The following is a 72089-nucleotide window of genomic DNA, read 5'->3' on the forward strand; positions in this document are numbered from 1 at the left end:
ATTATTTTTTAAAAGAGTATCCAACACTTTTGCGTTTGTTAATTCATATTTTTCCGTAAATATAAACTTTCTAAACTTTGATTTTGTAATTACTACTCCAAATATAATTTAGAATGAAAGCAAGTTAGACACAAGGTCGTTTTTGTGGGGGTGGGGTGGGGTGGGCAGCTCCCCTAAAATAAGGGCATTTTAATATATATATATATATATATATATATATATATATATATATATATAGGATAAAAATTACTACCAGAAGAGTAGCAGAAACTCGCCATGAAGCAAGCGGACAACAGATGTTGTGTTTTGAAAGAAACAGCTTACCTTATTGGCTTGTACCTATTTACAATGCCTCCCCACGGGACAGAGTTAGACACCAGGGTCGTTTTTTAACGTGGAGAAATGGTACAAAAATAAAAATTGTCTCAGTCGTGAAGGATTTCTCCTCCACCAAAAGAGAACAAGAAATGGAAGTGCAGCATCTGAAGAACAGATACTACACTTTGATCTTGACCAAAAGGCTATACTGATGTAAATATCCAAGGGGAACAACTAAGGAAAAAATCTTAAAAGTTATTTCCCTTGGATGTTTGGTAAAATGATCGAAACTGTATTTTGAGTCAAAATACAGTTTCGATCATTTTACCACACTGCTTTCAAAGACATTCACTTCGAATTTTACCGTGCAATTTGGATGTTAACTTTTATATTCTTTTCTTTAACTTCCCTTACTTTATAATTTTTAATTACTCAATCAATTTTTAATTGTGATTTTCCATGTCTCACTGACTTTAGCAAATAAGGTATAAACCATTACAACAACTTGCTAATGTTTTCTCCTCTGAAGAGATGGTAGAAATCGAAATCCTGTAGGATAAGCAGTATGTATTCTTTGTCTTACATAGAATAATAAAAATCTATTGATCTGAAACTTAAACATTTCACGTCATAAATTTTTAAATTCATTGAATCACTAAAAATTTGATTTATTTGCTCTATCTTGTATATCGAGCAATTCTTATTTAGGTGGGATAATACTTATAGAATATTACTATTACTGCCAGTGATATCTTGTAAATCTTATAATCACAGGTTTCCATACCAACTGATTGTTGGATAATTTTATTCTGAAGTATATATATATATATATATATATATATATATATATATATATATATATATATATATATATATATATATATATATATATATATATATATATATATATATATGAATGGAAATGTATAAAAAAGAATACGAAAAGTATAAAAGCTTATAACTTTTCTTTATTTGTTTTCAATTGGTGACGTGCAGGAATACAAAATAATATTATGAAAAAAAATTAAAAACTTTTTTTAGTGTTTTGTAACATGTTTTATTAACTGCTTCTTATATATATATATATATATATATATATATATATACATATATATATATATATATATATATATAACGACAGTAAAGAGGAACGTGCATTACAGAGAATTTACAGTCGTTCCAAATATAAATTTCTAATTGTAAAAAACAAGGAGAATTTTGTCATTGTTGCATAATCTCAATTTCATGATGAATACGAAATCCACAAAATATTAATGACCATTTTTAACATAGAGTGTTTTTATTAGCCCTAAAAGAGCCCCTGGGGCACACCCAAGAGTTATCGCAAAGTACAGACAAACAAAATTACATAGAAATCAGTTAGTTACAACTTTTCAGAAAGTTTTTCAGAAAATTTTATAAAAATCCAAGGCATGTGGGGGTCGCCTGGCCTTTTTTTGGGAACTGACTTCCTCCACAAATAATAAAAATAATAAGAAGAAATCTTATGTGCAACACAAACGGAGGTTTATTTCCGGAATAGAAATAACAAACAATAATAAGCAAAACATAGTTCTCAATATTTCAGAGTTCCTTTTTTTTGAGTTCATATGAAAGATGGAGAGTCTCTTTTTTTGTGTTCTTTGAATGTTCAAATATGTAACAGACAATATTAATGTTCGTCTGTTAAAAGAGAGTATTAATGCGCGGAGCAGTGGAAATGAAATAATTGATGTTTGCACGCGTGGCAAGTCCTAATGAGAAAGCGTTGAATGAGTCGGAAGAGTTTAAAGAGACGAAAGAATGCTCGAAAGGCTAAGAGACTAAAGAGAGAGATTTTGTGTTTGTGCATGTTTATATATGATTTGATCGGCTCCAAACGAGCTCTAGAAAATCAGTTTTAAAATATGTCCTAGGAGGAATTCCATTGGACGGAAGACATCACATAGGGTGCTTTCAACTACGTCCGCACCTTTGGTATATAAAGGTCACGCCGGAATTTGCGTGGGTGTCATTTTTCATTTTTTTAAAGCGCCGAAACAATTAATTGCACTGCGCGCCTAAATTGTATTTAACGATTTTAAATTTGAATATTAAACTGTGCCAACTAGCACAGGCATCAATTTTTTTTAATAAGCACAAAAGTGTAAATTAAAGCCATTTTAACCCGAAAGGCATGCCCAAGGGGGCACCGGAGTTTTCCCAGAAAATCCGTTCTGTTACTTTTTTTACTCATATCATGTTTAATGTTTGTGCAAAATTTTTAAAAATTCCAAGTGAAAAAAGTGCGGACAGAGGAATGGACGAACGGACAAGAGTGATTTTACAGATTCACCATCCTTTTTTCGTGGGGAGGGGGGAACAAAAATTGTTTTAAAATTTAAAAAAAAAAAAAACACTATTTTCAATTTCCGGTTATATTAAATGATTTATTAATCTAAATTTAAAATACTACATAATTAAGTTTTTATTACTATCATAATTCAATTTATTATGACATAAATTATAATTCTTTATATTCCTTAATTCTAAAACTTTAATTTTATTTAATTGAAATTTATAAATTCGCTATATAATCCGTCAACATAATTGTTTACCTTTAAGTGAAAATATTAATAATCACATTTTTAATTTTAAGCTTAACAGAGTTATTGCCCTTTGATCAATACCTCAACTATATCTTCCCCGATATTTTATCCTATCTTTATTATTCTTTCTTTTATCTTCTCTTATTCATCCACTTTATTTTTTCCTAATAAATAATATTCATACAGTTCCATGTCATTCATTTTATATTATTCATTAATTAATTCAATGTGTACTATAAATTAATTAACTTACACATTGAATATAAAATGTTAGTATTAAAACAATTTCAATTTATACAATATTATATATTTATGAGTTTATTTATTGATAGGGAACTGATTCACACACACACACACACACACACACACACACACACACAGACAAATTGCCTTATATATATATATATATATATATATATATATATATATATATATATATATATATATATATATATATATATATATATAAGTCAATTTGCCAGACTCTACATGCGTGCATTGGTGGATAACCGATGCCTTGAGTGGGAAAGCTCGGTTGACAACGAAGGCATCAGCCGAAATGCTAATACAGAGACGACTTGCTACCCTGACCGAGATCATCAAGGAATTCAACCTGGCCGTAGAAGTGACACTGGTGCAGTCCTGTCAGAATCGCGCTGATCGCCTGATAAGAGTGGAACACCGTTGGCTGGACCTGCCAAAAGAAGTGGACGAACCGACACCTGTAAATTGCGCTGCGGTGGGGCGTCGGCTTAGCCTAGTCTGTGTTGCTGATGCCCATTGCCAGAGCGGTGCACTCACGTACAGTCTATGACGATGTGTAGCACTCTGGCCTGCCACTGAAGCGCCAGAATTTACCCATTTGAGTGTAGCATCAAGCTCAGCCAGCGTCATTTTTTGGGCAAAGCCAGCAGGCATCTTCTACAATAATCCATCGCCCACCAGAGCAACGCCAAGGGTGAGTGAGCTGGCGTCCACCCAAACTGTAACTCGCTCCTGTCAATGCACCAGCTCCCTCACACAGAGTCGTCCTCGGTCACTCTGGCCACAGCTTCCACCAGCATGTTTCGCAGGGCATGATCGCGCACCTCATCATCCCATCCCATTGACATGGAAGTCGCACGTTGCTTTATGGCCACCACCCGGAGCCACCCACACACAGGGAAGTGGCCCACCAGTTTTCCACAGACGGAAAAAACGCTCCGACGTGTGATGTTGGATGAAACTTCCGGGATATCACCACCTCTTCCCCAGCAGAGTCCGTCTGTGCTGCCGCTCACATGCAAGCCAAGAACTTTCACTCCATCTTGCAGGCACTCTGGCTCCTTGCATGACAGCCCGAAGCTCTCAAAGTATTCTTTCACCGCCTGGGCAGACATGAGGCTCTCGTTCACAAAAATATCATCAATGTATGACGACGTCGTCTGTCGTACGGCTTCATCCTGCATAATCGCTGTCATAATGTTCGGGGCCATGTTCAGGCCGAACCCTAGCCTGGTGAAACAATAGCGAGTCCCTTTGATCTCGGCTGTCTGGAGTGGCCACAGCGATTTCTCAATGCGTATCTGCAGGTAGGCTCTTCGCAGGTCCAGGATTGCTGTGTATGCCCCCTGCTGCCGTCACTCCCTCAGTTTACGTGTGCAGACGTCAGCCCTCACCGTTGTGGGTCGACGTGTTCATTGAATTCCCAGTAATCCATGGTGGGTCAGACCTTCTGTTTAATCTCTTGCCTGACGGCCATCAGGGGTTTATCCATCCAAACCTGGAGTTTTACCTTGTACTGCCCCATGAGCCACATGGTAAGGGGATACTCTGTCAGCCGATTCCCCAAGGACACTGGTGGCTGGTCGCCTGACCATTTCCAGAATGTGGTCCATGTGTTTGTGCCCTTGTCGTATTCCGCATGGAAGTCGGGTTCATCAAGAATGATTGCCACGCAGACCTGTTCCTCACGTTGGGAAAACCTCACATCACCGGCGCCGTCCATGGTGATTCCACCCAGCTGTGTAATAGTGTCCATTCCAAGGAGAAGGTTGTATCCAAGAAGCTCCCTGTTGACCACCAACGCCTTTACAGCTACCAAGGGGTCATCGCCAACGCTTATATGACAATGCTCATCCCACAACACACCAGTGAGCCTCTGCCAATGGTTAATACTAGGACCTTCTGTTTCGTCCATGCAGTGCAACATTTCTTGTGTATGAGGGTTTGGGTCAACCAGCGCTGCCTACACCCATCAACTCGCACTGTCATTATAGAAAGCACCGTGTTGCTTTGGGGAGGGTGCTGGCACCATGGCTTCTTTCCCTTCCCCATTTCCAGGACAATTCTGTGCTACGTGGCCTGACTTGTCGCATCGGTGACAGCGTCCTCGTTTCCATGCTTCATAATCTGGGGTGTGCTTCACACCACTTCTGCAGTCTCTGGTGAAGTGGTTGGGGCCGCCACATTTGTAGCACCGTGGGCTCTCTGTAGGCGATTCCAGTGCGTCAACCGCTACCGAGACCAGCTCCACATCGTCCTTTAGGATGTTTCGGGCTCAAGCTACAACTCCTCCAACCCATGCTGAGCTTTGACGATGTCCGCAACAGCCGACTGGCATCATCCGGGAGCCCAGACAAAAAGGCGCATGCCAATATTCGGTCGCTTGCACCACCAAAGAGAACAGCAAGCTTCCCTGACCCAAGCCGAGGTTCAGAGAATTGCCTCCAGGCAACAAAGGGTCCACACCGAATGCTCCGTACAACATTTGTTTTATCTGCTCCATTGTCATCTTATCCCCGAGCTGCTGGTACACGGCATAAGGCCCCTTAGTAAGCTTTTAATGGGATGACCATAGCTGGATCCTTAATTTTGCACAATCAGCAAATGCGCTTGGCCTTCTTCAGCCATTCAACCACCGAAGGACCAGCCGGGGACCTGTCAAACTATGGTATCAGCTTCAGGTCAAATCTGCCCATGGTAAAAAATGTACGCTGAAATAGTTTGTTGTTTCAAAGAAAAAAGAGTACACAAAACCTCAGCTCACTGCAGCAGCATCGTCTGTCTGTACTTTCTGTAGAGTCGTTTTCATATCTGTCCCCATCTGCTCCAGTGGCCTGTTTTTATAAAAGACAGAGTCCTCCAAATTTGCATATGTGCGCGATAGCACACAAGATTCTGCGAGACTGCATTGTTATATAAGGCTGCAGGCACCATCTTTAACCTTTTTCAGCATCATGACGCTGCATCAACAAAGCGCACACCGAGGCCGTTTAAGAGGTAAGTCTGCGTTCCCACAATTTTCGACACAGATTCTTCTTTATCTTGTTTTTTTTAATATCTTTGCTAAACTACATAAGCACGTTTTTATTTTATTTTTAAAATTCTTCTTCTTATTATTATTATTATTATTATTATTATTATTATTATTAATACTACAACAACTACTCCTGCCGCGTGCTTTGAAAAGTTAGACACGAAATCAGCTTATAGGGAAGAATAACAGCATTTAATGATCATCTCATTTCGTATTTTTTGTTTCTCACATAAAGTGGCTTCGTGCCTTGTGTGGATAGATTTCAATAAATAAACGATACTTTCACAAAACAGACCGATCAGAACAGATACTGTATTTTTATCCGGCTGAAAGCCTGAAGTCTAAGAGAAATGAACGACTTAAATAGGGAATCCAGTTCTGGACGGGTGCAAAATTTGCCATAATCGGGCTCTGCCGGCATTCCCCAGTGAGGACACCGCAGGCGATCAACAATAAATTATCCCATTCTAAAGTAGGGGGTAATTCCTAGAACAACGTCTTTCTTGAGACCGCCCAGAAAAGATACTACACGTCGATTTGGCCGAAAGATTCAAAGTCTAAGGGAGATAACAACTAGTGGAACGTCGCCATGGCAGCGGATAAACATTCGTCGGTTATTGCGCATGCGTATCGTCTCTTCTGCACATGTCATGGACGAAGCTTTGGAGTTGTTTTGTTGCTAGCAAAAGATAATTGTTTCAGCGTGAGTTATAAAATATTATTTACTTTGATTCACGTTAAGAATATAATTATCAATGTGAAAATTACCTACTGACAGCATATTCCTCATTTTTACTTACCCATGGGCGTAACTTTGCATCTTTGTAAATTGTTGTTTTTGTTTGAAAACTTTTCTGCGTTTGAAAACTAAATATTAAAACCACAATTCGTAAATCTTAAATATAAATAACATTTTAGTTTTATATTTAAACTTTCTCATGTTTGTTTTGAACTCGTGCAATTTACAAACCGTGCTGAAATAATAGCATTATTTCTTAGAAAGCCATTCTTAACATGAGGGTGGACTTATTAAGTATTCTCTATTTTTACCTAACTTGAAAATTCGGAACTTGTGCAGTTTAATCAAGACATTAAAAAAATGAAAATGTCGGGGGAAAAAAAAAAAAGGTTATATTGTACGTATCCGTTTTGGACTGAGATCGCGGAAAAAATATTTCACTTAATTTGATCGGGTAGTTTTGTTTGTTTTTTATTTACAGCGGAAAAGCACGTTTTTATGACAGCGCGTTGAAGTCGGCCATCTTTGAATTTTTTTAACACGCCACGGGGAGATAACTCAGTTTAAAGCGCCGACACTGCCTTCCCATCTTTAATACTTGCGGTGCTAGCTAGTGCACTTACTGATCCGCGCTATTTTTTAAATAGTATTTTCAAGTTTCATTAAAGTTTTATGATATGTCTTTATTAAATTGTAAGGTTTAAGTACAGAACAGAATAGGTACAAAACACCCTTCTTTCTCCATGTTAAGAATGGCTTTCTAAATAATAGCGTTATTATTTCAGCACGGATCAATAAGTGCACTAGTACCAGCTTTTCTTCCTAAAAATCTAACCTTTTGCTCGGTATCATAATAAATTGTTTTTTTTTTGGGGGGGGGGAGGGGTGCTATAATAAAAAAAAAACTACTTGATGAAATTAAATGATTTTTTTTTTTTTTCGGAGAACTTCATTCCATAAAGGTTACGTACAGTATAACCTTTTTTTTTTTTTCAATATTTTCATTTTTTTAATGTTTTGATTAAAAATTGTACAAGTACCGAAAATTCTATCTAAAAAATAACAGTCTGTAAACTGCACAAGCACATATTTACTAACCCTAAACTAAATTTTAGTTTTTATTCAGCAAAAGTTTATTTGGTTTGGTTCAAAAACTGTAGAAATGCTGACGTTAAAAGTAGTTGTAAATAATGGGCACCGAACGGATTTAAGTTTTAAAACGTTGTATGGAGTCAAGTTACAAAAATTTCTGATGCAGTTTACAATTTGAAAGCCACTTTGTTTTGTTTTAAGGACATTTGTTCAAGTTTGTTTTTTCTTTTCTTTTGTTGGGGGGGGGCTATTTTTTCAACCCTAACCCCTGTGTATGCTTAGTGTCGTTTGCCTTATATATATATATATATATTTTTTTTTTTTTTCGCAACTTTTAAATTGTAAACTGCTTCAGTCATTTCCAGAACTGACTCCATATGAACTGAAATCCTCTGGGTGCCCATTCCATACAAGTACTGGATTGAATACTTATTTATTGCATCTCACATATATGACTCATCATACATGTGAAACATCGAAATGAAAACTTATCTGAAAAAGTATAGTCGCCATCTTCATAAATAAGTCAAGAAAAAAAGCTAGGTAAAGAGGGGGCGATAACTCTTCATAACTGTTACCTTATTTACTTGGTTCCACACAAGGACATGATGTCGACTGTTAATATAGGGAAAACCGAGTTCCAAAGGAAATTGTGAATTGGTATAAAAATTAAAATTGCCTCAGGCTAGAAGGATTTTTTTCATTGACCGAGGGCAGAGTAGATGAAGTGTAGGATTAGAAGATGCTACATTTTGCTCTTAGCCAAAATTCATTACAAACTTGGAATGGTCCAATATGCACTTACTAATGTGCATAAGTTCAATATTGTTATCAATCTTTTTGAGGTATCCCTCCTCCCAAAAAGCACAAATAAAATTTATCTCTCTTTAAACAAAAAGTTAGAGTATTTATGCTCTTTTATTACTGTGCTAAAACAGTTATTTAGAAAGCCATTCTTAAAATGAGAAGGGGGGGATGTTTTGTATTCTGTCCTTTATGTTCACCTAACAATTTAATAAAAAGAAATCGTGAAACTTCAATTTAACTTGAAAATACTATTTAAAAAATAGCACGGTATCATAAGTGCATAAGTACCAAATTTGGCTAGATATCTTTAAAACGGTACCCAATTAGAAAGTAAGTTATCATTACTGCCTGATGGTCAGGAAATGAGTGATCATTTTATGTTAAATTTATATTTGAAACTGATCCTGCCATTCTAAATTTTAAAATTGTTTGTTTTTACCACTAAGTTTTTTTGGGTTTTTTTTTTAGGTTGTTTACATGTAATCACCTAAGAAAAGTAGAATCACATATCTTTCTTTGAGGAGAGGGAGATTAGTATAAATAAGGTTTGTTTTACTATACACATAGATTCGAAAACGTTGTCAAGAAACAAATATACAACAAATAAGTGTTAACAAAGGCAAGATAAGTTACTTTTCTACCTAACTGGATCAGTTTTAGTGTTTTTATTTAATGTAAAATGTTTATTCGGTTCGAAAAAACATGCTGTATTTATTGGTATATTTGAAAAAAGACAAATGGTGGCTAGCTCGCTGTTGAATGCATTAAGTTTGGGAAAATGAGTCCAAACTAAAAAATTATACAAAATGCTGTTGTATACCCACCAAATATGTCAGCCCATGTCACTGTAACATATATTTAGTTTCTAACAGTATTTTTTTATAGATCATGGGTCATTTTTTGAGATGGTGACTTTGCTTCTAATCAGGTTGTTGTTAGACTTATAACGATTTTAAGAGGTCTACTCTCCTAACTTTAAGAAAAGGTTAGTTTATTATGTTAGCAGTTATTTGTTGTATATTTGTTTCTTGACAACGTTTTTTTAAGAGGTCTACTCTCCTAACTTTAAGAAAAGGTTAGTTTATTATGTTAGCAGTTATTTGTTGTATATTTGTTTCTTGACAACGTTTTTTTAAGAGGTCTACTCTCCTAACTTTAAGAAAAGGTTAGTTTATTATGTTAGCAGTTATTTGTTGTATATTTGTTTCTTGACAACGTTTTTTTAAGAGGTCTACTCTCCTAACTTTAAGAAAAGGTTAGTTTATTATGTTAGCAGTTATTTGTTGTATATTTGTTTCTTGACAACGTTTTTTTAAGAGGTCTACTCTCCTAACTTTAAGAAAAGGTTAGTTTATTATGTTAGCAGTTATTTGTTGTATATTTGTTTCTTGACAACGTTTTTTTAAGAGGTCTACTCTCCTAACTTTAAGAAAAGGTTAGTTTATTATGTTAGCAGTTATTTGTTGTATATTTGTTTCTTGACAACGTTTTTTTAAGAGGTCTACTCTCCTAACTTTAAGAAAAGGTTAGTTTATTATGTTAGCAGTTATTTGTTGTATATTTGTTTCTTGACAACGTTTTTTTAAGCGGTCTACTCTCCTAACTTTAAGAAAAGGTTAGTTTATTATGTTAGCAGTTATTTGTTGTATATTTGTTTCTTGACAACGTTTTTTTACTCTCCTAACTTTAAGAAAAGGTTAGTTTATTGCTAATCGCACGAGGTGCTCCTACCAATTGGAATTTTTTATGGGTCAAAATTTTTTATTGATCACTTAAATCAATAACTTTTCAACATTTATCAAAATGAACGAATGCAAAAGTCATCATCGTTTTATGGATTCTTGCCTTCGTTTCATTGATTGAAGGAAAATAGCTTTGACAACTCACAAGGACATAAGTATAAATTGAGTTATCGCCCTTGAATGAAATTTGTGCTCTGAGATAAGGGAATTATGTAACAATATGTGTAAAGTGTAGTATCTGTTTTGATGCTGCACTTAGTCTTTTCGGTTTTCAGTCACTGAAGAAGTCCTTCTAGATTGAGTGAATGTTTGTTTTTGTTTCAATACAGGGTGTCTCTTTTTGGTGGAGCTGGATTTTCTACACATTAAAAGCTGACTTGTATCTAAATCTTCCCTTGTGGGGAGGCAAGTAAATAAGAACAACACGTGTGAAACCGATGAAAATAATTTATTTGGATTTGAGTATAAGTGTTTTCATGAATTCTAATCTTTGATTATTTTTTTTTTTTTTAGTTGTATGGTTCAATTGGTCCTTTATTATTTGAACACACCCAGAAAGATTAAAGATCTTTCAATTTGTAAATGGCTGAAGATCGGAGACGAACAGAAGAAGGGGAAGATGAAGGTCCTGGTATGGCATATTTGCCATTCATCATTATGGAAGAACTTCTGGAAAAGCTGAAATTGTTGAAATACGAAAAAAAATTTATGATGCAAATGAACATGAAACCTTTTTCAAGGTCAGATTTTTTATTCTATTTTCAAGTTACTTAACCTTTTTTTTTTTTTTTTAATATATTGATTTTCATTTTAATTTTCATTTCAATAGTGAGAGTACCAGTAATTATTATTGGCACTCTGCACCTGGTTCTAATTCACCTAAAAAATAGAATAAGATGATACTTTTTTTTTTTTAGTCAATCATAAACAGACTGGAAAGGTAGATAGTAAAAAATAAAAAAACAATATTTTAAACTTGACAGTGGGGATCACTTTTGCATGTAACTTGAACATAAGTTGATCACCTACTTCTGGGCCAGATAGCTTTTAAAGAACTGTCTTAAAAAAAGTGCTACCTAATCTCAAAATGGGTGATCATTACTGCTTGGTGGCCCGGATGTGGGTGCTCATTTTATGTTAAATTTATATGGGGAAGTGATTTCCATACTAGAGTCTAAAATGTTTTGTTTATTTTCCATATTGCCTACGTTTTTAGGTTGTTTACATGTAAGAACATAGAAAAGTACTTCTTTTTCTTTTTTTATTTGGAGGGGGAGTAGGAAAGGATGTACGACTACAGCATTACGAATAATTTTTTATTATTTGAAAAATATTTCGCTAATGATAGAATAATTTTATCGCTGGAAATGTATGAGAGGCATTCCAAAAGTAAAACCTCCTATTTTTATATTTTCAACTCAAAAAGTTGAAGAGTTACAGAAGTGGGAGTGGTACCATTAAAATGAACATCCTATTGTGCTCCAGAATTAACTTTTCTACATAGTCACCACCATTCTCAACTTTAATGAACATTTCTGCTTCAGATACATGTCCATGACAAAGGTTACTTTCTTAAAGTCTCACACATCAATACTTGCAACAGAGAGATGAAACTTTCAGGTTATGAATGCATAAGTTCAATCATCATCACAATGCAATAAAAATAGGAGTCATTATTTTTGGAACGCCCCTTATACGATGATAGCAAAAGGTATTAAACCCGTACTACCATAATCAGCACCTGTGTGATGCACAGCAAAACCCACTCCATTTTGCAAGATTCATCCGAAGGAACACAACTGAATGAAGGCCAGAAGTCTTCACTACTGCTAGAGTAAGACTGTCTTGAAATTGATTGGAATTGTTTAGAAAAAAAGGAAGGTGCGTTTTGTGCTACCATCTCCACATATGGGGAGGGACCAGGTTGGGAAATCTTATCTCAGATTATTTTCATGTTTTTTCCAGCTGTTTCGGTAAACAGCTAGAAGATGCAAACAAAAAGTCGATTCTAGCGTGGGTCACAAACTGTACCAGTACCAAATAATTGAACATGTATTAAAATCAAATAACTACATGAATCTTTTATTATACTAAAATTAATCAACGTTTTTTTTTTTTTCTGTTAGGCTTCTTCCTAAAAATTTTAATTACAAAAAGTATGTATTAAAATCTTCCTTGGTATTGGGATTGAGATGTTTGAAAAAAAGTACATTTAATTTCCATAATTTGAAATTTATTCACAAAGTTACTTATCTCTAAGTTTCTGTCTATTACTCTCAGTTTCTTTTTTGTTTTTTACTCTCAGTTTCTTTTTTGTTTTTTACTCTCAGTTTCTTTTTTGTTTTTTACTCTCAGTTTCTTTTTTGTTTTTTACTCTCAGTTTCTTTTTTGTTTTTTACTCTCAGTTTCTTTTTTTTTTTACTCTCAGTTTCTTTTTTGTTTTTTACTCTCAGTTTCTTTTTTGTTTTTTACTCTCAGTTTCTTTTTTTTTTTACTCTCAGTTTCTTTTTTGTTTTTTACTCTCAGTTTCTTTTTTGTTTTTTACTCTGTTTCTTTTTTTTTTTTTACTCTCACTTTTTTTACTCTCACTTTTTTTCTCACTTTTTTTTTTTTTACTCTCACTTTCTTTTTTTTACTCTCACTTTCTTTTTTTTACTCTCACTTTTTTTTTTTTTACTCTCACTTTTTTTTTTTTACTCTCACTTTCTTTTTTTTACTCTCACTTTCTTTTTTTTTACTCTCACTTTCTTTTTTTTTACTCTCACTTTTTTTTTTTTACTCTCACTTTCTTTTTTTTTCTCTCACTTTCTTTTTTTTTACTCTCACTTTCTTTTTTTTACTCTCACTTTCTTTTTTTTTACTCTCACTTTCTTTTTTTTTACTCTCACTTTCTTTTTTTTTACTCTCACTTTCTTTTTTTTACTCTCACTTTTTTTTACTCTCACTTTCTTTTTTTTACTCTCACTTTTTTTTTTTTTACTCTCACTTTTTTTTTTTTCTCTCACTTTCTTTTTTTTTACTCTCACTTTCTTTTTTTTTACTCTCACTTTCTTTTTTTTTACTATCACTTTTTTTTACTCTCACTTTTTTTTTCTCTCGCTTTCTTTTTTTTTACTCCCACTTTTTTTTTTTTTCTCTCACTTTCTTTTTTTTTTACTCTCACTTTTTTTTTTTTTACTCTCACTTTTTTTTTTTTTTCTCTCACTTTCTTTTTTTTTACTCTCACTTTCTTTTTTTTTACTCTCACTTTCTTTTTTTTTACTCTCACTTTCTTTTTTTTTACTCTCACTTTCTTTTTTTTTACTCTCACTTTCTTTTTTTTTACTCTCACTTTTTTTTACTCTCACTTTCTTTTTTTTACTCTCACTTTTTTTTTCTCTCACTTTCTTTTTTTTACTCTCACTTTCTTTTTTTTACTCTCACTTTCTTTTTTTTTACTATCACTTTTTTTACTCTCACTTTTTTTTTCTCTCGCTTTCTTTTTTTACTCTCACTTTCTTTTTTTTTTCTCTCACTTTCTTTTTTTCTCTCACTTTCTTTTTTTTCTCTCACTTTCTTTTTTTACTCTCACTTTCTTTTTTTACTCTCACTTTCATTTTTTTTTACTCTCACTTTCATTTTTTTACTCTCACTTTCATTTTTTTTTACTCTCACTTTCTTTTTTTTACTCTCACTTTCTTTTTTTACTCTCACTTTTTTTTTTACTCTCACTTTTTTTTTTTACTCTCACTTTCTTTTTTTTCTCTCACTTTCTTTTTTTTACTCTCACTTTCTTTTTTTTACTCTCACTTTCTTTTTTTTACTCTCACTTTCTTTTTTTACTCTCACTTTCTTTTTTTTTTACTCTCACTTTCTTTCATTGTATGTTGTGTGATCTCTATCCCCATTCTAGGCAGTTCCTCTATCTATTTATTAACAGTTAAACATAAAATAATCAAACTATAAAACAGAATATTAAAGTATTCCATTAGAAACAGTAGAGAATATCACCACAATTACTAATACTGTTTAATTCATACCTTAATAGAGAATACAGGTGACCGAGGTCACATGAATTTGATGTTCCCTAAAAACGTCCTCCTTGAAAGAAAGCTGATTCAGCCCATCAAGGATGAATGTCACTGGCATAAAAATTAATAAGAGAGAAAGAATGAAACTACTTTAGTCTTTTTAATCTTTAAAAATTTAACTGGCTTTGCAAACTCATTTCTCCTGATTCAAACAATCTAACTCTAGCTCGATATATGACTTGGCAGGTCACTTTTTTCTTTTTTTTTTTAGTATGTAAAAATTTATTTATAAAACGGATTTTGATACTTCAAATGTATAAAGGTGAAAATTGATTGCAGTGCTTTTGCAACTCTTTGGAGAGAAAAAAACTTATAAAAATGAGAGGGAATGTGTATTTGTAAGAATTCACAACTAACATGAGTTCAAATAGTTTGTTTTTCTAACATCATGCTCATATTTTTTCTTTTGTAAAAATAAATATTATGTGTGCAAAGCTTTTCAAGTCTCACACAAAAACACACATTCACATTTCAAGCTATATTGCTTGTCACATACATACGCGCACACGTCCACACACATACATATATTCACGTTCGCGTACATACACTCACATTAACGTACACACATGTACTCACATACACGCACGCATGGACGACGTCACTTCCGCTTTCAAAGGAAATCCACATGTGCACAAAGACCACCGGAAACAAGTATAAAACAAAGAGCAATAACCGGTTTCTTTCTTTTAGGCCCAGCTTTTGAGCTGGTCGGTCTACGGACCGACCAGGTGCGCCACGCCCTTTACTACTATGTGGGACAAAAGGCCAACAGACAGTACCTACACGCTTTCTCTCTCTATCTACTACTGGTCCCTGAGAACACCTTCGCGTAGCTGACTGCTAACTGATATCAACTCTCTATCCTCTTCTTTGACTACACGCTGGACTATCATTCTCATTTTCACTACGTTACTCCTTTCTCTTCCCACGCGCGAACAAACGATAGTGACCCGAACTTGAGATGAACACACATTTCCTTTTCTTTCTACAACACCAGTCCCGCAACGAGCATTGGTTACACACGCGCGGACATGAACACATGTTATAACTAAAACGTTCATTCTTTCAACAGTAAATAAACGACACGTTTATCTTATCCATCAATTTTTCTTTGTTTCCTTCAATTCCATTCGTTTCATTATTTTCTTGTGGCAAGCCAGTATATTTATACCCTGGTCTGTTACATATGCAAGCCTTTTTAATCTAATGTTGATTTTTTTTTTTCTTTGTTTGTTTAAAACTAGTGTTTGTTTGGGTTTTTTTTTTTTTTTTTTAACAATTTGACTTTTTAAAATGGAAGTCAAGTGTACTTTACACTTTTAATTAACACTTTATTTTCCTTTTTGTAAATTTTAGACATTACTTTGCACTACCTACCAATCCAGGGGAGCAGTTTTATATGTTTACATCTTTAGCCGCTTGGCTAATCCAGATGTCTGGTAAACAGTTTAATATTCCACAGGAAGTAAGTATGAAATTATAGTGGACAAGTATGAAAATATAACAGACAAGTATGAAATTGTAACGGGCAGTCATGCCGTTGTAGCAGGCAGTCAAGAAATTGTAACAGGCAATCAAGAAATTGTAACAGACTACTGTTTGTTTTAATCAACTTAATAGACCATACGAGATGTCATATTTGTTGGGGTTTTTTTGGTTACATAAACAGTTGTAGTCCTGAATGCTTGCTGTCATTGCTCATTTCAATAGAAAGATGAAACAGACACTGTATTCATATTAAACAATTGTAATATTAAAAAACAATGTTTTAATTACACACCTTACACAAGTGTATGTTGCATCTTCTGGACACGTTAGAGTTTAACACAAAGTTTCTCTCCTCACAACTCTTAAACTAATTGATCACTTGTATTTATTTAAATGAATAAATGCAAAAGTTGCTCTTTTTAATTTATGATTTATCACTCCTATATTACCATTTAAAATGAGTTAAGATTATTTAAACCAATATTTAAACCAGCATAATATTTTGAAATAATCTATGTATAGTGTTAACAAATGATTCAAGGACAATTATTTGAGTGCCTAATTTGCATAATATTTTTTAAACAGCTCATAATAAGTTAATGTTTGGTGTTATACATTTGTAATTTTAAAGTCCCATTTTCTATGCATGCATATATATATATATATATATATATATATATATATATACACAATAATTTTATGAATATTAACAGTAATCAATTAAAATGAATTAAAAAAAAATGGATAACTTTCTTCAAACATCATTTGCAAGAATTCTTACCAAAAGAGAAGAGAGCAAATGGCTGGTTTACTCACTTTCTTTCTCAAATGTTAAATTACTTTCACGATTCCCTTCATTTAAAAGAAAAAAAATGTTATTATAACTATTGCTAAAACTTGGTGTTCAAAAAATTATCTTTACAAAAACATAACATCCTGAAAATTAGAATTTAAGGATGCCGCCTGTCAAAAAAGATAATCAAAAATTGGAAGTTTAAATGTAAAAAAAAATTGTGAGAGCTTTAAACTCTAGCTGCTTTGAAAATGTCTTTTCTTTTTTTTTTCTATTCGTGCCTTCAATTACATCATCGTAAAGGTGATCGCAATCCTCAGCCATATTGCCAAATTTGGAGCACAATCACTTTTTTGAAATTCTTCTTTTCAGAACCAAAACCCAATTCTTTTTAAATAGTATTTTATGAGAAAGACTGGTTGTTTGTCACAATCACTTGACCAATGTAATTTAGTTCGATGTGTGCCTACAAATATGAACCAAGATTTGATATGACTTGTCATAACTCAACTGTCCAATCTCGAACCCATTTATTTATCAATCTCCTTGACCAACCTTCTAATTGTGTAAGATCTGAACCTACATCTTGTACTGAATAGGTCCTGGATATGACCTTAAACTATATCCGATGGTGAGGCCCTAGCTTGCAAGCTTTGGGGAGTATGGAGCCACCCCTTAATTGCCATTGATCCCAGGTCCATTCTGACCCATAGTGGTAGTACCTGTTAGGGTCCCAACTATCGGTTAAATAGAAATCGATTTGAAAAAAAAAATATATATATTCTATTAAAAATTTTTTTTCAAAATCATTGGATTCGGCATTAAATAACCTGAAAACGGTTGATATGCTGTAAAAAACAACCAACCAATGTATTGAATCCCCAATTTGGGAGTGTAGAGTACTCCTTAGTTGCCATTACACCCAGATCTACTTTGACCTGAGTCAAAGAACCTATGAGTGATATGAAATCTTTTCTGGGTATTATATTAATTTGTATCCAGTGATACATAAATGTACATTGTTAACAACTAAATATATTTAGGTCATGAAGTCAGAGATTTTGTATCTTAAATAAGTGAATTCGATAAAGGATTGATATGCCATAAAAGCCAAACGAACCAACAATATAAAGAATTTGTTTAAAAAGTTGATGCCATAATATCCTTCCTGAAATGAATATGGAAAAATTGAAAGACTATAATTATTTTCATCTTGTTTGTTATTTTATTTACTCCTTCTCCAAGAGATTAGACACAAGGTCAAGTGTTGATTTGATGAAAGTGTTTCTGTGAAAGAAACTGGATTTGAACATATCACCCCCAAGCTTTCAGTCTGTTTTTAACCACTTGGCCACTGTCACTCCCCTTGTTATTTTTACAACTTTTCAGCTGATGCAGCCTCCAACCTTCTTCAGGGTCATCTTTTTCAAAGTTGGGAATATTAAACTCTGAAACCTATATAGAATTTTAAACTGAAGCTTTTATTTAATCTATAGCTGTAGATTGTTATTTTTCTATCATCCTTAACCCTGTACAAGTGTTCATATTAAGTTATTCTACCTAGTGATAAGGAGTGTATCTTCAACCTCCAGAAGATTGTCACTTTTAACTGATTGCTGACCAATGCCATTAACTATTACACCACATGTACATGTGGCTGACGGAATCATAACAGTCTCTACTAATTTGTATTTTTCTTTATATTATAAATAATAAAATAAAACTATCTTTCATAATTAGAATGTTTTTTAACAAATAATCAAGTAAAACTTTTTATCATTGTTTTCTTTTTGTTTGAAAATATTTTTTAATAGTTTATTTACTATTTTTTATAATTTAAAGTTTTTTGTTTGAGAATACTTTTTAAATAGTTTATATTGAAAATATTTTTAATACTTTATTCTTAAATAGTCTAATAGTTTTTTTATCAATAGAAATGTAACAAAAGTTTAAATATATTAAACATCATGGTAATAACTTATTCAAATTAGTGAAGTTAAAAATTTTGATAAACTCTAAGTGTATGAAAATAATAAGGAATTGTTTTCTGATAAACATCGCTTGTCAATTTCTGAATTCAAAACCAGAAACTACCATCAAATAGAATGTTTCTTTTTTACCAAAAATACCCCTGAACTCTCTTGATGGAAAATACCCAAATCAGTGATTTACAAATTGATCATTTTGCATTTTTTTTTTAAATTTTTTAATTACATTTTCACCCCAAACAAGGCACACTGCCACTTTTATGTAGAGGGCTACTATTAGGGACATAAGTTGCAGGGATACTATGTAGGAAGTTTAGCAGCAAGATGTCTGTTAACATTACACCTGAACTTCTGCATGTCAGTACAGTTGGGGAAGCAGGAACTCTGAAGGGAATTCCAGAGTCTAGCAGTTCTGGGGAAGAAACTATTAGAGTAGAAAGCTTTCTTACATCTAGGGATCTCTACTGTGTAGGGGTGGGACTTTGCTGCTTGTCGGGTTTGACAGGGGTATTTACGTCGAGGAGGTACAAGTGCTTGTAGTTCGTTGGAACATTCACTATTAAAATACTTGTAAAACAGGCGGAGGGATGCAACATTTCATCAGTGGGCTAAAGGTTGAAGCCTAGATGACAGTTCAGAACCTATCAGGTTGGCGACTCTCTATTGAACCCTGTCCAGGAGTGAGAGACTAGTAGCAGATGCACAAGCCAAAATGTGGCAACAACACTCCATACATGGGCAAATGGTGGCCTTATAGAGGTACAGGATACTTTCAGGCATAGGTAACTTTCTAGCACGATAGAGAGAGCCCACAATTTGATGAAAATGTCTGCATCTTATTACAAAGTGTTTTTGTCGTTTGTAGAAATTGTTTAAGTTTCATAAGTTGATATGATTTTCAAAAAAAAAAAACAAATATGTTGAGAGTTCTTTGCATTTCATTATATGACCAGTCTGTAAATTATTGAAGTAAACTCTTTTATTTGTTTATCTTTGAAATAGAAAGATGACCCAAATGCTACAATATCCAGTATTTTGGAAGTTATTCGAGAAATGGTAAGTCTTTTTTTTTTATGATTAATAAATCAATGAGATTGTCTATTTAACTCAAATCACTACAAAGATTATTTGTGATTAATTTTCATGAAGGTCAATGTATGAAGTTTATATCTTTTGTAGCAGTGATTCTGATTGAAACCGTAAAATGTCATCATCATCATCACAATAATAATATTATTATTATTTGGATTAACATCCATTTTACATGCTGACATGCATTGGACGGCTTTAAAAAACTGACTTGCAAATGAACCTATCTCTGTCCAGGGCTTTACTTATCGTTCTTTTTCTCAATTCCATTTTGTCACTTTCTCTCATATTTTCCTTTGCCTGTGAACTGAACCCACAATCTCAACTGTTCTACATCTACTAACCCAAGAACTCTTATCTATTCTTCCAAAGTGGCTATACCATCAAAGTCTCCTGTTCTGCACACATCTTCCTACACTGTTCAGATTTAATTTTCCTCTAAGATCATCAGATCTAAATCTTTTTAAGACTCGTATTACACATTTATCATATCATATCTTTCCATGCAACACATGTTTTCAACCCTCACTTTGTGACATTCTTTGTATATATCCAACATAGTAGATTAAATTATCACTTGTTTAGTAATATTACCTGCCTAAACAATAGCATCAACAAAAAAAAATCAGCTTAATTGTTTTAAATCTATTAATTAAAGGACTATCATCCATTCTTTCAATGTGGCCAAACCATCAAAGTCTCCTGTTCTGTACACCTCTCTCTATACTGTCCAGATTTAATCTTCCTCTAAGATCACCAGAAGCAAGCCTGTATTTAAGCCTCATATTACACATCTTTTATATGGTTCCTACATCATTTCTCCTCATGCAACACATATCCTCAACCCTCACTAGTCAGGTTTCACTTCCATACATCATCACACAGCATCACACATCCCTGATAGATTCTTTCCTTGATTGATAGAGGTTACATTCTGCTGATTAGTAATGGCAGAAGTTACCTGAACGTACTACATCCACTCTTTACTCCTGCAATTGTGACACTATGTTTGACTGAGGTTGTTGGGTGCTGGAGAGGTAGGAAAAGAACAAAGGATGACAAAAGAAAAGGAAGTAGATTTAGTGAGTAATAAAATAACTTATCAATGGACATTGGATAGGAATTTGTTCTTAACAGCAGACAAAGAGAAATAAGGAGAGACCTTAATTTAGGGTGTGGCAAGTGACCAAGTGACTGATAAAGAACAATGAGCCAGTAGGCATTTGTGGGGAGGGTTACTGTGAGTCAGGGGAACAATAGAATTTGATTGGTCAGTCGGACAGTTAAGGCTAGAACTCTGAGGTGAGCAGCTGGATTTTGGATATGAGCAAAGGCAGTTGGTTGCTCGGAGGTTCTCGAAGAAGATGGCAAGATGAACTGACGAGAATAGACACACCCAGTCTCGACAGGACGTAGATGTTGGCCTGAGCGCGTAGAGAGTTGATGAGGACACGCACACCCATAGTTCAACTGACATATCTGAAGCGTCACTGTCTGTGTTTTTCCTGTGTTTGTTTTAATACTCGTGGATCAGTGTGCTCCTTATTGACAGTCACCAGTGTGAACAAGACTACAACACGGCCAGAACTTGAAGATGAAAGAGAAAGCCATGGCACACACTGTTTGGGGTCAGCGACTTGTCAGTGGGGCCACGTGGTGTCACATAATCACACTAGCGCCTACTTCATTCTGTGCTCATCTTAAAATCTAATGTCAACTTTATTACTAAGTGATGATGTTGAATTTATGTATATTATTTATATATATTAGGTTGGTGCAAAAATAATGTTGTTTTTTCATGTTCAACTTCATGTAAAAAAACGACATTATTTTTGCACCAACCTAGTATATAAATGTAGGATTATGTCCAAGTTTCTGAGAATAGTTTGCATTACTTCAACATTATTAGATTTTATATCCCCAGTTTCTTCTTTAGTAATAAATAATGATTAAACAATGTGGTGATCAAGATAAAATGTTTAGACAATAAGGCAATGACCTGCCATCCTGATGCTTTTAAGTAATATCAAATGAATCAAAGTAGGTTGAGAGCAACTCCAAAACTATAAAAGAACTTTAGTATAAAATGTATAACATATCTAAATAATACATGTGTGTCATAGATATTATAAAAAAATGCAAATATATATATATATTTTTAAATGAACCTATAATAAATATAAAGATATTAAATAAATAAATAATAATATAAATATATAAAAAATATTAATAACTGAAAAGCGGGGGGGGGGGGATAAATAATATAATGGAGTCATCCAAACTTCATAAAAATACAGCAGTTTTGTAAATAGCAAACGCCTTCTTTTTTTTCTTGGTCAAAGATGAATACCACAGAATATTTTTGATAACATAAATAGTTTAGTAAAAAATTAATCTGGGCCAAAAACTAGATCCATTATCTAAATCGATTTGGTTGTTTTTTAAAGGAAGTTGTGTTTGATCAACACTTCTGGGGAGCCGTGAGATAAAATACTGTTTTCATGGTAAATAACTGATGATCGCCACAATAACATTAAGACTAACATAAACATAGAACTTTAGACTAAAAGTTTTTTGGTCTCCCCGTTGTCTGTTCATCCGTTTGTCTATCCGCACTTTTTTCAATAACTACACCTTGGAATTTTTTTTAATTTTGTACAAACATTAAACATGATATGAGTAAAAAAGTAACAGAACAGATTTTTCGGGAAAACTCTGGTTGCTTCATCCTCCATCCCACCTAGAGATGCCTTTCAGGTTACAATGGCTAAAATTGGCACTTTTGTGCTTATTAAAATAATTGATGCCTTGGATTTTTATAAAACTTTCTGAAAAGTTGTAACTAACTGATTTCTATATAATTTTGTTTGTCTATACTTCGTGATAATTTTTGGGTGTGCCCCAGGGGCTCTTTTAGGGCTAATAAAAACACTCCATTTTTGGGACTATTTTACCATATTTGTCCAAAATTTTCTGTGTATATCTATTTAGCAGTTTTGCATGGTGCTAAACTCAAATTTAAATAAGTTAAGGCCTAAAACTGCACCGTTTGTTCATTTTCACCAGGATTTGACATCCCTTGGGGACTTTTGGGGCTAAATGGGGGAGTGAGGGCAAATGCTGAACTTAGTTATTTTTTATGCCTTGTTCACTGTGCACTCATGAGGGGCTATGCATGCTTCACTTGTTTTCTCTCAAATAATTTTAAAGGTTGAAAAATTCCATATATCTGCACTATTGTACGAAAGTCATTTTATGTGTGTGAATTCATTCCTCATAGGCTTAGCCGTTTTAAAACCTATCTTTTGCAAATTTCACACAAAGTTAATTTATACGTCAGGCAGTGTTCTTAGTTGAGTTATTTTATCACTTTGACATTAATATTAAAAGTCTATTTTTTTCTATTTAAAAATTATTAAAACAAACTTTTTAATAAACTCAATCATAATGGTTAACTAATTTGCATATTCCTTTTCATTAATTATTTTTTATGGTTTCTTATTGAATGATTGGTTTCATTTAACTATTACGGTCAGTTTTATTTATGCATATTTTTTCACATCATGCAGAATTGTGTAGCATTTAAAATATAAATGTTCTAGAAAATACACATGAATGAATATATATATATATATATATATATATATATATATATATATATATATATATATATATATATATATAAATAAATTAAATGTGGCCTTGTGTGTGAAAAGTTTCTACCAAACTCCTTTCCGAATTTTTATTTTCCAGACTTAAACCTTTATATATAGGGGATTTAGACTTGTGGAACAATTTTTATTTTAGCTTGTAAAAATAACTGCTAAGAGGTCAAAATTGCAAAAAACAGTTAACTTTCATATGAGTAAGTCAAATAAAGCTGTTACTTGGGCTGTTATTTTTGCGCATGCCAAAATTTAACATTCATGGTTAATTTAAGTTTAAAGTTGCTTAATTTTTAACCTTTCATCTCTATCTGTCAGTAGCTCAGATGGTAGCGATGCTGGAGCGATAAATAATGTGGAATAAAAGTGATAGCAATTTGTTTGTTTTACTTAACTAAAAAGTATATACCCTTAATTGAAAAAAAATATACCAGAAATCTTTTTTCACGTAAATTACTTTGTCTCCGATCAAATGAATTTTATCATCTGAAAATTTTGTATTGACCAGAATAGTAATGACCAGAATATTTCTTTTCAACTAAACAACTAAACTTTTAAGTGAGGTATGAACAGAGGGTATTATGAATTGGCCCTCATGATTATAAGGGATTGATGAATTAAATTGATCTGTTTTATTAGATAACTAATTGACTTAAGTGTAGTAGCTGTTTTGATATTACAATTCTTTTCACTAGTCACTTAGTAAGAGATACTTCTAGACTGAGGCAATTTTAATTTTTGGATCTAATCCAGAATACCCCTTTTTGGGGAACCGAATTTCCTCCACATTAAATGCATCTATTTTATTAGATTGTTAATTGACTTTATTTTTTTTCTTATTAGATGACTAAATGAATTTGTCTATTTGTTTTACTAAGGAGTCACCATTTATCAGGGCGTGTAGGCCACTCGAGGATAAGGGTGAATGAGTATTAATGCTGGAGTCCCCCAGGGATCCATCCTGGGCCCAACTCTCTTCCTTATCTACATCAATGATCTCCCAAAACACATACTTAATTCATTCGTTGACATCTATGCTGATGACACGACCATCTACTGCAACACATCAAAGGCCGTAAATGACAAAGCTCTCTCTGATTCCCTCTCCTATGATCTTGAGCGCGTGGATCAGTGGGGGAAGAGATGGCTGGTTACTTTTAATGCATCTAAAACCAAGCTCCTAACTTTACATCATCAATGCTCTGTTCCTCATCTAACATCAATTGAAATGGATAGCTCTCGTCTTGGGGAGGCTTCATGTTTTGACAAGCTCCTGAGTTTGACCTTTACTCCTGATCTGAAATGGACCATATATATAAAGTCTGTTGCCCGGGCCACTGGGAAAATGGTAGGATTCTTCTACCGCTCCAGAAGATATCTCACTACTGATGCAATTCTCTATCTCTATAAAAGCCAAGTACGTCCAAAGATGGAGTACTGCTGCCACATCTGGGCTGGAGCTTCAAAAAACAGCCTATCCTGCCTTGACAAAGTACAAAATAGACTTCGTAGTTTAGTGGGGGATGCTCTCTTCTCTTCCCTGCAACCTCTCTCCCACAGAAGAGACGTTGCGAGCCTGTCTTTGTTTTATCGTTACTTCCATGGCAAGTGCTCATCCGAGCTCCAATCTTTGGTCCCCCCTCGCCAGTCCAAATGATAAACACCCATCTAGCTAAAACCCCACTCTTTATCTGTGCCTAAATCAAAACGTAGATTCCATGAACATAGCTTATTTCTGAGAAGTGCACGCCTGTGGAATTCTCTTCCGTTTGCCTGTTTCCCACCTGACTACAACTTGGACGTCTTCAAGTCCAACATAAACAAATTCCTGATTAATCGGCCCCTTAAGTAAGACACTTTATCAAATCTCCAATACTAACTATTACTACGATATTATCCCATTGATTATTGTACACAAAATAACCCTTATCCCCGAGTGGCTTACGGGCCTTGATAAGTGGTGATCCTCATGTAAAAAAAAAAGATGTGTATGGTAGTCAGTGGGACAATATTGTAGCAATTGTTAGTAGTGGAAATTTGATAAATTGGATTACTTAAGGGGACAGCTCCTGAAGAATTTGTTTACATTGGACTTGTCTATTTTTATTAGATGACATCTTTAATTTGTTTATTTATTTTTAAATCCTATTCAACTAAATTTAACCTGTTTCTTTTTTTCTATTTTACTTTTTTATTAAAGGGTCATAGTTTAAATTTTTCTCCAGCCAAATTAAAACAAGGCTGTGGGGAATATTGCATTTATGTGTTGGATCGCCTTGCAGACGAAGCTTTGAAAAAACAACAATTCAAATGGGCACGGTAAGTTCTGCTATTAAGTTCTTTTACTGAAAAACCGTTTTGCTCTCTCAATATTTATTTTCTTCATCAATAGCTTTTTTTCCAACAAAATTAATATTTGACTCTGGTTCTCCAGTTTGTTGAGTGAATCGTGGTGGCATGTTGTTAACAATAAAATGTAATTCAATTTACAGTAGAACCCTGGGATACGGCATAAAAATTAGTAACAAAATACAGTACAGTATATAATACACATGCGTATAATCAAATAACATTATAAATAACACCATAAAGCGGGGCAGATACTGTAACCAGGGTCCGGAAAAACATTGTATTCCACATCGTAACCTGAAAAAAAACCGTATCCTAGGACCACTGTATCCCAGGGTTCTACTGTAATTCCATGCAGAAAATACTTTGATTTGGTCAGAATTATTTTGAATTGACAGTGTGTGACATTCTGGTCTCCTACACAAACTTCCAGGTTCTGGTATTATTGGTAAGGTTCTTGATATTAAGTCTTTTTCTGATTCAAACTCATGAGTAACTCATTCTTGGTCTTCTGGCCAAGATCAAAGTACTTTTTATAAAATTTTATGTTTGCAAATTCATTTTATTGCTTATAAAACACACACACACACACATGATATGATTTAGGAATCTTAAATAGGACGACCCCCGGTGTGCTCGAGGTATTGTGGTAAATGAGAACTTTAGCTATGATCAGCATATACTAGCAAAGGTACGGGGACGAGGATGACAATAGACACCCCCTCCCCAATTTTTGAGTAGCCTTGTGCCTAATTTTTATGTTTATTTCAGTTTTGTTTGTAAACCTTCAGAGTGAATAAAAAAATATATTACTCAAAGTGTAGTATCTGTTCTCCAGATGCTACACTTCAATTTTTTGTTCTATGTCAGTGGAGGAGAAATCCTTCATGACTGGGACGATTTTAAATTTTTGTTTCTTTTCTCCATGTTAAAAAACGAGCCTGGTGTCTAACTCTGTCCTGTGGGGAGGCATTGTAAATAGGAACTCGTAATGTAATTCTCTTTTCCTATCAATGCTGGTGTTCCTTAAGGTTCTCTTCTAGGCCCAACTCTGTTTCTTTATATCAATGATCTTCTAGCGAATATTGTTCAGAAAATTGATATTTATGCTGATACCATCATTCTCTGTCCTGGTGTTGCATCTCGTCTACCTACCTCAGATCAGTTGAAATATGCAGTATATATATACTATATAGTAGCAGTTGAGCTGGGTTCAGTTGTAGATTGGCATACAACATGGCTTGTTTTGTTTAATCTTGTTAAGATTCAGTTGGTGTCTTTCAATCGTATGCATATCCTTTTTCTTTCTGAGATTTTCATGAATTGCTTTGCTCTAATAAAATCGACTCTGAAATTTTTCTTTCTCATCTAATCTTTCTTTGAGTTTATACATTAGATCCATTGCTCTTTCTGTAAAGCTCTAATTACTTTCTCATATCTGAAACTATTCTCAAATCTCTACAAATTTACTATCAGACCTTGTATGGAGTACTGTTTTCATATTTGGATGAGTGATCTCTGTCCGATTTAAGGATTGTTAATGAAGTGCAGAAACATATATCTAATTTAGTTGGTGCCACCCTTTCTTCTCTGCAACCACTCACCCACAGACATGATGTTGCTAGTCGCAGTCTTTTCTATAGATATTATTATGACATGATAGCATATGTTCTACAAATTTTTCTGATTCTGTATCTTTTGTTCCAGCCCGTTTGACTTGTTGGTCTAGTGGTATTCATCAATTTGCTGTTTTTATATCGCATTTTAACACAGCTTTCTATTCCAGTAGTTTCTTTCCAAGAACTGCAAACTTGTGGAACTCTCTTCCTGCTGACTGTTTTCCTTCCACTTATAGCTTTGTTTTCCTCTCAATACTAAGGTCAATAGGCATCTCTTGTCTTTGCGATAATCATCTTTCGTTCTTGTTAGCTTCTTACATCAAGTGGCTTCATACCATGTCTGGAACAATTTCCATAAAGAAAAATCAGATAATCAAATCTGAGGAAATCCACCATCTCTCACCACCGCAAACACAACAGCCAATTTATTTTCTTGTTATTTTATGTTCAACGCTTCCATGTTAACAATCTTAGCATTTGTATTTTTTTCTTCCAGTCCTATTTACCCTCACGAAGAAGATGAAGAAACAACAAACGTGGATGAAGACAATGCTGAGCTAACCCTGGATAAATTGGAAGATGAAGATGGTGTTATTGTAAGTTGGTTCATTTCATCAGTTTCGAATGGGTAGACATCTAATTAATTCATAATTGTATCCATAATATCATCTGCATTGAAGATTAAATTATCAGCATCCAGAAGAGTGTCACTTGGAACTGGACTTTTACTTAGTACTTTATCCCTTATGCCATAGGCCCTTGTGGATAAGAACTCCTGGCTTAAGGGATAAATGGCTTGTCCCACAAATAATAATATCTCATGTTTTTTTTTTTTTTTTTTTTTTTTTTAGCTTTCTGCATCATGCCTTAAGTTTATTGTTCTGGTCGTCGTTTTTTAATCATTTCCAGAAATGAATTATTTCTGGAAAGAAGAGTTTAATAATTATTGGCTTTAGACACAGGCACAAATTCTCCATTGTAGTATGCTATACAAGATGATATACAAGGAAAATTGATTACATAACTTCAGGATTATGTTATTTACAGTTCAATTACACAGTCCATAATGGAACGCTGGAGAGTGTCGTCAGTGATATTTTGGCGCAGATCATGGGAATTTTTCGGGTCTTTCCACATCAGACATTCCTCCCCGCGCATGACCCAACCAGAGGTGATTGGTCTCTAATCCTCTCTCCATAAGTGTGCTTTCAGACACTGTTTAAATTGTGGCTGTACTCCACACAAAATCTTCCTGGCTTCTCGGATTGGCTGAATTCTAATGGCGCGTGTTTTAGTATACAAATAATATAATAGGAATGAAAAAAAAAACGAAATAAAAACCTTAAGACAACTGAAGAAGAATTAATTACAAATAAATCTAATCCTTCCCAATAATAATAGAGGTGGATATATACATGCATACAACAAACCACACATGCACAGACAACCATATGCAAATCATTCTTTGTTAAAGAAAAAAAAAAAATCTTCAAGCTAAACTTTGAAAATTTACCGCATGAATTATAATTTATAAATAAAGTCAATTGAAAAATAAAATAACTATTTACAACTGAGAAATATACTGTGCAAATAAGGGTAAAAAGCAAAGTGTAAATATGCGACGAAATACAGGTAGAATAAAAAATAAATAAAATTAACTATCAAAATATTCTAGGGTAAACTACAAAAACATCTAAAAGTTGTGGGAGCCTTTTCTAGTCTCGCACAAAAAACATGCGTTCACATCTCAAGCTATATTACTTGTCATATACAAACATACGCGCGCACGTCCACACACATACATATATTCACGTTCGCATATATACTCATACTTTTTTCACTTGTTTATTCACGAAATTAATCCTAGTTCGTTTAATTGTTCGTTCCTTCCTCAAAGCAATTCATTTTTCCTTTCCCAATTCAAATCATTTCTCCTATTCTGTACGATTGGGGGATATGTATAATATATCCACCAGTCGACTACAAAATGGTGATACCCGAACGTGAAATGAACACGCATTTCCTTCTATACCCTAGACCGCTACAAAGTATTTAGACAAAATCGCTGCAAAAAGTAAAGTGACGAAGAGGTAGAAATGATAAAAACTCTGGGACTAAAGTGAACAAATGAGAAAAAAATAAAATTATCAGATGAACAAATCAATGAAAAGGTTTATATTTAATAAATAAGTAAAGCTGAATGACAAAGTTAATTGAAGAATAAAATAACTAAATACAAGTGAGAATTATATGTGCTGTGCGAATAAGCATTAAAAACGACATGTAAACATACGAGTAAATACAAGTAGAATAAAAAATTAAATTAACTATGAAAATGTTCTAAGGTGAACTAAAAAAATGACTAAAGTATTTAAACAAAATTGCTGTGAAAAGCAAAGGGACGAAAGATGTAGAAATGGTAAGAAACTCTGAGGCCAAGACGAAGGAATGAAAAACAAAAAAAAAATTCCGGATGATCAAATGAGTGAGTAGGTTTATGAAAATAATAGGTTGGGACGAACATAAAAGTTTTATTTTTATTTATTTTTTAATTTTATTTTTTTTAAATTTATTTTTTTGACAACACAATGTAATAGCCAATAAATCTAATAAACAAGTAGAGAGAAAAAAAAAAGGTCTTTCAACCAAAACGTTTGGGCCAAACAAAAAAAAAAGAAAAGGATGAATAGCTAATTAAAATAAAAAAAAATTATGTGTGCTTGTTATTCCTATTCTTGTGGACCTCTGCGCGATATCCAAGAACTAGCATGTTTTAGCCATAACCAATTAGCAGTTTTTTCTGCTGTATCGGTTATGGTTTTAAGAGCTTTCCTTTTCTTAGTACCCCTCCCCTGAGCCTAAATCCATGAGAGCTTTACTCAAAGATTTCGCTGCGAACCCTCTTGCCCCTACTTCAATGGGTAGACAGCTTGCCTTCCAACCATTATTCCTGCAGCTGTATACAAGCTCATCATACTTAATTTCTTCCGTTCATGAGCCTCCTCCGCATTCTCTTCTCAAGGAATGGTTAATTCCCAAAGAATTATCTTCTTTAATTTATTTGAGAAGAATAATATGTCGGAACGAAGATTTATTGCAAAAATGTGATCTGGGAATTTTAGTCTGTGGTCTATGTCAGCTCTTAATTCCAAGTCTGTTGTGTGGGATAACCCTATTGGGTTTGTGCTTATTTTTCCAATAGGCTTCATGCCTGCTCTCACAAATTTTATAAATCCCTAATCAGGATTGAAAATGTTATCCTGTAATGTAGATCTAGCTATTGCTACAATTTCTTTTAGGATTTTGTCATGCCGCCATCTATAACAACCCTCAGCAAGCGCTGTTTTGCAGCCGCTGAGTATATGTTTTGAGAGTGCCTTTCTCTCCGCAAAGGTGACAAAATGGTGATTCGGAATTTGTTCAGAGATTAAAGTTAACGAGACTTGGTAAAGTATCATACACTGCCCGTATCAAGAATCTTAATCTGGAGTCACCATTCCAGATTTCCGACCAATTAATTTGTCGGTTCATCATCGAATCACACTTTGTCCATGTCCCTTACTGCTTCAGCCCCACCGTGACTGGCACATGTCTTTCTTCTTCACTATTCCTAACCTCTTGCAGCAGGTACGGTTTCCTATTTCCTTGGAGCGTGTGATGGTAAGAACCGAAGGCCCGCACATCTTATAGCCACAGTTTCTATTAAGGCCTTTTCTTGAAGCCTTTCTTTTGCATCCTTAAATTCCTTAGCAGCATTCCATTTTTTTCCTTGTGAAAACCACTTTACCTTCCTCAGCAACTTTTGAGTCTCTGGAGCACTCATACTGAATGGTGAACCTCACTTTTTCAACCTTATATTCCTCTAGAACACTTTTAAATGGAAGTTGTAATTTATTTGAGCTTCCATATAGCACTGCACTGCAGAGGGATCTTGGTAAATCTAACCACCTGCGTAGACAAGCTGTGATTTTCCTCTCTATTGTTTCCACGGTGGAGATTGTAAATTCATATTTTGTTAAAGGCCAGAGTAACCTGTGTAAAATAACGTGCTGATGAATCCAAGTTTTATAACGGCCCAATAGCCCTGACTTGTCCACCTTAATAAGCCACTCTTCTAGATTCTCCTTGGTCCTTTTTACTGCTACTGAATCCTTTAGAGTGGTGTCAAAACGCTTTCCTAAACTCTTAACTGGATTTTGTTTTATCGTGGGAATATATTTTCCAGAGAGCTTAAAGCGTAAGTTTTCGTCCGGTCTTCCTTTCTTTAAAACTAGCGATCTAGATTTAGATACGTTGAAACTCATCCTTGCTCAGTCGAGGAGTTCACTTATTCCTTTTAACAGCCAATTGGCCCTGAACAAAGAAGTTGTTGTTATGGTCATATCATCCATGTATCCACGTATTGGCGGCTGCCTCAACCCAGTTCTAGTGACTGGCCCACGGCATTCCTTTTCTGCCGTTTTTATTAACAGATTCGTTGATAATGAGAATAGCGTTGCAGAAATGGTGCATCTTGTAACAATACCTCTTTCTAAGTTATGCCAAGCTGAGGTAGTGGTCTTTACTATTGTTCTCATTTTAAAATCCTTGTAATAATCCAATATTAAATCAGTGATTATTTTAGGAATGTGATAACGTTTTAGGGCTTCTTCCACCAATTTGTGAGGGATTAACCTGTACGCATTTTTAAGTCTAGCCAAAGGACGGCTATATCTCCTTTGTACTGTTTGACGTCTTTTAACAGCTGCGAGAGGACTCCTGTATGCTCCATACACCCTGGCAATCTCTGAACCCCACCTCTTTGCACAGAGGTATCAATACTTGATTTCTGAGTTATAGGCTATTGAAATAAATATCAATAAACATTATTGTATACATCTAACACTTAGAATGTGCGTGATAGAGTACTATTGTTTCTAATTATCAAATAGAAAAACATTAACACTGTATCAAGATCATGCAAAGGAAGACATGGATCATAAAAAAAATTAGACTAGCAATGAAGTGCTATAACAAAAGTACCCTTCTTCCTATATATATATATATATATATATATATATATATATATATATATATATATATATATATATAGTGTGTGTGTGTGTGTGCATTTAGGCAGCATTTGTCATTCAAATAAATATTATTAAAGATAACAGAAAGCTTCTGTTTAATTATGCCATTTTTTATTTTTTCGATTTTGCTAAACCTAGGAACTAATTGCTACTTTTTCAATCACTTCAGCCACCAAAACAAAAAAAGAAGAAATAGAATTACTATATAAAACATGTAATCAAACTAGAAGCATAAATTAAATTTACCATGCAACCCGGCTTATATGATCTGCTAAAAGCAGAAGCTATAAAATAAAATGGCATGATAAAATGACATGATATAATGACATGATAAAATGACATATAATGACATGATATAATGACATGATAAAATGACATATAATGACATGATATAATGACATGATAAAATGACATGATAAAATGACATGATAAAATGACATGATATAATGACATGATAAAATGACATGATATAATGACATATAATGACATGATATAATGACATGATATAATGGCATGATATAATGGCATGATAAAATGACATGATATAATGACATGATATAATGACATGATATAATGGCATGACATAATGACATGATAAAATGACATAATGACATGATAAAATGACATGATATAATGACATGATAAAATGACATGATATAATGACATGATATAATGACATGATAAAATGACATGATAAAATGACATGATATAATGACATGATAAAATGACATGATATAATGACATGATATAATGACATGATAAAATGACATGATATAATGACATGATATAATGACATGATAAAATGACATATAATGACATGATATGACATGATATAATGACATGATATAATGGCATGATAAAATGACATGATATAATGACATGATAAAATGACATATAATGACATGATAAAATGGCATATAATGACATATAATGACATGATAAAATGACATATAATGACATATAATGACATGATATAATGACATGATATAATGACATGATAAAATGACATGATAAAATGACATGATAAAATGACATGATAAAATGACATGATATAATGACATGATATAATGGCATGATATAATGGCATGATAAAATTACATGATAAAATGACATGATAAAATGACATATAATGACATGATTAAATGACATATAATGACATGATTAAATGACATATAATGACATGATAAAATGACATAATGACATGATAAAATGACATTATATAATGACATATAATGACATGATATAATGACATGATAAAAGGAAAAAATCAAATACAATATTAATTTCCAATCTAAAAAAAAAAAAAGCTGTTAATGATCCATGCAACCATCTTAATATCATGATCAAAATGCCGATAAAGCAAACATAATTTTAGTACTCAATAAATCTCACTACAATACAAAATTGTAAACAATTCTCAACAACCACTTTAAGTTTAAAGAAATCAACAACCTCACTGGTACATTAAAGTTACAAGTCAACAAACTCATCACTGCCAGTAATGCACGCATCAATAATTAGCAACTTCACAAAATAATTGAAGACTACAAACCTGATTATTTATATGGAACAATTAAAATATATAATCCAAATTCTCCCTTTCGACCTATCATATCACAGGCTACCACTCCAAAACAAAAACTCTAAATCAGCCCATATCTACCTAGTAAATATAGTGTTAAATCCACAAAAGAATTATTACAAATGTTAAAAACAAAACAACCCAACAATAAAATCATTGCCTCTTTTGACATAGAAATCTTAGTCATCAGTGTACTCATCAAAAAAAGCTATCGATACAATCATTAACAATATATACAGTAACTCCTTTCTCCCTCCATTTAAAATCAATAAAAAAGTTACTATTAATCTGCACTACTTTTTCTGACGTCAAAGGCAGTATTTATACCCGAACCAATGGAGTTTCTATGGGTTCGGTTTTCGATCAATTTTCAGCGAATTCTATATAAATGACCTTAAAAACAAGATAACTAGTACCACTATTAAACCTATTTACATATAATATGTCGATGATACCAATAATATAGAAAAAATACAAAAACTTTGGAACCTTTTTCCTAAATAACTCTACACTTAAATTCACTGTAGAATGAAATGTAAATTACACAATTTCATTCTTTATATTCGCAATGACACCTCTAACAATACACTAATCACTTCCAATTACAAAAAAAAACAGCTAGCCTAAATTATTGTCTTTTAAGTTTCAAGAGCTAATGCCCACATCGTTACAAAATAGCTATTGTCAAAAAATCTACTAAACCATGCAAAATTAACTTTCTCCACTAAAAAACATTACTCCTTGAACTAAAACATATAAACAAGTCCTTATCAACAAGAGATTTCCTAACTATATCGTCACTGGACAAATAAAATCAATGATTCAAAACTTAAAAAATACTGCTAAAATTAATATCACCCAGCATCACATTCCAAACTCTATTAACATATTTTACTGCAATCAATCTTTAAACTAGAAGAAAAAGCCATAAAAAAAATCCTATACAGATACATATCTACAACTGGCAATAAATTAAGCTCATTAGTGATTTAGTACCTTTTATAAGTAATTTAAGACTCAAAACCTTAAAGTAAAAAAAGAATGCGTTCTCAAGCCTAAAATCATTAGAAAAAAAAACCAAGGTTATCGATAAGTTTAAAAGCCCTTTGTGAGTGTGTAACTCCTATAACAATCTTGGAAAAGATACATTGGTTACACAACTATTTTATTCCACTTCCTTACTTTACACAAGGTAGATTCCAGAGCAGAAGCTCTGTTATTTTTAATGTTTGTTTGAATATATATATCTATATAATTATATAAATGCAACTTTGTGTGCGAGTTCGCTCCTTATAGACTCCGAAATGGCTGAACAGATTTTCTTTAAATTTTACAGAACTCTAGTGTATAAGTCTGAGAGTGATCTTAGTTAAGTTTTGTCTCGGAATACTCCCAATAATTACCGATAATCGAAACCGTTATTTTAATTTATCTATCATCAATAAAGTCATTTTTCCATGTCATCACTTAGCAACAATAATAGAACTACGGGTCACAAAAATTCTACTGTGCATAAGTTGATAGCATGTTTTTTTTTTTGTTTTGTTTTTTTTGCATGATGTGGTCTACAGGTTCAAACTGCACGCAAATTTTTTAATGTTTTTTTTTTTCATTAACTGCAAAGAATTTTATAAGACTTGAAAATTGATTGTTTTTTTTTGTTTTTTTTTTTGCATGACGTGGTCTGTAGGTTTAAACCCAGCACATAAATTTCTTAATGTTCTTTTTCATTAACTGGAAAGAAGTTTATATAAAATAATTTTATAAGAGAAACAGTAGGTTCTCTAGAGTGCAATGTAGAATAACATATATTTTGGACTAAGTTATTGCAGGGAGGCATGTGAAGCTTCCTCCTGGACGATTTCACGGATTTCGATAACAATAAAAATATAGGAGTGTGAAATATTCGTTGATCATCATTCAATCCTGGGCAATATCGGTCTCCCTGCTAGTATATATATATATACATATATATATGATTAGTTTTTTTATTCCTTTCTTTGCAGGATGAAATGGATAATGACGATGATGATTTTGAAGAAGAGCCAATGATGCGTTTGGATGATCTGCAATCTCTGAATGAAACAAAGGTGATACAAATGATTTCTTTCCTTTCCTTTCCTAAATTAACAACACTTCACTATTCAAAATACCCATCATTTTTTTCTAATGCTCTTTGAAAACTTGTACAGTCTAGCTGATAGAAATGGCTTAAATGAGTCTGTGAATTAAACTTATTTTTTTACCAAGTGTAATGCTTTAAATATGCTTTAATTTTTTTTTTTTTTTTTTTTTGTAATAAAATTTATGTCAATTCATTCATTCAAGTGGTGTCCTGCCTGGTACAGGCATTTACGACTGTGACTCTCCATCTCTCTCCCTTGAGGCATTCATGAATTCATTGTTCATCATTCACAACTCCACGCTGTTTTCTCGGAAGTGTTTTTGATGTATTCTCACAGCTTTCTTAGCAGTTGTACAGACAGTAAGTTTCAGTTTCTTTTTGCCCAAGCAGTGCCCATACTGGGCAGTTATCGTGACCATTGCACCCAAAGGGATCTTCTGCCCAGAATGAGATATGAAACCATGAACAGAATTATTTCTGGATGATTCTGTATTACATCAGTCACCTGCTTTTCATAACCTCACGTTACTCTGATCAGTGAGTCTGAAGTGGGTTCTCTATCTTGCCCAGGAGTCTCCCACAGACTAGTGAAGGAAAAGAGATGCCTAACTTTCTCCTTTGACAGTAGTGCTGTTCCGCCACCCTAGTATTTCCAAATGGTCACCCATCTAGTATTAGCCAGGCTCATCATTGCTTAATTTCAGTGATCTGGCAAGAACTGGTGAGCCAACATGATTATGCCATATCAATTCAGAATAAGCATTTTTGTTAATTCAAAATCTTAATTTTCTTTCTGTCTTTAGACAGTGTTTCATAGTTTGAGAGCTTATTGGAAGTTATACCGATATGATAATGAAAATAGCAGGAAATTTTTAACTGAATTTACTTTTTTTAATATATAAAGAAAAATCAGTCAGATTTACAACTTTACACCAGTATACGTTTGGACAAATCGATATTTGGTTTTGACTAATGCTTTATTTTTATACTTGCAAAATGTTCTTTATTCTGTAAATGTTTAATTTGCTTTATTTCCTTTTAGAAAATACTTATTCTGGCTAGGAATTTTATTAGATTGGGAACATTTTTTGTGTATAACTTAAACAGGATCATCTACTTACAGAACATTTTTTATTAATATTGAAATGGGATTGTGAATAGTGTTTTTATCAACATGAAACCAATGGAATCAGATATAAATAAAATAAAACTATGATTTTTTTTTTTTGTTTTCAACAGCTGAAAGAAAATAGTAGCAAACCAGAAAATATTCTCGAGTCTAAGACTGATGTTGCAGACTGGAAACTGGAAGTAGAAAGAGTGACACCACAGCTGAAAGTTTTACTCAGAACGGATAACAAAGTATACCTTCTTTCTTTATTAATAATTTTTGTTTTCTGTTTCTTTTGTTGGATATCTAGTAGTTTTATCTGATCTCCACATTCAAATATGATTTATCAGTAATCCCTAGTTAAGAAATTAAAGTTCCATTCAGAACTTATCTGTGAAACACAATACTACAGAACTGCTTCTCTGCTGATTATAACATAGTTATTTTCAAATTAAAAGTCAGCAAATTCATGGGTACTGGTGCATTTTATGAACTGGATTTCTTGTAAATATTTGCTATGGAAACTGGTCATGTTGCTCATCAGGCAGTCAGAAAGCAATAACAAACACCAATACAGAGCACAAGAGACGATTTTTGATAAATTGAAAGAAGAAAATAAATTAAATTCTTTAATTTTAATCAGTCATAACAATGGAGCACATGACAATGAATTTAACCAGCCTAGATAAAATATTACAGATGCCAGAGCAAGTCCTAACCCTAATACCTAACCAAAAAACAAAGCCTTAACCTCTAACCCTAATACCTAATCTAAAAACAAAGCCCTAACCTAACCTCTAAGCCAAAAATAAAACCTTACCCTCCACCCAAATAACTGGTTCATAAGTACCTTAGTTTTTAATTATACGAAAAAAGATATGTTTTTACTTATTTGCACAAATAAAACAATATTTATTCATGAAGCTGTGATAGGGTGTTCTTATATTTAATAGTTTTCCATTTTTTTTTTTTTTTTTTTTTTTAATTTTAATTAGTATCTGATAAATGTTATTTTCTGTTTCCTAGCGTTTTAAGATTTGGTTGATTTTTTTTTTTTCCTAGAATTTTTAAGATTTGATCGGCCTTTGACATCTTCCGACAGTTGACGTATCCATTAGATATTTACAAGAAATCCAGTTGGTAATATGCACCAAAACTGACTTCCGGTTCATAAAATGGACTAGCACTAATTCTTATTGAGCCATTCTTTTAATAAAATTGTGCCCTTTTCAATTCTTTCATAGCATTGTTCATCATCTAATTGACAACTTTGTTAATTTTAACATTTGTAATGTATAAAAAAATGTTTTAAAGCTTGGAAAAAATGTAAACTTTTTAAAATTCTTTCATCTAATGAAAATATTGTGGGTTCGTTGATTTTTCTCTTAATAGTCGCATAAAGATTACATTTTGTATTTTTGATGTCATCAACTTTGTTACATTAAAAAAAATTCGTCGCAGCTTTCTTTTTTTTAATGTTTTGATTTTTAAAAAAATATTGTCTTAATTTATGAGATGAAAAAAAAATGAACAAATCTCTTAGTAGACGAGAGTTGTCTCCCCCTGTTCAGTGACAAATTGTAAAACAGCACCCAATAAATATAATCTATTTTAGAAGTTAACGGAGGTAACTTAATAAAGCATGCCCCCTCTTTCATACTTTAGCTGAATTTTATTTATTTTTAACTAATTCTCCTATTGTTAAACAACTTGAAATATTTCATACTAGCAAGGTAGGATGATAGAGACAGCATTATCTTAATTGTTGTTGAACACTTTCAATACTTTACAGTTTTTTTTCTTTTTGGTTGGTAGGATTGGCGACTCCATGTCGACCAAATGCATAAACACAAATTAAACATTGAAAATTCCATGACTGAGACGAAATCTTACCTTACGCAATTGCAAGACGAAATCACACAAACGCTCGAGAAAATCGCCAGTCGAGAAAAGTATATCAACACACAACTTGATCATTCATTGGTCGACTACCGAGCCATTCAGGACGAACTGGCAGAAATCAAAGAACGTTATCATCAGGCGAGTGGCGGACTCACAAAACGATCACAGACTTTGGCAGTGGTAAGTTTACATGCGCAGTTTATAAACTCAGACAGGGGTGCTTTACCTTTTTTCTTTTTCTTTTTTTTTTTATTGGGGTTGTGATGTCTTTTCAAAATCTGGTGAAAGTTTTCAATCCTTTCTGAAATACGCACATGAGCGTAATATTTCATGCAGTGAATGACTTGTTTATTTTATTGAAAATCCATTGTCTCAGACGTTTTTCACAGACAAATGGAGCATTAAAGCAATTCCCCACGGTTTTCACATGCAAAACTTGATGATCACAACATGTAAAACCGAAATACAATCTTTTTAAAAATTAAACGAAACAACAAAAAAACAAACTTGTGTGCTTATCCGGTTTTATTCCAATATTAAAAAATCATAATTACACAAAACTTTAGTATGTACACACCTATTTACACAAAACTTTAGTATGTACACACCTATTTACACAAAACTTTAGTATGTACACACCTATTTACACAAAACTTTAAAAAAAAAAAAAAAGTGTTCTTCATTATTGTAGCAAGATTCGAAAAATGAAATGTTGAATGTCAAGGGAAACTGATGATATCTACTGAATTGTCATGTCACAGAAATGAACATATCCAAAAATTACGAGAAACGATAAGGTAGAAAATTAATTATAAATGAAAATAGTTTTCAAAGATAATTAGCGAAAATTGAGTTTTGCAAAAAAAGAAACTGGAGAGTTCTAATTGTAACAAAAGGGAGATAAATATTTTCTGAAAACTGAAAATCTTTGGCTAATTTAGCAAAACTTAATTTTCGCTAATTGTTTTCAAAAACTGTTATTATTTTTAATTAATTTTCTACTTTATGGTTTTTCTTAATTCTTGGGTATTTTCATTACTGTGACGTGACAATTCAGTAGATTCCACTGGTTCACTTGAAATTCAATATTTGAATTTTGCTACAATAGCAAAAAACCCCCCCAAAAAATAGCTGTACAGCCTAATTTATGCAAATTCATGCAGTACTTTTGTTTTTATAAAATACAATTATTTTGGATTGGTAAACGTTTTCTAGCTGGTATTATTATGATTGTATGTTGAATTATGCCCTTTGGTTATTGACCTTAACATAAGCAGAAAATGGTGGATGATCTATTTTGCCATTAACATGTATTTTTTCCTTGTTAAAAAATACTTAATGAATTGAATAATTTTTAACGTACAGTTTTTTGGGGTTTTTAACCTAACGCATACATAAAATGTTTGTCATTTTGTTTTTCTTTTTATGAGCAACTTTTAATATTGAGGTAGAGTGGATAATCACCAAAACCTTTGCTCAAAACTTCATTGTTCTTTCTTTCTACCAGGTGTTGTAGTGCTGTGAGTGTCGAATCCCTCATCACCAGTGTTGTGGCCTTGCAGGCCAGTAATAATCAAGACAAACACATTGGTATAATTAACAAAAACTGTATTAGCAAAAATATGTTACAGAAATACACATCATGATTCTGGGGCCATAACTGCCATGAATCGCTGCATCAAAGTTTAGATGTAACTGTATTTATAATTTCTGAATAAGTCTATTTAACATTTTCAATCTAAGCTAAGCATAAAACAAAAATTGATATATAGCATAGATGGAAAAGAGTAACTTTTATCCACAATAAGCATTACTGACATACATAACAGTTGCTGTATATTAAAATAAGTATAACTTAATATGATAACCACACAGTGTATGTGGAAGGAAAACAAAATCACCTTGAAAAACAAATATATATATAGCCCTGAAAATGCCTTTAAGAAATACTTTAGTATAACCTGCTAATCCACATGTGTTGCTTTTTATCAAGTGGTACAATCATGTCATTTGCTATCAGTCGTCCATAAGTCTATCCCACATTGATGCTGATGGCCCAAAAGGCAGGCTGCCTAAGACATGGATAATGGTACAAGCAAAATGCCAACAGACAGGAGGAATTGGAAGTCATCTATGAAAGGTTTAAGCATGAGACACTAAGACAAAAAATGAAAATACAATATATATATATATATATATATACACACACACACATACATGTACATAGATGTATATCTAAAAATTTAAAGTCAGAAAAGGAAAATTAATATTACTTTTAAAATGAATAATCCAAGACTATGTAAACAAATATTAATCAATTAATTTGTTCTATTAAGAAATTTCTGTTTAAAATGAAAATGTAACTATTTGTTTTATTAATGTATCTGATCAATTTAGTCTCTACTCTTCTATCTTTTTATTTTTTTAGTTATCAGAAGAGCTGGAGAAAGTGAAGTCGGATATGGAAGAAAAAGGAAGTACAATGACTGATAATGGTTAGTAATTTCTTTAATTAAGAACGAGGTTAAACCAAGAATACCTTTATATGAATGCTTTTAAATGTTCTTGATGTGTATTGACTCAAGATTTTTCAGTCCTTTATCCAAAAGTTTTTAATTAAATCAGATAAGAAATTTACCGTTTTCTAAAGAAATTTTCTAGTCTTGGAATCATTTAAGTTTATTATTCATTCAATTTCACGCCTTTTTAGAAATATTTAATTGGTTTTCCCTTATTAATGTAAGTTGATTTTAATTATGAAAACTGTCTGTAATGTATTATTGTATAATTTTGAAATAAGTATTTTCTTCATCTTCTGCAAAACAAATAGATAGCATTATCTAAATGATTAAATACAAAAGTTGGCCTCATTTTTTACATTATGTGTGAAGTAGAAATGCTCTATTTTAAATTAATTCAATTTCATACAATAACACCTTATCCTTTTTATATACTGCTAATGTGTATATGCTATCTAGGTTGTAACTTGAACTAATGTGTATATTAACCTAAAATTAATGTTTCAAATAAAAATAAAATAATATATTTAACATTAAATCTGGCTTTAGATAATGGTCACTTATTTTCCAAAGAATTTGGTTAAAAGCAAAAAAGTTGTTTTTGTTCATTTCATTGCTTGTTTATTAGATGATAACTGTATCCAGCCGTAGTTTTATTGGTTGATGTGATTGTTAGATTTTACATCATCACAAAACTTGTTTCTTAAAGAGAAATCAACCCTGAAACTTATTGGTCTTTCATTCCCTTCAAATCTTTCTTAAAATTCATATATTAGGTTGATTGCTCTTTCTTTAAATTCGGTTCGCTTTATAGCTCTAAACACTTCCTCAATCTGTGATTATTTTCTATCTCTACAAATTTACTATTAAACCACGTATTGAGTACTGTTGTCATATTTGGTCTGGTGACTCTGTCTCGTTTGAGGGTTCTTAATCAGGTGCAGAAACGTGTCTGTAATTTGTTTACCACTCTTCACCATCCTTTCTTCATCTTTGCAACTTTACTCTTACAGATGTGATGTTGCTAGTTTCTGTTTTTTTTTGTTTTGTTTTTTTTATAAGTACTTTTATGGCATGTGTTCTTCAGAATTGTCTAGTCTATTCCCTGCTTCCTTTGTTCCAACTCATTTGACTCGTTGGTCTAGTGATCTTCACCAATTCACTATTTTGATACCTCGTTGTAATACAGTTTCCTATTCCAATAGCTTCTTTTCAAGAACTGCAGACTTGTGGAGCTCTCTACCTGCTTACTGTTTCCTTCTACCTATAGCTTTTGTTTTTCAATGCAAACATCAACAGACATTTCCTGTCTTTATGATAATCATATTTTATTCTTATTAGCTTCTTACATCAAATGGCCACACATCTTGTTTGGAATGATCTCCATAAAAAAAAAAAGTCATATTAAAATTTGACATATACTCCTATGTGGATATTTTGTAGGAGTATATTTCTGCAAATAGGCTGTAAACAATAGATTTTAGCTTTCTTTCCTTATATCACCAAGGAACTTTGTCATAATAAATGTGACACACTTGGCAATGGAATCCTGAACGAGTGGTTATTGTATGCAACCTTGCACAGGATAACTATATGTAGTGCTGCTATGGTTTGAGATGTGGTGTATGTCAATGAGAAAGCTGGCTCAATCCAACCAGGTTGAATTCCACTACAAAATTCATTCTATTCATTATTTTCAATCGTTTTTTTTTTTTTTTTTAGAGACAGCAAACTTTAAATTGACAACTATGCTTTATTTGCAGATTTGTCAATTATTAGTTATTTTGCGTTCAGGTTCGTTTGGTAATTCATCAAGCAGCAGTTGCAAATTGCACAAATTTATTTTATTGAATGAATGATTTTACAAAATTTACCTGTCAACTGATTTAACCCCATTAGGTTATTTTCTTTGGGGGTATGTAAAGTTCTATGTATACGCTTATAGACCAGATATAATAGACCACTTGGAAGACAAAATTTGATATGTTATTTGAAAAATACAGTATAATTTGATGCATAGAGTTGTGAAAATTGAACTATCTAGATTATGTCATATATGTGCAAACTGCTGGGGGGTGGGGGTCGGGGGTCGTATGCCCGAAATTGTATTTAAATTATTAATGCCAAAAATTTAATGTTTGGATTAAACCACATATTTGTATAATAAAAATATTTTTCTGTGATTTACTTTAAAGTTCGTTGCATCTACAAAAACACACTATACTTATTTCCTTTCAAGGCTGATAGACACAAGATTAGGTGTAGATTTGATGAAAACGTTTGTGTGGAACAAACTGGATTTGAACTTGGCACACCTAGGTTTTTAGTCTGCGCATTTAGCGTCATTCAACTGGCAATCTATCCATTTAATTAAGCCTTATCTTTGAACGTCTTTTATTTTTAATAATTGATTACTCAATAGTAATATAAAACAGGAAAATTTTATTTAGTCGATAGATGAGATTCTTAATCAGTACTACCACTTACTATCAGAATGGACTTGGTGATAAATAGTGGGTGATTCCACATTTTCCAAAATGTTCTAAAAGAAAGTTAAACACAAAAGTCTGGGACAATATTATGTCAGGCTACAAATTTATAGTAAACACTGTGGTTTCTACCCTAAATTTCTCAGGTTCGCTTTCAAATAAAATAAAAAATTAACTGATAAAAATAATCCGTTTCCTTCATCATCATTAATATTGTCACTCTGCTCACCACCTAATTTATTCTGTCCTCGACAATTTTCATTTGTTCTATAGACACCCTATGTAAAAAATCATTGCATTTGCATTGCTTATTTGACACTCATTTTATTTTGAGATTCAAGATTCTGATCAGCCAGATGCAATGATCTGTCGCTATGTGAATTCTTGTAGATGCTGACGAACAAAGTTTTCTATGCATACTTTATTTGCCACATTTCTAAATTGAGATTTCAACATCGAATGCAGTTTTATGACATACCCAAGATATATTCGATTTACCACATCAATGAGGCTCCTGACAGCCACTATCACTCAGAATGGACCTGAGAACAATGTTACCAAGAAGTAACTCCAAACTTTCTCAACTCCTAAATCTGTGATTTTTTTTTTTTTTTTTTACGAGTTACCACTTATCAGGGCCAAAAGCCACTCTAGGATAAGGTGGACTAAATTTACTGTGCTAGATTTCTCTTACCTACCGGTATCTTATATTCTATTCACCCATGCATGGAGTATTGTTCTCACAGCTGGGCTAGTGCACCATCACTCTTGGACAGGTTGCAAAAAAAAAATCTCCGATTTAATCAGCTCAAAACTGTATACCAAACTCAGTCCTTGTTCTATCACTGTAATGTTGCAGCCCTTGTTTTACAAGTACTTCTCCAGGGAATGTGCTCCAATGAATCTACTGCACTTGTACCCATTCAACGTAAATACCCCTGACCAACCCGACTAGCAGCAAAATTCCATCCCTTCACCAGAGAAAGTTCCCAAATGTGGGCAAACTTTCTATTCTAATATTTTAAGTTATGATTTATTATTTTTTTACTAGAATATCTTGTCCTTTTCTTTTCCAATAATAAATCATAACTTAAAATATTGCAGCATTCAAAGTTTTCTATGCATACTTGATTTGCCACATTTCTAAATTGAGATTTCAACACCGAATGCAGTTTTATGACATACCCAAGATATATTCGATTTACCACATCAATAAGGCATTAAGAATTTTTTTTTTTTAAATTCAATTTAACATTATATAATCAATTCTTAATGCTGTAATAAAATTTATATTTTTTACTAGAATATCTTGTCCTTTTCTTTTGCATGCTTTAGCTTAACCATATTACTTTCATGCTTGCATTTTTCTATTGTAATCAATGATTTTTCGAGGCTTCCGGTAAATTCACTTGTTCTTTGTTTAATTTCAGCCTTATTTTTTTTGCCTCATAAACATAATATACACATATGTAATAATATACGCCAATCGTCTGCTTTCATTCTCTCTGCTTCACTTGTTACTTCTCTTTTTGTGAGAGCAGTGAATTAGTAGCAACACTAGTTGCTGAAGCCAGTCATAAAAATCGTCACTCGCCTCCTTACTATTTTTACGATTTTGAACACCAGTAAATTCATAACTTTTGTTTTACTGAACGAAAATGGAAATTTTTTTTTTCACAATATAGCTGATCTATAAACTGTAATAATTGTTTGAAATTTTGTTGAAAAATTAGTGAGCGGTGAAGCTTTAAAGCAATTCTAAAACTGTCACTTAACCATATCATTCAAACACTACCGTGTTTGAATGATATATATTTAATTTCCATTTATTTATTTATGTATTCTTTTTTTTTTTTTTTTTCAGCACCTCTTGTAAAAATCAAGCAGGCTTTGCAACAGTTGAAGAAAGAAACAGCCCAGATGGATGTAAGGATAGGAGTGGTTGAGCATATCTTGTTACAGGCTCAGTTAAAAGACAAGAACATTCAGAATAAGCAGGCACACACTGTGGAAAGTCATGAATACTAAATGGTTTTATTGATGGGGGAGGGGAGGTCACGGTCTTCATCCCACCCCTTCCACTCCAACTCTTTTCGTTCCTGGACTTACTGACTGCCCAATTATTCATCCAACTTCTAATAACAATGATGCATAATAGTTTTTAAAAAATTCTGCAAGGAATGCATTAAAGAACAAACTTGTATATGGTAGCCTCTTTCCCCTCCCCCATATACACACACACATTTAAAAATGTTGTTAATGTTTTTTGGTAATCATCTAGTTAGGTAATCATTGATATTACCAGCATTTTAAAAGAAATATAGTTGAGAAATCAGTTAAAAACAATTGACTTTGATTAATCTACTCATTTGATACCTATTTGCTTTTGAAAAAGAATATTGAATATAAATTACAAACCTTTAAAGTTAACATAAATACCGATTCTGAACAAAGTAGCCGTGTTTGTTTTGCCACTTTTTTTTTTTACAAAGGGGTCAACACATAGAGTGGGGGGATTTTTTGATAATGATTTTGGCTAGACAAGTGTTTTTTGTGAAAGATTGGCGAGGAGGAACCATAGATTGGAGCTCAGTCAAAAACTTGCCATGAAAATAGTGATAGCGCAAGGACAGGCTTGCAAGTCTCTTCTGTGGGAAAGATGCTTCAGAGAAGAGAAAAGGGTATTACAAAGTCTGTTTTGAACTCTGTCAAGACAGGATAGGGTATTTTAACCAGCTTCTGTTTACGTTAAATAAGATGAATACTTTGCTCAGAATTGGTATATATACTAACTTAAAAGGCTTATAACTTCTATTAATTAGTATGTAGGTATTTAATAAGGCTGTATGCAATGCAGAAAAAATTGAACAGTGAAAGAGATGATGAACAAAGGATGGGAATGAACAAAAACAAACAATTGTAGACAATGCATACAGTAATTTTTTTTCTTCCAGTAAATCTTTCAGTAAAAGTTTCAGATGGTGGAACATATTTTGATATTTTAGAAGAAAGTTTCCCTTTCGCAAAAAACAAATCTTCTTTGTTTACAGCAAATGTTTGTTTTTTGAGAAAGGGAAATTTTCTCCTGAAATGTTAAAATATTTTCCACCATCTCTGTCTCTACAAACAGTACTTGAAAGATTTACTGAAAAATAGATAGGTTGTTTTTTGACAAAACATATTGCAGATATCTTAAATTGTTTCTTTTTTGTTTGATTATCATTTCATTTTTTTCTACATTATATACAACCTTATTAAATAACTATATACTCATTAATCAGAAATCAGCAAACTACCATAACTTAAAATATTTTTAATGCAATTACATTAGAAATGAGTAGGAAAAGCAAAATAATTTTTTACTACCAACTGTATTTCTTTAAAAAATAATTTATATTGCTAATTATAATGATTGCCTAAAAATTATTATTAATTAAGCACCAAATTTTCAGATTATAAAAAAAAAATTGCTCTTAAAAAAATTGTTCCGTTTATAGCAAAGAGAAATTCAGTTTTATTCATTATTGCCAAGAACATAGTACAACAATAATAAATAACAATTGGTAGGTAGAATCAAATATCGATTAGTCAGATGCAATGTTATTTAGGTGTAAATTGCTTTTATGTATCAAATAATACATATTTTTGATAAAAGCAAAGGAATGCTTAAAATATTACAATTTAAATTATAACTAGTGAGGGGTACCCGGCGTTGCCCGGGTGTTTTTCGGGGTATGTGAAAAAACCCGAAAATGTGAAAAAAAACAGGTGCCCGTGAAAAAAAAACAAAGCCTTCATGACGCGCAGTTGGAAAATAGTAAAGTGTTAAAAAAAAACAGGTGCGCGTTTTTGATTGACGTGACGGCGATAGGTATTCAGCAGTAAGCATTTTGTGCGGGACAGTTTTGAATGAGGTGAATAAATCGGTTTGTTTGTTTTTAAAAACCCGCTCCCTGTTTATTAGGAGGAGCGAAATGACAAAGTCGACATTGAACAAACGTTACTTAGCTCTCTTGAGACAACTGGCTTTCGGCCTGTGATTAGAATCGAGTTTCGCTTTTTTTTATACCGAAAACCGAATGTAACGCGTGCTGATGCGGGAAATGTGGAATAATTAACGTTTGAAAACCAATAAAATTAAATAGACAGGCGAGCTCCGTGGGTAACTCTGAGATATTACAATTTATAGATGATATAAAAAGTTTTAAGAAGTTGTGAACCAAGCAAGCGCTTCTCTGAAAGAAGCCTTTTATGGACATCGAGGAAAAGCGTACATACATACATACATACATACATTTTCGCTTTTATATATATAGATAACATCTAGTTTTACATGTTTCTGTTTTCCATTAGTCTATTTTTTTATTTATTACATGTGATGAAATTATTTTTAGCCAAGAAAAACAATTTAAATTACAACAAAAGCACACTTGGATATATCTCTACTATGATATAAAAGTCACTTTGTTTGTGTGTGTGTAAGTTCCTTTTTTATTAGTTCCAAAACGGCTCAGTCTATCTTTTGCAAATTTCACACAAAGCTAATTTATATGTCTGGCGGTGTTCTTAGATATGGTTTGTACAGAAATTCATCTGATAAGTATAAAAAGAATCTGATCTTAAAAATAGCTCTTCTCTCTTATAGATAAAAAAAAGAATAATTTTCACAGGGGAATATCCTATGTTACACCGACTAAGGGAGATAATAAAATTTCATCTAATCATTTCTTCTTACAAAAAACAGATTTATTATAATCTGGAGATATAGCTTAGTGGTAGAGCGTTCGACTACAAATTGAATGATCTCCTGTTCAAGCACTGGTGTACCTCACCATTTTATTTTAATTTTTTCTTATTAATGAATTTAAAATTGCTGCAAATCATTTTTTGTTTGCATGTTTTAAAACTAAAGATAAATCAGAAGTGACTTTTCCAGGGCATTCATTGTCAAGCCTAAATATAAGCTGACATGATATTGTAAATAAACACAAATGGAATTTGCTGAATGACATGATCATTATTATTTTTAAAAAATTTTTGTGAATTATCCACCAGGCAAATTATTCCTTGTAATATATAATAATCAATATAGGATTGATTCTATAATATTACATATACAATCTGCATAAATTAAAATATCATGTTTAAGTATATTGTATGACTGGGGAATACCGGGCTGCCAGTTAGTGTGTGTGTAAAAAAAAAAAAAATATATATATATATATATATATAGTTTTTGTATTGTCAATATTTTTCCTCTTGTATCCAAGCTCCACCTTACATGTTGAGCTTTTTATTATCTCAATAAGTCTCCATTTAAAGAATCCTTTAATACTTCTTTGATTTCCTCATTCATATATATATATATATATATACACGCACACGAGCGCGCAGTGTAACCCGGATATAAGAGCGTTAATTGCGCATGAGGCAGTCTCTTATATCCGGGTTTTGTTTAGGTAAGTATGGGAACACTTCAACAGACAAAAATACATTTTCAATCCGTTTTCACAAATAATTCAGTCAAAAATTACTTTTTCTTAAAAAAGTCAGTCGTCTTTGATTGTGCAGAAATCTTTTTGGTAACATCATGAACACTTTCATATTTTCCGTGCACTATCAAGATTGCTGCTTTTTCCTTCAAAGTAGGCTGTCAGAGTTTCAAGCGCATTTAATGCAGCCAGAGAATTTGGCACTGATTTGTCACTTTCAGAAACTTCAGAACTTAGGCTTTCAGCATCATCATCTCCGTCAAAATCTTGATTATCCGATTTTACACCATGTGTGATGTCCATGTTAATCAGTTCTCCATAATATTTTGTACTACCATCAAAACTGATGAATTCATCAAAATCTGCTTGATCCATGCCTGATGTTTGAGAAATTTGATCATTTTCATTGAGTATTTCTTCCACGTCAGCCTGTGGTTCAATGACAAAACTGGCCTTTTTAAAACAATTTTGACTTGCTGATGATTTGACCATGAAAAGTGCTTGTTTCATCGTGTGCATCACCAACATCACTAATCACAATATCGCAAGCAAATGGTTTTCAGTGGCAAAATTAACAAACTTCTGACTCAACAAAACAGTGGCTAAAGTGACAGTGCTGTCCAGATAAATGCAATGACAAGCAAAGTTAGCAAAAAAGCATGCAGTGCTACCCTTAGACACACAAAGCAAAATCATAAGGTAGAGGGTGTCTCCTACAGACACAGACTGGACACGCAGTGTCTCTAGATTGGTCAAGATTAAGTCATTGAACTTCACTCTCTCTCTAACTGACCTCTGTTCGACTGATTTACGACATCACACTGTCACTGAAAACGAACTCTCATATCAGGGAGGACTGGACCAAAAAATACCTCTTATATCCGGGTTTCTCTTATACCAGGGTCTCTTATATCCGAATTATACTATGAGAGAGAAAGACAATATTAAGCTATAGGGTGGGACAATAAATTTGTCGCCATAAAGAAAAGAACATTACAGCTTTATTTTAAAACTTTTATTGAAAAAAATCAATTCAGGTAACTTAATTATGTAGTAGAGCGGACACCTGATTGCACCAAAAAATCACCACACACTTTTGCACATCCAAGTACACTTTGGAATTGACTTCCAAATCGACTTCGAAGATGTGAGGTGGCATGATGTGGCCCTCACTTGAAACCACACCAAAGACCATAACCTTGACCGGAAACTTTGTTGAGCTGTGCCTTCAAGTGTTGAATCATCAAGATTTGCATTTTGAGGGTGCTGGCAATGGTCCTGTTGTCATAACTTGGATTGGTAGAGAGCATGAGTTGTATAGCGGCACATCTCTGATCTTTCTCGTTGAACATTGCATTACTTTCAGACATGATAGAATGCTCCTATAGCTCTTGGGGGTTGTATATAACTGGCCAACTAGTAGATCATCTGCAACAAAAAAAATAAAATTAAAAAAAAACAGTTTTCATTAAACGAAAATGGAATCATGTTGCCTTTTCTAAGACGACAATTTTATCGTTCCACCCTGTATATTCTAGTGACAAAGTTTCTAATGATTTTACTGTTCATTTTCTTTTTCCAATTTAAAACTACAGTACATTTCTGTAGATAGTTCCACTCATAGACGACAAACTGAAATTAGTGTATCAATTCCGGTTCTTTTGATTATGGGCTCTTCAGTAAATCAATGTTTTGCATCAGAAAAATACATTGTAAGACAAAAAAACAAAAACACATGCAAAACGACCTACAATGATTACATTTTCTCTCTATTCATATATGCTCTGTTTTTATATGTTAGCAACCATCAAGCTTTTTACCTTGGATAAGGTGTTCTCTGAAAAAAAAAAAAGTATATACACAAGTATGATATTTTCCCCATATTGGTAAAGAAATGGTTCAGTTTGTTGATATGTTTGGCATATACTGTCCAAGTCACTCAGGCGTACATGACAATAGTAAGAATCACAGTTCTGTATACCTGAAGTCTGATCTCCAGCCAAATTCCTCCATGCTCTCACACAAAAGTATTGATAGTTTTGGCTATCTTCAGTCAACTTCATCATCTATGCATACTACTCCTGACAGGGTACTACTTAAGTAAATGAACTTGTCCATGGCTTTTAGATTGGTTCCATAAATTGAGATCTGTGGTTATGTTAAACGGACATTTTTTATAGTTAATCTTTTTCTCAAGCCGCAAAGTACACTTAATAATACAAGACATTTTTTGTATTTATTTAATACTTATATTGTTTATATATATAGACGACCGAAGATGCTAAAATAAGACAATAATAATAAGATTGGCAATTAAATCGTACCCTATGAATTTAGGAAGGAAAAACTTATCATCTACAAACTCACTCCACAACATCAGGATGAATTATACTTAAGACACCTCCAAAATCATAAACAACCGTTTTGGCTGGGCACTTTTCTTTTTATTTATTTATTTATTTTTTTTTAACTTCTGGGTGAATTATAAAAAACACGCTTAATATTGCAGATTTTTTTTACAAAATGTCTTGTTTGTAAAATTTTTAAAGATTTCTAAAATAAAATTTTAATTAAAAAAAAATGCATAAACAAACCAAATTTAAAAATAAAACATTCAAATAAGCAAGCTTAATAAAAATAAGATTTAAAAAAAATGTTTATTTATAAAACCAACATGACAAAAATATTTAAATATTGAGTTGTATTAAAAAGGAACACATAACTTTTTCTAAATAAGCCTTGATCTTTTGGGGAGGAACAAAGTGTAGTATTTGTTCTGATACAACATTTCATTTTTCCTTCATCACATTCACTTTTTTTTGGGAAGCTGGATTTTCCCTACATTGAAAACGACCTTGTGTTAAACTCTGCCATTATGGAAAGGTAAGTAAATAAGGACACCTGCAATGTGTTATGTAGTGAATGAATGACAAAAGTCTACATTCCAATGTTCAGGATGTTGACCATCTTGTAATTTATTCCTTTAATTCAGTTGACATGGTCAACATCATGAACTTTGGAATATAGACTGTTGTCATTCATTCACTATATAGCTCTGTAATTACACTGAGCTTCTTAATTAAAGATTGGTATATATCATAAGGAAATAAAGTATATATATATATGTTATTTGTTTTTGCGATATGTCTTGAATGAATTCAATTATTTACAAAAATACATATTTACATAAATGCGAGTTGGGAATAATTTTTGCTTTAACCAATTTGGTACTCCCACATGAGGAGCGGTATATATATTATTTTTAAAATATAATTATCCACTGACACGTGTTTCGTCGTCTACGACTCATCAGAGTGGCTGAATCTAGCAAGATTCGAAATCGGGACCCCATGGCAATAAGCCTAACTCCTTACCCCTCGTCCACCTCGCTGACTGTTCGGATATATTGTGATTTACGTATATGTTATTATATGTTATTTGTTTTTTAGATACGTCTTGAATGAATTCAATTATTTAGGAAAGTGCATTTTTACCTAAATGCGAGTTGGGAATAATTTTATTTAGGTAAAAATGCACTTTCCTAAATAATTGAATTCATTCAAGACGTATCGCAAAAACAAATAACATATAATAACATATACGTAAATTGCGATATATCCGAACAGTCAGCGAGGTGGACGAGGGGTAAGGGTTTAGGCTTCATACCGTTGGGTGCCGATTTCGAATCTCGCTAGATTCAGCCACTTTGATGAGTCGGAGATGACGAAACGTGTGTCAGTGGATAATTATATTTTAAAAATAATATATATTTGTTTCGTTTATTATAAAGTTTTGTAAATAAAACGTATTTTTTTTAAATTTTATGTTTGTAAATACATATTTAATATAATCCCTCACTCATTTTATTTTTTTAGAAATCTCCAATTACTCATTTGACTTTGTTGTATGAAATATTTTTATTACAATCTGTTTATCCCCCACACTTTCCTCCAAATGGCCGAGATCTAAGTGTAGTATCTGTTCTGATGCTGCATTTAAGTTAATTTGTCCTTAGTATAGAATGGTTTCTCTTAGATTGACTAAGAGAATTTTTATTTTTACCTACTGCCAGAGTGCCCCTTTTGGGGAACTAGTTTTTCCCCCACATTAAAAACGACTTTGTGTCACATATTACTCTTATGGGGAAACAATTAAATACCAACAGAAAGTGACGTAACCTATGCTCCTCCAATTGTTACTCAAGATTGCAGGTGCTAGTCATACGAAAATGAACTCATCTATGAAAATGATCATCACATTATGTAACGACCATCCCCGTAGATATCCGGTGTTGGTCAGAAATAAGTGTTATGAGTTACTTTAATTTTTGTTTCAGTTATTCCTCATTCTTGCCCCACTTTTTTTTTCTTTTCTTTTTTTTTTTTGGAGAAGGAGGCTCCTGTCTGATTGATTTCTACATTATTATTTATTTATTATTTATTTTACTCTTTTCACCCCAAAACAAGGCACATTGCGAATTACACGTGAGGAACTACTAATTACAATCATGTCTACAAGGGACAATGTGGAGAGTTGAGTCACAAGATGTCTGTTTATGTTACATTTCAACTCCTTTCCCACATCTAGGGACCTCAAAAGTGAAGGGGTGGGATTTTTCTGCTTGTCTGATTAGTCAGAACTATGTACGTCAAGGATAAATAAGTGCTATGAGTTCATCAGAGTATATTCCATTAAAGTACTTGTAAAACAAGCACAGCGATGTTACATGTTGTGATGGGACAGGGGTTGGAGCTTGGACGATAGTGCAGGATCTATTAAATTTGAGACTCTTTTTGAACCATGTCTAAGATTGGTGGTAGATGCACCAGCCCTGATGTGGCAGCAATGCTCCATGCCTAGGTGAATAATGTTTCTTTTTTTTTTTTTTTTTTTTTTTTTTTTTTTTTTAGAGCTATGATACTTTCAGGTGTTAATAATTTTCTAGCATGGTTGGAGGAGCCTACCTTATTTACAGCAGCCTTGGAAATGCCCTCAATTTATTTGCTTCAATTCATATTGCCTGTGAATGTTAAGCCAAGAAAGTTTTGGAAAGACATGAAACTTAGAGACAGAAGTATATGCCATTTTTTTATTTTTTTTATTATTGGTTTTTGAACTTTACATTTATTCATTACATCTTTTATGTAACTATTTTAAATAAATTATTAGTTAGTTAATAAGATTTATTGATTTAATTTTTTTTAAATAGCATTTATTTGAATTTCTACACACACACATACTGAATCACTAAACACTACCCTCCAATGTCTTCAGTTTCTCTGACATGAGGATACTTTACCCTATAGATAAACCCTAGCCAAATGGTAAAAATAAAAGTATTCGAAACACAAATAAAATCCACTCAATATTGCTATACAATGTCTCATACAAGGAATTGTGCACTTAGCTGGATACTTCACCAAATGAGATGAAATTCTTGTCCTAGAATCCAACAAAATTCAGATAAGACCACAATAATGATAAACTATAACATAATTCTTTTTGGTACAACCATAACTACAATGAGGATCTCCATCATTTTTGTCAAAATTGGAAATATTTTAAAATTTGCACTGGCTATGAGTAAATAGCTCCACTACCTTGTAGATTCCTTGGGAAAGACAAAGAGACTAAGGGACTAAACCTGACAAAAAATTCAGTTTGGAGTCTCGATAGGCAGATGAAGAAGCACTGCAACACCTTTCTGGCAACTCATGCAGCTGAACTGGCTCAGATCTTATCGGCTTGATTTTCCATCTGACTTTTGTCTGCAACGTCGAGAAGGGGACCCTGGTAATTATGCAAACCTAGGTCTCCTTATGCAAGTGACTGGGTGCGAGGTGAAGTCACGGCAAGAAAGAAGGAAAAAGATTATGAAAAGAAAAACGTATGCGCAGACCAAGGATCACGTCAGAAAGAGAGGAGATGTATTCGAAAGAGATTAAAGTGGCCAAGGATCATGCCAGAGAAGAACAGATAGACATGTTATGTACGATGACCGAAGGTGACAGGAAAAGGTCTGTAAATAAATACGGGTTTTCTTATTTTTTTTCTTATGTGCCTTGCAACGTTTAAATGTGTGTAAAATGTTACACTTGGTCTTGATGAGTGGTGACCTCTAGTGTCAAAATAAAGATACCTAAAGAAAGCTGTCATATACTGTAGATTGAAGCAAAACTATAAAATCCAGAAGAGTTGTAACATTCTTTTCCACCCGCCATGTTTAAATGATGACATCAAAATGTTAATGATTTTGGTTTTGAATATTATTTATATTTGCCCATCACATTTGACAAAGGTTGGCATGAACTCCGCCTGGTATTGTCAGCAAAAATATACAAAACTAACTATGCCTACCAAGCATTTTCTGTCTAGTGCATCATTTACCACCGACATGTTGAGCTAGCTTCGTCTGACAGAAACAGTTTTAAGAATATTAAATTTTTCAGCAGTCGCATGCATTATCCAGCATCGCCTGAGTCTTTCTTTTTAGTTTGTTTTGTCTTTCTTTTTTATTTTTTTTTAAACCACATATTTTTAAGCAAGTTACATTTAATTAAAGATTGGCTTTTTTTTTATATTGTGCATTTGAAAAAGAATTTTATTTTGTTTTGTTTTGTTTGTATTTTTTATTTGAATTTTATTGGGTATTTTTGTTTGTTTGTTTTTTTAATCTATTGATAAAAGTATCTGGTAATTTTAGATGATGTGACGTTTTTTGAGTTTATACTATCTACAATAATATCACCTGTCTAAATTTTCTGAGGCCAGAAATTTGGTACTGCTCAAATACACCAGCACCAGCTTTGGGTTTTTTTTTAATCTCTTAAATACATAATTTTTTTTAGCCCTTAAATTTATAAACAATGAAAAGTTAAGAACTAATGGTGCTAAACCATTTCCCCGTTTACTTTCCTCCATACAAGGGCAGAGTTAGACACAAAATTGTTTTTTAATGAGCAAAAAATTCAGCTCTTTAAAAAGGGGAATTTTGGATTGAGACAAAAATAAAAATTGCCTCTATCTATAAGCAGTTTTCTTTCACTGGCTGACCAAAAGCAGTAAACATGAAGTGCAATATTAGAACAGATACCACACTTTGTTCCACTGCATACAGATTAAAGTTTATAAACTGATTTGACTTTGTGGCAAAGATCAATGAAGCCACGTTTAGAAATGATAACAGACATCTTTCTGAGCACAGCCTCCTTGTGCGGTGATATCACTAGCAATAGTAGTTAGGTTCTCATAGAATGTTAATTGGGGAGGCTCATTCTTGAGGGAGCTAGTCTCGGTTTACAGTTGTGCAGGAAACTAGACGTTTGCCACCATAGAAAACAGGTAAACAAAGTTAAACTCAAGGTCATAGTTGTTTTACTCGCTTCCCACTGCACCAAGGTTAGAAATGAAATCAGTTTGATTTAGGGATGAAGCAACTCCCCTGAAAAGAGAGACAGACATTTTGTGATACTGTTGATGTTGTTTATCTCACTCCTATCCCCGAAGTGTTAGGAAGTATGGGAAAAAGAATAGAAAAAGAAACTTGATGAAGAAAAAGGAAATGGGTTCATCAGTAGAACAATGGATAGGTAGTTGTTCACAAAGGAACACAAAAGAAAGCTGCGATGGAATTGTTTGGTGGTTAATGTTGGAAATTATCAAGGTAAACATAGATTTTACCTGAGATGGTGTTTTAATTGGACCGTGTGAAGAGTTAGTTCCCTTTCTTTATATAAAATACTTTGATAACATGTACTTTAGGTGAGTTGACCTTTTTATCTCTCTTTGTCTCAAAATGCAAATAAAAGCAGACGTGTTTGTCTTCGTGTCTGTGTGTTGAATGAAAACTTGCTTATGTGTTAATTTTCTTTTTGTTGATGTCGTTGCCTTCTACAGTGTGAATCCTATTTAAAACAAACAAGGTATGTTTTATTTGATTCTTAACTTTAATATGTAACTATCAGTTAATAGAAGCAAAAGATTGATCTGTATATTTTAGAGCTAGTTTTAGGAATGGTGGCGGGTTTTTCAACAAGTTATGATGGTTTAGGACAGTTGTGGACAGTCTTTTTTCTTTTTTTTTTGTTGTTTTTGTTTTACAAGAAAGTCACCACTTATCAAGACCCGGAGGCTACTTGGGGATAAGGGTTATTGCGTGTACAGTAATCAATGGGATAATATTGTAGTAATCGCTAGTAATGGAGACCTGATGAAGTGTCTTACTTAAGAGAGAGGTTCATCAAGAACTTGTTTATCTTGAACTTGAAGACATCCAAGTTGTAGTCAGGTGGGAAACAGGCAAACAGAAGAGAGTTCCACAGGCATACACTTCTAAGAAAGAAGCTTTGTTCATGGAATCTATGTTTTGATTTAGGCAGAGATAAAGAGTGGGGAAAATTACTGACAGTGGTTTCAACGAGACAGGTGTTTTTCATGAAAGATTGGCAAGGAGGGACCAGAGATTGGAGCTCAGACGAGAACTTCCCATAGAAATAACGATAAAACGACAGGCTCGCAACGTCTGTTCGGTGGAAGAGAGGTTGCAAGGAAGAGAAAAGGGCATCCCCCACTAGGCTACAAAGTTTATTTTGTACTCTGTTAAGGCAGGATAGGCTGTTTTTAGCAGCTCCTGCCCAGATATGGCAACAGTACTCCATCCTTGGACGTATTTGGCTCTTATATAGATAGAGAATTGCATCAGCAGTGAGATATCTTATGGAGCGGTAGAAGGATTCCACCATTTTTCCAGCGGCCTTGGCAACAGATTTGATGTATGTATTTCATTTCAGATCAGAAGTAAAGGTCAATCTAAGAAGCTTGTCGAAACATGAGGCCTCCCCAAGACAAGAGCCATCCATTTCAATTGATGCCAGATGGGGATCAGAGCGTTGATGATGTAAAGATAGAAGCTTGGTTTTAGATGCATTAAAAGTAACCAACCACCTCTTCCCCATTGTACGACATGCTCAAGATCAGAGGAGAGAGAATCAAAGAGAACTTGGTCATTTGTGGCCTCTGATGTGGTTGCCATAGATAGTCGTGTCATCTGCATAGATGTCAACAAATGATTTAAGTATGTGTTTTGGGAGATCATTGATGTAAATCAGGAAGAGAGTTGGGCCCAGGATGGTCCCTTGAGGTACACCAGCATTAATACTGTGGGCTTCTGATTTCTACCCATCAACCACTACTCTTATGAGCCTATCAGAGAGAAATGATTTAATAATTGAGAAAACATTTCCAGTTATACCATAGCTGGAAATCTTGTGAAGTGGGCCCTTATGCCATACCTTATCGAAGGCCTTCGATATGTAAAGAGCAATTGCCATGGAAAGGAAACCTTTGTCAAGAGATTCACTAATCCTATATGATATAACCGTTAGCACATCTGCTGTAGATCTTGCAGGGCGGAAACCATATTGCATGTCACTAAGAAAGTTGTTTCTGTTGAGGTGGTTGACTACTACTTTATTTATGCCATACCTTGTCAAAGGCCTTTGATATGTCAAGTCTTGGATCTGCAATAATTGACAACAGTTTAGACAGTTGTGAGTTTGGGCACAGTAAAGCACAGGTTATAGATCTGACCCGATGGGGAAATAAATTAATCAAGTGATGCCAAAGAGGCCTTAGCAGATGATTAAATATGGATCATAGCGTGTAGAGGTTCGATGGTGTCTTTTTACAACAACACTCAGATTACAACTGATATTTGCAGAATGTGACAGTTTGTGTTTTGTTTTATTTTTATACTTGTGAACCACCATGCACACCTCGGCAGTTGATAATGTGAGCAACAATGACAGAATAGAAAACGAAATAGAAGAAGACTATGAAGATAACGTTGGGGGTCGGCATTTGCTGTTGGGCGGTGTAGTAGTATGTGGCTAAATTATAATTTTTTTTACAACAGCCAACGAAACAAAAAAAAAGGATGAAATAAATTTATCTACAACAAATCTTGTTAAAGACTAGATAAGTTACTCTTCTACACACAGTTATAAGATTTTTTTTTTGGGGGGGGGTAACTTGTTTTGATGTGTTTATTTACTTTGAAGTAGTGTAAAGTCTGAACATTACATTTTTGTACAATTGGTAACACTTATTGAGCTATTAAAAAAGTGCTCAGCCGAAGTAGTTCCAGTTCTCTCCAAACTCTACAACAAATGCCTTAATGAATCATGCTTTCCGGGCTGTTGGAAAACTGCTTCTGTGGTACCAGTATTCAAGAATTCTGGCGAAAGAACTGATCCATGAAATTATCGACCCATTAGCCTCCTCCCACTTTTCGCCAAAATATTTGAGACCATAATTAACCATGCTCTAGTCTGTCACCTTACAGATGCTAAACTTCTGACTGACACACAATATGGATTTAGACAAGCTCGTTCCGCCGCAGACATCCTTGCTGTAATCTCTGAACGTATATACCATTCACTGGACAAAGCGGGGGGAGGGCAGAGCGGTAGCTCTAGATATATCTAAGGCTTTTGACAGGGTATGGCATGAGGGTCTCCTCAGGAAAATTAAATCATATGGTATCACTGGTAGAATACTTAACATAATTAAATCCTTCTTAGATAAGAGAAAAATCCAGGTTGTCCTCAACGGTCGTACATCTAAACAATATGATATAAATGCGGGAGTGCCTCAGGGGTCTATCCTTGGACCTCTATTGTTCCTGATATTTATTAATGATCTCCCCGACAAAACTGCCTCTGAGATGGGTATATATGCTGATGACACCACACTCTATAATAGGCATGACAGGATAACAAATGAACACATATTTAAAAAAATGGCAAAAACACTAGAGGATGACCTCTGATCTGTAGTGGAATGGGGACAAAAAGGGATGGTCCCATTCAATGCTGCCAAGACTAAACTGGTTTCCTTCAATAATTACAAGAAACCTTCTCTGCCACCAATAGCAATGGCCAGTGGCTCCCTATCTGAGAGTACATCTTTCAAACTGCTTGGCCTAACGTTCACGGGAAACATGAGTTGGAACAATTACATTGAAAACATTGCCAGGGCCGCTGCAAAGAAGGTAGGCTCTCTCTACCGGGCTAGAAAACTACTGACACCTGAAAGTATCCTGTACCTCTATAAGGCCACCATTCGCCCATGTATGGAGTATTGCTGTCACATTTGGGCTGGTGCATCTGCTGCTAGTCTCTCGCTCCTAGACAAGGTTCAAAAGAGAGTCGCCAATCTGATAGGCCCTGAACGGGCATCTAAGCTTCAGTCTCTGTCCCATTGACAAAACGTTGCATCCCTCTGCCTGTTCTACAAGTATTTTAATGGTGAATGCTCTGACGAACTGCAGACACTTGTGCCCCCACGGCGTAAATACCCCCGACAAACCCGACAAGCAGCTAAATCCCACGCCCACACAGTAGAGATCCCTAGATGCAAGAGAGCCTTTCACTCCAGTAGTTTCTTCCCCAGAACCGCTAGACTCTGGAATTCCATTCCAGGTCCCTGCTTCCCCAACTCTACTGACATGCAGAAGTTCAAGTGTAACGTGAACCGACATCTTGCTGGCCAAATCCCTACATAGTGCCTCAGTAGTTCTTGCCCCTGGTAGTAGCCCCCTACACCAAAGTGGCAATGTGCCTTGTTTGGGGTGAAAATGTAATTAAAAAAAAAAAAATGGCTGTAACAAAACTGCCATTTCTTTTCTTTTTTTCATTCTAACTCAACAGACTTGACACTGCTTTTATTTCAAAGTAAATAAACGCTTTAAAATAAATTAAAATACATAAGAAACTAAGCTAGGTAGGTAGAAGAGTAACTTATCTTGTCTTTAGTAACATTAGTTTGTTTTTGTTCAGCCTATTTGTTAAAATGCCCTAAAAGGTTATAAAAGTAGCTGTGATCGAATTTCATCAACACTCCCTGGTAAGGTTGTCTGGGGTGACCTGCAATAAACAAACACCCTTTCCAGAGGAGGGGTTAATGTTGGGAGCAGCGTGGGGGGGGGATGGTACCACATACGAGTCGAGTCGGATCTCTGCTGAAGCCAGCCTCAACTAGACCCCGGTGTCAGAACGTCTGTCTCAGTACAATGTCAGTTTATATTGTGAATGCTGTCCCCCTTCATCTACCCCAAAGAAAAAAAACATTAGTCAAACTGGATGTCTGGATGCGAGCAAAATTAGCCATGGCCAGCTAGTGAGGCAAGGATGGCATCCAAGCAAAATTATAGTATAGTTAATAAAAAAAAAGAAAAAGAAAAGAAAATCGGTGGAAAGAAACAAATATACAGTAGTAAATAGCTATTACCAAACAATATCGATCTTCATAGTTTAAAACTTTTGGAAACTATTTGTAAGTTTTGTTATTTCAAAATTTGTTTCATTGCGATTCGTCAAGCAAAGATTGCCGTCGAATTTTTCTTTTTATATGGTCGCTCATTTCAGTCGTAAAATATATATTTTTAAAGAGGCTTCCAGCAACACGAATCCTAAGCCCTAGGCGTGGTTTCCAGTCGGATTAGATTAGGCTATTTTTAATTAAATTTTAATCTTTTAAGCCTGAAATCAACGATCATCTTAAAAAGAAAACTTTTACCGCCATTTTGTTTGATGAAATCAGTGAACTAAAAAATGATGGGTTTATAATAGTATTTTGTATAATTTTTTTTAGTTTTAACTCATTTTTCCAAACTTCACAATTTAACAGTCAGCTCGCCATCATTTGTCTTGTTTACATATATCGATAAACACTATGATTTTCGAGCCGATTGAATATTTGAAAGTGAGTAAAACCATTAAAAACCTTCCCAAATAGGTAGAAGAGTAACTTACCTTGCCTTTGATAACATTTCTTTGTTATATTTTTTTATTTTTTGACCACTTTTTCTGTACCTCTGTGGATTGTGATATAAACCCCCAATTTTTTTTTGCAATAACCAAAACTATAAATATTTAATACTTGTGCAGTTTACAGACCATGCTGAAATAATAGTATTATTTAAAAACCCATCTAAACTTGGGGAGTGGGCTTTTCAACTATTCGGTACTTCTATTTTAATAAACAAAAGATGCTGTAAAAATTGAATTCAATTTGAAAATCTAATTTAAAAAATAATATGTTTCATAAACTGCACAAGCACCAAATACTTTTTCGATGGAATGTTAAAATTTCCATCATTTGGTAACAGTTTTTTTCAGTTCTTATTCAAAATTCAACCAAATTAAAAAAGATATATATATATATATATATATATATATATATATATATATATATATATACACAAAAAATCATTTTGATGTACGTACCTGTCATGAAATAAAAGTGTCATATTCCAAAAATTACATAAATTGATCAAATAGTTATGTATATTAGCGGGACCTGTGGAAATTCCACAGCGGACTCTTTCATATGTAATTTATTGATGTTGCCATTCTGGGGATGTTCAGCCTAAATGGAGATGCCCTGATATTATTGCAGCTTTTTTGTTAAAACTGCAAAAGTATTTATCTAAGCTAGCAAGGTTGTAAAATATGCTTAAATATGAAATTCTATTTTATACAGATTATTATAGTAATTTTTCTATTGATTATTATATATTATAAAGTTGTGATTTAAAAAATCTATCTATCTATATATCTATAAAAGTGAACATGTCTGTGTATCTCCGTGTCTGTGTGTCTGTGTACATTTCCCTATGCAATAACTCTGTCAATTTTTAGTCACCAGACTCGAAATTTGATATACAGGTTACTGAGATTTGAGAAAATCGATGTGATCGGTTTTTGGCCAGAAATTTGGCGATTAAGAGGTCAAAGTTCAACGATTTGACCTTTGAGAACTCTACCAAACTCCTCCAACAATTTTGGGTCTAAACACTTGAAATTTTAGATATAGGTTCCTTGGATATGGATCTAACTTAATAACTTGATTTGAGCCCAAAACAATAAATTTTAAGGGGTCATAATAGGGATCAAAGTTAAAAAGAATTTGACCTCTGTGGTCTCTTCCAAATTACTCAGACAATTTCTGGTCTAAATATTTGAAATTTTACATAAAGGGTAATCAGAGATAGGGCAAGTTTTTCATCAGTGTGGGTACAAAACTTTTTAGTTACCAATATATGAATGTATGTATGTATGTATGTCTGTTAGCATGTCTGCCTTGAACTTTCAATAGAGGCGACGGATTTTCACAAGATCAGTATCGTTTTAAAGTTCGATCTTTTATACAACAAATATCGAAAAATTGGTTAAAAATATTAATATCTTCCCCTTCCACTAGGCACTTTTCTACAGGGGGTGGGGTCACTTTTTTCGCCGATATTTTTGAAAGTTATCCTCTCCTTTAGATTGTCTAGCCTTAATTTTAAAAAACTGTCGATTACGGTTTAGCGGTGGTCGTAACAGCATAAATGTTAGGTTTTACCCTGTTCTTTTCCTCCTTTGCGGTACGGGTTCGAGCCTGCCTTCCTACTACCACTTTTTTTTTTTTTTTTTTTTTTGCTCAACATACACATCCAAACACCCGGGCAACCAACGCCAGGCGCCCATGCTAGTATATATATAAAAATGAAAGTGTGTGTGTGTGTGTGTGTGTGTGTGTGTGTGTGTGTCTACATTACCCTACACAATAACTCTATCAATTTTAAGCCTATAAACTCGAAATTTGATATACAGGGTACTGAGATTTGGGAAAATCGATGTGATTGGTTTTCAGACAGAAATTTGGCGATTAAGGGGTCAAAGTTCAACGATTTGACCTTTGAGAACTCTACCAAACTCCTCCTACAATTTTGGGTCTAAACAAGTGAAATTTTAGATATAGATTCCTTGGACAGGGATCTAACTTAATAACTTTATTTGAGCCCTAAACAATAAATTTTAAGGGGTTATAATAAGGGTCAAAGTGAAAAAAAATTGACCGTTTTTTTTGTTTGTTTTGCTCAGCGTATACCTCAAAACACCCGGGCAACGTGTACATTTCCCTACGCAATAACTTTGTCAATTTTTAGTCTACAGACTCGAAATTTGATATATAGGGTACTGAGATTTGGGAAAATCTATGTGATTGGTTTTCGGACAGAAATTTGGTTGTTAAGGGGTCAAAGTTCAACGATTTGATCTTTGAGAACTCTTCCAAACTCCTCCGACAATTTGGGGTCTAAACACTTGAAATTTTAGATATAGGTTCCTTGAACATGGATCTAACTTAACTTGATTTGAACCCAAAACAATAAATGTTAAGGGGCCATAATAGGTGTCAAAGTTAAAAAAATTTGAGAACTCTACCAAAGTCCTTCGACAATTTTGGGTCTAAACACTTGAAATTTTAGGTATAGGTTCCTTGGACATGGATCTAACTTAATAACTTGATTTGAGCCCTAATAAATAAATGTTAAGGGGTCATAATAGGGGTCAAAGTTTAAAAAATTTGACCTCTGCAGTCTCTACCAAATTACTCAGACAATTTCTGGTCTAAACATTTGAAATTTCACATAAAGGGTATTCAGAGATAAGGCAAGCTTTTTAGGTCTAAAATTTGAGCTACCAATATATAAATGTATGTATGTATGTTTACATGTCTGCCTCAAACTTTCGACAGAAGCGACGGATTTTCACAAGATCAGTATCGTTTTGAAGCTCGACCCTTCAGACAACAAATACCAAAAAATTAGTTAAAGACATTAATTTCTTCACCCTCAACTGGGCACTTTTCTACAGAGAGGGGTCGCTTTTTTTGTCGCTATTTTCGAAAGTTATCCCCTCTTTTCTATTGTCTAGCCTTAATTAAAACTTACGTCACTTCCGGTTTGATGGTGGTCGTAACAGCAAAGACGTCACGTTTTTTCCCCCGTTCTTTTCCGCCTTCCTACTACCACTTTTTTTTTTTGCTCAACACACACCTCCAAACAACGAGCAACGCCGGGCACCCATGCTAGTTAAATATATATTCATATGACTTGAGTGCATCAGCTTGAATCATAAGCGAAACTAAAACTTACAAAGAAAAAAAATATTTGTATATATATTTATAACTTGAGTTCCTTCAGCTATAATCGAAACTAAAACCAAGACTTATGAAGAATTCTTGATAAGACTATTTAAGAAATGGAAGATCATAACAATTAAAAGACAGTCACTCAGAAGAAAAAAGATGTAAGCGTGAAACACACACTATTGTATTAATATATAGAAGATTAGTGTTGGGACGATTTATCAGAATCGCAATTAGGAATCTAAAACAAACAGAATTTTGGGGGGATATCAGAATCAGTATCGGAATCGGAAAAATTTATGCCTATTTTCCAATGCTAAAAACGATTCTTTTAATTGTTTTTTTTTATTTGACTTTGTTTAATACAAAATCTTCCCCTGTTTGTACTAATGATAATATTTATTGATTTTAAACTACGGGTAAAACTAAAATCAATAGATCATCCCCACATTTTATGTCTGAGAAAATATATGAATGTGTGTTTTACATTCATCATAAAAATTAACTCTATAGTTTTTTTTTGTTTGTTTTTTTTATATAGATGTCACTGCTTATCAAGGCCTGGAGGCCACTCGAGGATAAAGATTATTGAGTGTACAGTAGTCAATGTATAGTTTCGTAGGAATCGTTAGTAGTAGAAATTTGGTAAATTGGATTATTTAAGGGGACGGTTCATCAAGAATTTGTTTATGTTGGACTTGAAGACAACCAAATTGTAGTCAGCTAGAAAACAGACACACAGGAGAGAGTTCCACAGACGTGCAGTTCTAAGAAAGAAGTTTTGTTCATGGAATCTACGTTTTGGTTTAGGCACAGATAAAGAATGAGGAAAGTTATTGACAGTGGTTTTTTTTTGGTTTTTTTTACAAGGGTGTCACCACTTATCAAGGCCCAGAGGCCACTCGAGGATAAGGGTTAATAGGTATACATTAGTCATTGTGATTTTAGCATAGGAAACAGTGGGAATTTTGTAACTTGGATTACTTAGGGGGACGATTCAATTAGAACTTGTTCACATTGGACTTTTTCTTTTTTTTTTCATAGGTATCAACTCATTATCAAGGCCAAGAGGCCACTCAAGGATAAGGGTTAAAGAGTGTACAGTAGAAATTGGACAATATAATAATCATTAGTAATGAAAATTTGTTAAATTTGATAACTTATATGGAACGGCTCATCAAGAATTATTTACGTTAGACTTGAAGACAACCATATTGTAGTCAGCCGGAAAGCAGGAAAACGGAAGACAATTCCACAGGCGTGCAGTTCTAATAAAAAAGCTTTGTTCATGGAATCTACGTTTAGGTTTAGGCACAGATAAAGAGTGGGGGGAATTATTGATAGTGTGTACAGCTAGACGAGTGTTTATTTTGAAAGTTTTGCGAGGGGGGACCATAGATTGAAGCTCAGTCGAACACTTTCCATGAAAATTACGATACATCAGAGACAAACTCGCAACATCTCTTCTGTGAGATAGAGGTTGCAAGGAAGAGAAAAGGACATCTCCTACGAGGCTACGAAGTCTATTTTGAACTCTATCAAGGCAGGACAAGTCCTTTCTAGCAGCTCCTGCCCAGATGTGGCAACAGTATTCCATCCTTGGACGTACCTGGCTCTTATATAGATAGAGAATTGCATCAGCAGTGAGATATCTACTGGATCGATAGAAAGATCCCACCATTTTTCCAGCAGCCTTGGCAACAGATTTGATGTACGTGTTCCATTTAAGATCAGGAGTAATGGTCAAGCCCAGAAGCTTGTCAAAACTTGAGGCCTCCTGAAGACGAGAGCCATTCATTTCAATTGATGCCAGATGTGGATCAGAATGTTGATGATGTAAAGAGAGGAGCTTGGTTTTAGATGCATTAAAAGTAACCAGCCACTCCTTTCCCCATTGTACTACATGCCCAAGATCAGAGGAGAGAGAATTGGAGAGAACTTGGTCGTTTACTGTCTTAGATGTGCTACCATAAATGGTAGTGTCGTCAGCATAAATGTCTACAAATGATGTAAGGATGTGATTTGGAAGATCATTAATGTAGATCAGGAAAAGAGTTGGGCCCAGGATGGACCTCTGAGGGACACCGGCATTAATACTGTGGGCTTCTGATTTTTGCCCCTCAACTACTACTCTTATGAACCTATCAGAAAGAAATGATTTAATAATTGAGAAGACATTTCCAGCTATACCATAGCTAGAGATCTTATGAAGTAAACCTTTATGCCATACCCTATCAAAGGCCTTAGATATGTCAAGAGCAATTGCCCTAGAAAGGTTGCCTCCGTCGAGAGATTTGCTAATCCTATGAGATATAACTGTAAGCACATCTGCTGTAGATCTAGCAGAACGGAAACCATATTAAGTGTCACTAAGAAGGTTATTTTTGTTGAGATGGTTGATTACTTCTGTATTTAACACAGATTCCAGCAACTTACTCATGACGCACAGGAGACTTATTGGCCTGTACTGAGAGGGGGATGAGCGATCACCTGAATTCTTAAATACAGGGCATACAGATGAAATTTTCCAGGGAGATGGGAAACTATTCTCCTTAAGATAACGTTTAAATAGTTTTGTAAGTATGGGCGCTAGTTCAGGTTGAAGTTTTTTGAGTACAATAATTGGAATACCGTCCGGGTCAGTTGCTTTACTGGAATCAAGTTTTTTGATTAGCTTGGCAACATCACGTACAGATATACGTATATCACATAGTGTGTTTTCAGATACAGGAGGAAATATTGGGGGTTGGCGGCCTTGATCGCAAAAGGTAGAATTAGCTGCAAAGTTCTTGACAAAGAGTTTGGCTTTGTCTGATGCTGACGAGATTACCTCAGGTCCATTGATGATAGTTGGAATGGAGCGCACACTTCTGTTCAGAATTCTGTTTGCTATTTGCCAAAACTGGTGGGAACCAAGCCGCTGCTCAGCTACTTTGGACTTAACAGATTGAGCATACAACCATCTTGCGCTCTTTATTACTTTCTTACAATGGTTGCTGGCAGTCCTGAAAGCGGCTTTAGTTTCCATACATCTATTACGTTGGAAACAGTGGAAAAAGTGATTTCTGTGCGCAATGGCAGCAGCACATTCTGGAGAGAACCATGGCTGGCTGTTAGGTTTTTGCTGAAACTTTTTCGAGGGTATGAAACGATCAATACCTACAATTAACCATTCCGTCAGGTCTAATACTATAGAGGACACATCCTTTTTAAATATGGAATGCAGAGGTAGATCAGTTATAAATGTACGGAAGCTATCCCAGTCAGCCTTAGTGTATCGATATACTGTACGTTGGAGAGGTACGTCTGGGGACTTATTACATTTCATTTTTATCTTAATTGATACAACAGAGTGGTCGGAAGATCCAAGAGGCGACAGAACAGAAACTGAACATAGTTCAGGGCAAGTTGTGAGAAAAAGGTCTAGTAGGCTCGCATACTGGCCGTCATTGTCGGGCACACGGGTGGGTTCCTGAACAATCTGAGTGAGGTCATAGGCAATGGAGAAATCATGACAGAACCTCCCCTCATCATCGGTCTTGTTTGAGTGGGTCAACCATTCGACGTTGTGAACATTGAAGTCTCCACATACGTGAATGTTAGCTGAAGGATAAGCAGATAGGACTTGGTCAATTTTCTCAGATATGCTTTTAAATATAGTAACTCCGCTGTTGTGGGGGCGATAGAGAGTAAATAAAAATGCCGTAGTGTGAGCTAAAGCAACCCGGAAGCACATATAGGGTAAGTTAGGATCTTCCCTGGAGATGTCCCTACCACATGGAAAGCTATCTTTAATATAGGCACATATTCCATGCCCATGGCGATCTTGGGGGTCAGATTTAGAGGTTAAATTAGAGTATCCTTTAATTGCGAACTCTTCTAGGGAAAAAGCCTGTCCAATGCCAGTTTCACTTAAAAATAAAAGGTCTGGTTTAGTCTCCTGTAATTGGGTTTCAACCTCTGGAAGGTTAGAACGTAGACCCCTGATGTTGGAGAAGGAGACATGGTAGTAGGGGTCTACGTTGGAAGTTGGAGAACCAGGTTTAATCGTGTATTTTTTCTTGAAACTTGTCATGATGAAATTTTGAAATTTGTGGACTAGGTCGTCAGATTTACTTAGAGCAGGACAGAGAGGGGAAATTAAGAGAGAAAAAGAAATGAAGAATTTTTTTTTTTTTATTTGTAGCTAATGATAAGGTAAAGCCGTAATTACCCACTTGTATGGCATCGAGAGGCCCCACCAGAAGCTACTGCATGGTCCAGAATCCATTCACCAAATGGCAATACAGCAGCCCCAGTACTTTGCACCTGCTGATAGGACAGCCTCCTTAGTGGTTAATCCAAGGTTCGGGTCCCTGACTATCAGGCGGATAACGTCAGCCCAGACAAAACGTTTACCTCCAGCACCCTTACTAGTGACATGGCTACAATGATAGACATAGAAACAGAAAATTTCCGCCATCTCAGCCAACTGTTCGCACAAAATACTGCCAACCTAGAAAACAGCTTTTTCTTCTCTCTTTGTCAGAAAAATCACTCATTAAAAAATGAGGACTGAGGGACAAATAAGAAGAAGCGAGAGTAACAGGAGCTGCCGATAATGCATCCACAATGCGTTTTCTACTCTCCATTTCAGCTAGACGGGTGTTTTTCGTGAAAGTTTGGCGAGGGGGGACCAGAGATGTGAACTCTGACAAGCACTTGCCATGAAAATAACAATAAAGCAGAGACATGCTCGCAACGTCTCTTCTTTGGGAAAGAGGTTGCAGAGAAGAGAAAAGGGCATCCCTTACTAAGCTACGAAGTCTATTTTGTACTCTGTTAAGGCAGGATAAGTGCTACTAGCAGCTCCTGTTCAGATAGGGCAATAGTACTCTATTATTAACCGTACTTAGCTCTTATATAGATAGAGACTTGCATCAGCAGTGAGATATCTACTGGAGTGGTAGAAGGACCCCACTATTTTTCCAGCGACCTTGGCAACAGATTTGATGTATGTGTTCCATTTCAGATCAGGAGTAAAGGTCAATCCCGGAAGATTGTCGAAACATGGAGCCTCCCTAAGACAAGTGTCATCTATTTCAGTTGATGCCAGATGGAGATCAGAGCATTGATGATGTATAGATAGAAGCTTGGTTTTAGATGCATTAAAAGTAATCAGTCACCTCTTTCCCCATTGTACGACGTGCTCAAGATCAGAGGAGAGAGAATCAGAGAGAACTTGGTCATTTATTGCCTTTGATATGTTGCCATAGATGGTAGTGTCGTCAGCATAAATGCCTATGAATGATCTAAGGATGTGTTTTGGGAGATCATTGATGTAGATCAAGAAGAGAGTTGGGCCTAGTATGGGTCCCCTGAGGGACTTCAGCATTAATACTGAGAGCTTTCGATTTCTGCCCATAAAACACTACTCTTATAAACCTAAATATTTAGAGATTTATAAAGAATCAGAATCAGTAATTTTAGTATGGAATCAGTAATTGTATTGGAATCAGGAAAAATATTGGGATTGTCCCATCACTAATATATAATATATTCAGCCTTAGTCAAAATTATAGAGCACTTACGAAAAATCGAAATTATGATTTAAACTTATATATTTAAAGGTTAAAAATAGTGGAGTAAACTTTAATAAATCTATTTCAAGAACAATCAATATTTGGCATGTCCTCTTTATGCCTTTATAATAGCTTTTATTGTTTTTGCATTTTATTGGCTAAATTGTTGCAGCTAGTATCGTCTATTTTCTGCCACTCTTCATGTAGTTTGGCCTTTAATTCTTTTTTTTTTTTTTTTTGATGAACATTTGTGCATTCTTACTCTTTTCTCTAAATGGGACTACACAGTTTCAATCAGATTTAGGTCTGGGGACTTAATCACTGTAATCTCTTTTTTCTCAAACCACCCATTGAAACTTTTGACATATGGCATGGGGCATTCTCTTTTTGGAAGATATCACTTGGAATGTTACTATTAAATATTTTAGTCAAAAAGGTTTAGTAAACCTGGTCCAGCATGTTAGTATAAATTGTGGAAATCATTCTGCCCTCCTATGTGTACAACATGCCTGAAGAAACTATGCAGCCCCAAACTATTATGCTTCCTCCTTCAAATTTGACAGTTGGAACCACACAATCAGGAGGAAATGCCTCTCCTTTCCTACAGCGAACATAA

At 33.8% G+C, this 72089-nt stretch overlaps 1 protein-coding gene across 1 annotated transcript; it reads left to right on the forward strand.

The window, feature by feature from the left end:
* Positions 1–6771: 6771 nt before the first annotated feature.
* On the forward strand, positions 6772–46898 carry LOC145292071 (intraflagellar transport protein 57 homolog). Its single transcript, XM_080138126.1, has 11 exons — positions 6772–6907; positions 11098–11324; positions 16011–16119; positions 19926–19979; positions 25878–25996; positions 28142–28241; positions 36306–36389; positions 37664–37786; positions 39351–39617; positions 41866–41932; positions 46310–46898. The coding sequence occupies exons 2-11, from the start codon at positions 11167–11169 to the stop codon at positions 46471–46473; spliced, it is 1245 nt and encodes a 414-aa protein (XP_079994252.1). The 5' UTR covers positions 6772–6907; positions 11098–11166; the 3' UTR covers positions 46474–46898.
* Positions 46899–72089: the final 25191 nt, after the last annotated feature.

This window comes from Euprymna scolopes, chromosome 13, assembly GCF_053919585.1.
Source record: "Euprymna scolopes isolate OS-2025 chromosome 13, ASM5391958v1, whole genome shotgun sequence".
Classification (NCBI taxonomy): Eukaryota; Metazoa; Mollusca; class Cephalopoda; order Sepiida; family Sepiolidae; genus Euprymna; species Euprymna scolopes.

Excerpts from the sequence above, each read along its gene's own strand:
- LOC145292071 (XM_080138126.1), top strand. The coding sequence starts at position 11,167 with ATGGCTGAAGATCGGAGACGAACAGAAGAAGGGGAAGATGAAGGTCCT. Across the intron at positions 36,390-37,663 it reads AATCTCTGAATGAAACAAAG|CTGAAAGAAAATAGTAGCAA; the intron begins GTGATACAAATG and ends TGTTTTCAACAG. Across the intron at positions 37,787-39,350 it reads TACTCAGAACGGATAACAAA|GATTGGCGACTCCATGTCGA; the intron begins GTATACCTTCTT and ends TTTGGTTGGTAG.